Source organism: Procambarus clarkii, chromosome 86 (assembly GCF_040958095.1).
Source record: "Procambarus clarkii isolate CNS0578487 chromosome 86, FALCON_Pclarkii_2.0, whole genome shotgun sequence".
Classification (NCBI taxonomy): domain Eukaryota; kingdom Metazoa; phylum Arthropoda; class Malacostraca; order Decapoda; family Cambaridae; genus Procambarus; species Procambarus clarkii.
This window is the reverse complement of record NC_091235.1, coordinates 14,879,378-14,940,325: the sequence shown is the minus strand read 5'-3', so window position 1 is coordinate 14,940,325 and position 60,948 is coordinate 14,879,378. Positions and strand designations below refer to the sequence as shown.

General features: G+C 40.9%; 2 protein-coding genes across 2 annotated transcripts in view; one reads left to right on the top strand and one right to left on the bottom strand.

The window, feature by feature from the left end:
• Positions 1–2,657: 2,657 nt before the first annotated feature.
• Positions 2,658–39,267, bottom strand: LOC123768426 (major facilitator superfamily domain-containing protein 8). Its single transcript, XM_045758950.2, is given in 8 exon segments — positions 2,658–7,971; positions 7,973–8,490; positions 11,425–11,624; positions 16,090–16,203; positions 19,622–19,749; positions 24,138–24,253; positions 32,721–32,889; positions 38,243–39,267. Coding segments are annotated over 8 exon segments (1,953 nt in total). The 5' UTR covers positions 38,341–39,267; the 3' UTR covers positions 2,658–7,361.
• Positions 39,268–53,799: 14,532 nt separating this feature from the next.
• The window catches only part of LOC123768464 (ubiquitin-associated domain-containing protein 2), a 26,882-nt gene continuing 19,733 nt past the window's right edge, over positions 53,800–60,948 (top strand). The window contains exons 1-3 of the mRNA XM_045759029.2: positions 53,800–54,066; positions 56,069–56,199; positions 59,517–59,599. Coding sequence (XP_045614985.1) covers positions 54,027–54,066; positions 56,069–56,199; positions 59,517–59,599 — 254 coding nt within the window. The 5' untranslated portion in view covers positions 53,800–54,026. The remainder of the gene's footprint in view (positions 54,067–56,068; positions 56,200–59,516; positions 59,600–60,948) is intronic.

Sequence of the window (60,948 nt, the reverse complement as noted above, 5' to 3'; positions counted from 1 at the left end):
AATGTTCTATCCAAATACCTCACCTGGGACTCTGCCACAACCAAAATTCGCTTAGGTACTTCCTTTACTTTCTGAACACCTTGAGTTACCTGCGCTACCTTTGTTGCCTTCCCTTTCGAGCAAACTGCAGGCTTCCCAGAGCACTCGTCCTCCAACACGGCGGATGAGTTTGAAGTCCTTAGAATATCTGTAGGCGGCTTTGTCAAAGTTTTCTTAAGATCCCTGTCCTTTACGACATTCCAGGACGACGACTTTCTATTGCTGCTCTCCTCATTTCCTTCTTTTTGACGGTGTTTTGTCTGTCTTCGCTCCTTCATCTGTCGTAGCTCCTCCCGCAGGGAATCCACCTCTGCCCTCAGAGTTGCACATAGCTTCCTCACTAGCACCAGTTCACTCACTACAGCTTCCATTTTCAGTATCAGGACAATCTGAGCTCCAGCTACACACCATCTCACTGTGACACACCCCATAACCCTAGAGAACCTGATTTCCAAATAGGAAGAACAACCGCCTCAAACCAGTCCACAAAGACTGACGACGACTCCCAGATACGGTTATACAGAGTCAGTAAATACTGAAACGTGCATGGAGGGAAATGACGAAGCATCTCACAACGAATGTCATCTGAGCCCGCTGCCGTAGAACCGCAAAGGGTCTCGGCAGACTAGAGTTCTGAGAGAGAGAAAGGATCATTATAGGGAAGCTGAAGATGTGTGCGAAAATCTAAGGGACAAGACTCAAGATGGGACTTACGAGTAAGGAAAGATGGAGGAAGATGAGAACCGGAGCTAATAGTCGAAAAGTAGGAACCCAGTTCAGTCGCGACTGACACTGGATCCAACACAAGAGAACCACGGATGTGAAGGACTGTCGAGACATCTGGAACAAACTTACCCGCTATCTTACGGATTTTCTTCCAGATCTGGGGCAGAGGAGTGTCAGTCGTAATAGTGGAGACAAGATTTCCAACTCTCACGTTTAGTCGAATGGATGGCCCTACGGGTCACCGCACTCGCCTTCCGAAACAAAAGAAGCTGCCATCTGGCGGCGTCGGTGTTTCTTCCAGGCTGCACGCTTACAGCAGATACAAGATAGCCCAAGCACAGTCTGCATTCTACCAGGGAACGAACTTCCACGTGCCTCGGGACGTAGAGAGAGGAACAGAGCGGAGGGTACCACCTAATATGGTGTCATGAAAAAGGAGGAGGGCTCGAAGGAGAGTCCGGCAGATCGGAGAGGCCGGCAGATTAGAGAGGCCAGCAGATCGGAGAGGCCAGCAGATTAGAGAGGCCAGCAGATCGGAGAGGCCGGCAGATTAGAGAGGCCGGCAGATCGGAGAGGCCGGCAGATTAGAGAGGCCAGCAGATCGGAGAGGCCGGCAGATTAGAGAGGCCGGCAGATCGGAGAGGCCGGCAGATTAGAGAGGCCAGCAGATCGGAGAGGCCGGCAGATTAGAGAGGCCGGCAGATCGGAGAGGCCGGCAGATTAGAGAGGCCAGCAGATCGGAGAGGCTGTCAAAGGTTGCACCTCTCTCAACCAGTTTAAGATGAAAACTACGTACTGCCTAATTAACTCCATGTAACCTACCTTACCCCTAAAATGTCAACCCATGTCTTACTATTTTTAAACAATGCTGTTTGTTGACCAACTTGTATATTGGCTATTTTCTACCATGATCCCCTTTTTACCTTTTACTTTTTTCTTTCAACGCAATTTATACTTTAAGCTCAATTACTAATCAGTTTTAGTCTAAGTGTTTTTTCCCCACCTCACCTTGCCCGAAACGCTATGCATACTAGTGGCTTTAGGTATTGTATGTACTACCTCTATCTATAAATCCAACATTATGTTTGTAACTAATCTTCTATGTATGTACTTTTACCTGAATAAACATTTGATTTAATTTGATTTGATGATTTTGGGGCTTAGCGTCCCCGCGGCCCGGTCCTCGACCAGACCTCCTTTTTTGTTACACACCCTCAGGAAGCAGCCCGTAGCAGCTGTCTTAACTCCCAGGTACGTATTTACTGCTAGGTAACAGAGGTATCAGGGTGAAAGAAACATTTTGCCCATTTGTCTCTACCTCCACCGGGAATCGAACCCGGAACCTCAGGACTACAAATCCGAAGCGCTATCCACTCAGCTGACAGGTAGATTTGATATTGGTCTGTAATTAAGCCAAGTAATGATTAAGTCTGTAATAATCATATCATCAGCCACATTATTGTGACTCATCTGCATCAGAATACTGTACTGAACACAGGAAGAAACAGTCACCTGATGTAGAAGGTGCAGAGGAGTATCTTCTCAAATTAGAAAATATCATGCAGGCTGAGTCTAGTGCATGGATGTCAAGCATTTTATTTCATTGTACCAGAAGTGAGAGATCACTTTAAGAGTCTTTGCTTAATTGCAAGCACCAAAGTGGTCTTGTTTCTTGATAACAGCACATCACATCCACATGACACTGAACAAATCAAAGGCAATATGTTAATGACATACTTGCCCTCAACTTCCTTGATCCAAAACACCAATCTAAGAAATTTTGAAACTCCATTTGTTACAGAAGGGTAACATTGAGGAATTCATAAATATCTTCACATTAGGTCAGTTGTATAGAAGACTGCACATGCATGGAACATGGTCAAACAATCTACTTATGTTAATTTATTTATTTGTATACAAAGTACATTGAGTTGTGAAAGTACATACATTGGTAATTAAGTGGTACATACTTGCAAAGCCATTAACACTCATAGCATTTTGGGCAGGTCCTAACTAATAAATGTAATGATGGGTATACTAACAGAATTTACATTCACATAATAACTACCCCATTAAATATTGATAGAATAAATCATACTGATGAAGTTGCACATCTTTAGTAAGAAAGTGGGTAGTACAGTACAAGATACTGTGAGTGTTAGCAGCACAGGGTGGGCTACCATGAAGTTCAAAATAGGTATCTTTCTTCAACTCTGAAATAAAATATAGGCTGGACAATTTTTTTTTAATTCATCAGGAAGTGAGTTACATATATTGAATTGGGTCATTTTCTTTGCATAGAGCATTTGTGCATATTTATCTTGACTCTGGGAATATCAAGAAGACATTTATTCTTGGTGTGACGCTCATGGGTTCTATTACATATAGAATATTACATATAGGTAGTTTCAAAACCAGATTAGAACTCAAGAATAAGGTTTTGTTAAGTATCAATAGCACAAGAGAATGTGTGGAGTGAGTGTATGAAATTTAAAAGCAAGGCTGAAACAAAATTTGACCAGCAGATAGACTTAATCCTCATGACAACAACCACCGCCTTGCCGACTTTAAAAGGTTTTAGTGCAAAGGAAATTGGAGACACTAATAAGACAAAAACCTCTTGGCTATGCTAAGGGAATAATGTCCTCAGAACTCTGAACAAAAATAATCACAGACTATCTTGAGAAACAGATACATTATACTGATCCTGAGATAATTGATATAACAACATATTGCACAAGTAATTCATAGGACAGAGGAGTCAGTGGAGGAGAATGAGAAGAACCAAATTCAAAGAAAGCATGCAAGAAATGGATGTCAAGGCAATTTTAAAGATCATAGAGAAAAGAACTGACTTCAGTAAGTATTCAGTATTGTAAATTTGAATAACATCTATAAAGATTTCCAAAAATTAAAGGATAAAACTTCAAACAATTAATATTCACAGACATTTGAGACAGTGGCCAAGAAAACTCAAATTAAAGCTTCGTGTTCCTTCTCTGTGTAACCCAGGACCCTCAACTTCCACCACACTTCTCAATGAACACCATCTTACTAACCTCTGTAGCGTTTCAAGATCACATGTTCAGGCACACCACGTTAATGTGTACCACTATACATTACTTTTACAATACATGAAATACAGTATATTATTATTTGTGCTAATGTGGACCTGTATAATGTTTTGAGTCTTTAGTTTATAGTACTGAATTTATTATAACCTATATTGTCATGTATTTTCAGATATAAAATGAATATTTAGTGGGAGTGGGAGGACATGCCTGAAAAAACTTAAATCTACTTTTCAACTGTTCAGTTCCAAGCTGGTCAGAATAAAGGTGACTACATGGTTGGATGTATGTTTATGCTTCTTTTTAACACTACTCTCTCATTTCCAGTACACACATTAAGGGTTTTTCTATTTTACACACACAATTTAAAACAAAATGTGCAAATACAGTACCTGTATGGTACAGTACTGTATATAACAGATAACATGAAAGAACAGGTCTTTGAACAGTATATGAAAGACATAGTATGTGCATCCATTTGGAATTAAAAGGTATCTAGTATTAAGGCACTGGACTATTGAGTACACTTATGCCACTTTGGTCTTCTTCTGCATCTTAGCACTTTGATGTCCCGACCCATCAGCACCTATCTGACTTTAAACCAGTGGTTCTTAACCTATTTTTGAATAACTGACCTCCTTTGAAAATCGGGTGAAAGCTATTGACCCCTCTCCCTAAAAATATGCACATATTCATGTACAGTAACAACTTTACATACAATGAATATTCTTTATTTTATTTAAAATTTATTGCCTCATACAGTTTATGACATGTGCAAAGTATGACTAAAGCAAACATCCATGGATACCTTGGGGGTCCATGGACCCCAGGTTAAGAACTCCCTGCTGTAAATGTTCTGCCCATCTCAAGGTCCCACTCAGTGACGCCGAATATCTTTACTCATTACATTTTCTCGGCTTTTGGGTTACAGTACCTCTATATACTTGGTGTCAAAATGTTCACAGATGAATGTACTTGAGTATAAATGCAAAACAAAATGTGTATCAATATATTTTTTTAATTATCAGGGGAATGCATCAAGCCATTACTTCTTTATAGCACTTGGAAGGGGTCAGAATAAGGATTTAGGATGGGATGGGGGGAAGGAATGGTGCCCAACCACTTGGACGGTCAAGGATTGAACGCCGACCTGCATGAAGCGAGACCGTCACTATCGTCCAGTCCAAGTGATTGGTGCATTGATATAAGATTGCGGGTGACTGTGCTAAATTGTTATAAATGCTTATAAAAATGTCAACATTCCTCAAGTCTTTAATATTCCTTAATTAAAAATAATTGGTAATGAGCACACATTTTTGATCAATATTACTGTAAAGAGAAAAATAATTTTCATCCTTTTCTGGAGGTAATTTGCAAAGCATAGTGAAATTATTCACAAGCAGAGCAATTATTGTATTGAGTGATGTGATAGGTAGTTGGAGATGATCTCTAGATGGTCCCCTGATAGACTATTCCTGCAGTGCTCACAAAATAAAAAGTAAAAAGGTAGCTTAAATTAAGTGACTTTTTGGGGGGGAATTTTGAGATGATGCATTTTACGTTTACTTTCAAAGTTTGAATGACACATTTTAGAGTGGAATGCTAAAGTGTTAAGTACAGGTCAATTTACTCCTTATGTACTTTCACAGGTCAGTTTACTACTTATGTAGTTTTAATCAATGCACCACACTTTTTAAGTTCAAAGCATTTCATATTTTAGAGTGCACTCAATGTTGTTACATAGTGTGTATGTTCAGCCCACTGAGACACTATATTATGCATGGTGTACATGTGAGCATTCTGGCTAGGCTTCATCTATATTTTGTAATTGAAATTTTAAAATATAACAAACACAAAAATTACACTAATAGTATTTAAAAATACAAATCCCAGTACTAACAAACAATTGTTATAATTACTTTGTCTATCCTGCCAAGTACAGTACACAAGTGTAATCTATATTTTTCCTCTTGATCACATACCTACCGACCCTTCAGCAGTATTCCTCCTTCAGTGTATTCCATTAACTTGGAATTTTAAGGGTTTTATTAAAAGAAGATTCATGTTTTGTTTAATTCAATATAAACCTACTGTATTTCTTGTAAAACAAGTTGCCTAACATCACCAGTAACCAGGCTCATGCAGCCAACAAAAATATCATCTAAGAGTGGTACAAAGATCAAAGATTGAATTCATTGTGTATTTCCACGACCAAATGCGAGTAAGATACACTTTTCAGGCACAGGTCCAAATGTCTGCACGGTAAGCATGAATCTTTGGTCATTACTGTTATTATACTTCTCTAAAGCTACACAATCTAAAATAGTAATAGTCTGTTCCTTTCATTATTAACCCTTCAGCTGCTCAAGCGATTTTAGCATGCAACACTCGGGTGCGCATAAAAAAAATTAGTTCTGAAAAAATTATTTGTTCTTCTGACATTGATAATTAGCATCCAGGAAGAAAAAAAAAAAAAAAAAAGTAAAAAAAGTATCTCTTATGGTTTTACCACAGCAGGCCGGAGAAGTTGGGTTTTTTGTTTAAGTAGAAATGAGGTGAGGTGCCACACAGGAATAACTTTGCTGATTTATTTACTTTGTTTCTCACTTTATTTATATAGTTTTTTTGGTTCTAACAAGTTGTACTGATGTGTCAAATATGGGGTTCATTAGGTATAACTTTTAAAATATAGGTATGTACAGATATGTGTATAAATATATGCACACCATGTACTTATTTATAATAATAATAATAATAATAATAATAATAATAATAATAATAATATACAGTATATATATATATAAAGCCTAAATCCTATACAGTATTTGGACATGGCACCCATTTTGCCTGACATATATAATAATCCCTCATATGCTATTGATAAAAGTTGAGTGGCTCCGAGTGTGCCGCCTTGCAAGTTCACACACTCAGTTGATTGACAGTTGAGAGGCGGGACCAAAGAGCCAAAGCTCAACCCCCGCAAGCACAATTAGGCGAGTACACTGGATGATGTTGCCAGATATGGTCCTCATTTTTTTACTAAGGCCCTAGAAGGAAAGTGAGGGACTCAGAATTATTTGATCAAAACAGGGGAGTGTTACTGAAGGCCTATGGTAGCAACTGTAAGCCCCATGTATGTGTAAGACTTCTAAATTTCAGGCAGTTCCCTACTTCTTCATATGATGTGATGCATAGTCTGAGCATATTTTGGTATCCCATCATATGATATGACGTGCAGCCGAAGGGTTAAATAGCACCTTAAAAACTGTACAATATACAATTTTGCAAATTTTTGTTAACTATTCATATATTATCAGCTTCTCTCATATACAGTATTACGGTACCTCAAAATATACAAACACTGTACCTACTAGTGACCATTGTAATCTGATCTTTTGTATATCTTTAAATAAAATATTATTATTAAACAAGATATGTGTATAACGCTTCCACCTATAACTTTAACGAGATAATCACATAAGTATTAAATGTTGTAGTTTTGCAACATTTGAATGGCCTTTGTTGTTATGGTTTTGCACGAACTAATTTCATGGGTATCAGTCTCTGATATAAGCAGCATATTTCAACAATTGTAACGCCCATTAGTAAAACAAGTACACCGAATGTCCATCTGGTGCCCAGTGCTGTATACAAGTACGATACACATATTGGACCAACGACCCGAGACAGGCTGCCCGTACTAGTAAGAATTCCCATCCAAACTCCCTGAGGTTTGGGACCTAAAATTTTAGAAAAAAGTGAACTAGACAATGAAAAGGCTACTGGGTAACCAATTACTGCTATAAAAGCACCTACAGCCAGCTGGGGCATTTCAATAATAGGAGTGTAGTAGCACCACTCCTGCTCTGATGGACACCCCAGATCACTGCATGTTGCCTCTCTAGTTATATACCTTTTTCTTCTTGACAAAAGCTTCATTTCATCCCCTGTAGTGCTCATCGCTGGAGTTGTTACTTCATCACCAATGCTTGTCCTTTCCAGAAATGCTAAGGTTTCTGTTTCATTAGCAGTGCTGATATTTCCTGATATGGATGTTGAAAGGTCCACCTCTTTATAAATATTGATTTTTTCTGATGATGGTGCTGAAGTTGTCAAATCTTTCCTACTTCAATCCTTCTCCAGATAGTCTTAAAGGTTGTTTTTCTGTTGTACTAATGTGTTCTGATAAAGTTGTTAATGATAAAAGATCTGGAACCACAGTTGAAGGGTTATCAAATCCTTCATTAGGCAATGATTCAATTGTACAATTTCTGATTTTAGGATATGTATTTCCCATTGGAAAATGAATTAACATGGCTATCGTCATTGGCACCAAACCTAAAAATATAAAAACCTTACGTTCATCAAATCGTCTCGTCAAAACACTAGTTAGTGCATACATAACTATTGACATTGCTCCTGCTAAACTAAGACCAATTCCTACAATTGTTATAGCTTTTTCATCTGACCAAGCATATAGGTCAATACACATAGGCACAATTATAGTTTCAAGTAGCACATAAATAAAGAGGAAAATGAAAAATGAAAAAAGGACTCCAATCAAACAAACATAATCTGGCTTTGGGAATTTTTTGCTGACATCCCTAGAAAGTCTCTTCTGAAGCATTGCCTCTCTGGCTGCAATTGGGTGTTCCTGTAAATGTATAAAAGTAGTAAATAATTGTTTTAAATTAGTTTGATTGTTTAGTACAGTACTTGAAACTAAAGATTATATATGTGTATATATATAAAAAAGCAAGTACAATGCAAATCCCACTTTAAAGTCAGATATCTCTTTTGAGCCAATGTATCCTCAACCTATTCGTGTTTCAAAACAAACTAAATCCAAACTATTATTTTTCTTTATATAAAAAAAACCCAGCATTGAATGTAATGAAACGCCATTTTCTGGACGAGTCCCGGAGGCTTCCTGGAGCTATCCAGGCTGTATGGATATGTATATCTGTCTGGCATCAGTCAATGCATGGAGTTCTTGCCTACCTGGGGACCACAAGCCAGAACCTGGCCCCCTCTAGAGAGGCACGAGGAACAATGGCCTATAGAGACCCCCCCCCCCCTGTGGTTGGGAGCATTCTATGTCTGCCATCAACCGGGACAGGCACCCAGAAAGGTAGGCGCCCCAAAACAAACCCCTATTCTGGTAAAAGTATTGCAACCGAAAGCCGAACAGGTGGACAGAACTCCCCAAACGAAAATTAGCAAACTAGCATGACGCCATCATGTCGCTGCACAAACCCCCCCACCCCTCTACGGGAGGGGGAAGGGGGAGCCCCAGACCCATCCATCGGCGACCCATCCTTCAGTTCTTAGGCTGGATGTCGAATAGCACGAAAAACACCGCCGACCGGTGTTTTTGGAGGGAGGGATGCCGGGGAGCCTCCGGGACTCATCCAGAAAATGGGTGAGTTACATTCAATGCTGGTTTACTGGGGGGAGCATTGTCTGCTCCCCGGAGCTAACTACCCACAGACGGAAAAAGAGGGACTTACCCGGGAGGCGGTACGTCCTCACAACTCAACATGAAGTCGAGACAGCTGGCTGCATCTGCCGACCCAAGGCAATGCAGGCCCTACCTGGCCCCGGAACATTCACCAGGTAGCGAGCAGCCAGGACCCTGTTTGACCTCCAAAAATCCTGTGCCTGAATATCAACCCAAGACATGTTACTAAAGACGGCAGCCAAAGCAGCAAACTTACGCACGTCGTGGGCACGGGGATAAACCGCAGGCTGGCTAGACTTAATAACCCCGCTGACAACCTGAGAGACCCGAGCCCGGGAAAAGGGAAGAAGGGAAACCGGGTCAACCCAATACGCATCCCCGGCCACCGAAGCCGTGGCGAGCAAATAACGGCGGAGAGCTGCAACCGGACACAACACATGATGCACCCCCGGCCTGACCAACCAAGCATCAACAACCCAAGCCCCCCTCTGAAAAGCAGTCGTTTCATTCTTCGCCAGAAAAGGAGGAGATGGCTGCAACTGAACAAAATGACCACCAGGACCGAAGCAGAAACAGAAAGGAGCAGAAACCCCTGCGCCAGAGGAGAGCATGATGCTCCCCTACCTGACCCCCAGAAGCCAATGCAACAGGAAAAGAGCTTTAGAAAAACAATCCCGAACGGAAGAGGCCACAACAAACTGAGGAGAAGAGAGACACGACAACGCCCGGTCCAAGGACCAGGATGGCTCAGCAGGCGCATGAGCAGGCTGGAGGTGAAACAACGCCCGAGACAGCTTGTGGAACGGGGCAGAAATAACATCAACACCGAAAGCAAGCTGAAGCGGCTCCGCCAGTGCCGCACGATACGAGGCGACAGTATTGGGCATAAGATGACGGTCCTGGAACAACCAAGAGAGAAAGGACAGAACAACCCTATCAGAGACCGAAGAACACCTATGCAGTGATAGGAAGAACCGGAAGGACCGCCGGGAAACTTCATGCTGCCGCGGAGACGAAGCACGCAGGTAGGAGACCAACAACAAAGCCATCTGCGCACCATACAAGTGATGATAAATAAACCCGAGTCAAAAACTCCAGACGCGAAGACTCGAGGAGAAGACCGAACTAGTCTCATAGCGGGCTAAACCGATCCGCTGAAAGAGGTGGAGCAGCGGGAAGACCCTCGGGTTTGGACACCGAGCAAGCAGCGCCTGAAACCAAGGCTGGGTCAGCCACCAAGGAGCCAGAAGGACAACTCGACCCTGGTAAGTCTCTAAACATGCCAGGACCTGGAGCAACAGCGAAACCGGGGGAAAGAGATTCAGGTAACCCCACCTCGCCCAGTCCTGCCTGAAGGCGTCGACCCCGAAGGCCTCGCAGTCGGGGAAGGGCGCCACGTAGACCAGAATACGCCTCGATCATGCTGACGCGAAGAGATCCACATCCGGAGTCCCGAACGTCTGGTACAGCCAACGGAAGGGTTCGGCGTCGACTGTCCATTCCGTGGAAAGGGGAAGGAAACGAGACAGGCCGTTTCTTTTACCAGAATAGGATTTTGTTTTGGGGCGCCTACCTTTCTGGGTGCCTGTCCTGGTCGATGACAGACACAGAATGCTCCCAACCACAGGGGGGATCTCTATAAGCCATTGCTCCTCGTGCCTCTCTAGAGGGAGCCAGGTTCTGGCTGGTGGTCCCCGGTAGGGCAAAAACTCCATGCAATGACTGATTGCCAGACAGATATACATAGCCATACAGCCTGGATAGCTCTGGGGAGCCAGTGGGGTTCCCCCCCAGAAAGTACCCTTAGTTCCAAGAATCAGGCCAATGATTCTGAAAGAACTGTGGTTAAGGAGTAAATATAAATGCTCTATTTACAACCACTGTTCCTCACTCCATGAGAAAGGGAAACTGGATAATCATAATGTGCAGTATAGTACCACTGTATATACAATTAATGTAACCTTAAGTTTTGACTTCCTCATTCAAAAATCAATGCGTACTTAATTTCCTTTATTAAATAACTTTTCAGATATTTTTTTATCTGTGAGGTAAGTGATTTTATAAATTTTCATGTGGTTTCAATACAATATTAATATTATAATAAATGATATTCTAAATTAAACTTACCTGATACACACAAGGGAAGAAAAGAAAGAAGTTTGTAATTCCAAGAAACACCCCAATCCAACCAGTTGCCGAGTACATGTTCAGCTCAATATGTACTCCATCTGTCGCTACTTGCTCAGCTGTACCTTCTCCGGAGAGTGTAGAATTACTGTAGTTGGCAGTGTTGTGGGCAAAGGCTACAGCTAATGCAGTCTGGATTGCTGGAATGAACAAATGCTACAACTACTATCTGAAATGAACAAAGGCCAATCTCATACAGCACTCGGCACCCTTTCTTAAATCTTTGAATATAAATATTAAATATAAAGGGGCTACATATACACAGGTGTAATCTATATTTATATAACTTTGAAGTGCAGTAATAATCCTGACCTCAAATGCTTCATAGAGGTCTGTAACAGAACTCATGGATACCACACAAGAAACAAATATCTATATATTATTCCAAGAGCACTTCTCAACCAAAGCAGAAATGCCGCATAAATAAAGGGTCCTAAATTGTGCAATGTCCCCCCCCCCCCTCCCAATGCAATTAAATGCTTTACTTCTCTCAACCAATTTAAAAGACATTAAGAAATACCCAATTAACATGTAACAAAATTCACTCATATTTCTTCATCAGGATGAGTATGCAATGCACATGAACTAGCACCCACAGGATGAGTATGCAGTGCCCATGAACTAGCACCCACAGGATGAGTATGCGGTGCACATGAACTAGCACCCACAGGATGAGTATGCAATGCACATGAACTAGCACCCACAGGATGAGTATGCAGTGCCCATGAACTAGCACCCACAGGATGAGTATGCGGTGCACATGAACTAGCACCCACAGGATGAGTATGCAGTGCACATGAACTAGCACTAACAGGATAAGTATGCAGTGCACATGAACTAGCACCCACAGGATGAGTTTGCAGTGCCCATGAACTAGCACCCACAGGATGTGTATGCAGTACACATACTTAAGACGTGAGTGTTCTTCACTCTGCTCTCCTCTCATTAAACTACGCACTAATCTATCCCTATCTTACATACGCTATCTGTGCATGGGGTTCAACCACTGCAAATTACCTTAAGCCCATCATCACCCAGTAAAACTATGCTATCAGAACTATAAAAACTCTGTCTTCAGACAACACACAGCCCCTCTGTTTAAATCCCTAAACATACACTCACGCCACACATTCTCATGTGCTATTTACATATACAAAACCTTGTTCTTAAATGCTAATCTTGATCTGAAACTCTTCCTTGATAGATGTAATAGAACACATGAGCACCATACCAGAAATAAACTATCTCTTTGATATCCCCGGAGTCAAACTAAATGCAACAGTCTGAAAAGCTAACCAAACTCTTGGGATAATCAAGCATACTTTTGACTATAAGGAAAAGAAGGAAATGGTTCAAATGTATAAATCCCTGGTGTATAAAATCAAAATTTTACACTTAGATTACTACACCCAAACATGTAGACCTCATTTTCAGAAGGACATATAGCTGCTCTGGACAAGGTGCAACACCGGGCAACAAAGGTCCTTCCAGAGATAAGTCATCTCCCATATCAGGAACGCTTGAAGGACACAGGGCTAACAACACTGCAAACCAGGGATGACAGGGTGGATCTCATTGAAACTTTTAAAATACTGAATGAGTTAGATGATGTTGATCCCGATATTTTCTTCAGGTCAGATGTAACACAAACAAGGAGCAACGGTTTCAAGCTCAACAAGCCACAATGTAGGACTGAGAACAGGAGATGCTTTTCACCTACAGGGTTATTAACCCATGGAACCGCCTACCCACTGAAACCGTAACTGCCAAAACTGTGCTGAATACCTGGAAAAGATTATCAAGGCAATGGGGGACCTTTAACAAGCCGCCGGCTTTCTGTCCTCTTCGAGGCCACTAGGGTTAGTGGCTCTTGAGTAAATCTGTGCAAACACTACATGCAAATAAAAGAACCCAGTCTATGGAACTCACTCTCTAATGAATTAAATAAATTGTCTAACCTATGCCCTGTTCAAAAGTAAAAACCAAAAAGCATGTCATTTCATCCTCATAGTTTCCTACCTTGTGCTTCAAACTCACCGGCCCCTCGTCATTTCGAGGAAATTTAGATTTCCTTGAAATCTATGGAAATTCCATTTATCAATGCAATCGGAAACAATGAAATGGAATCGTAACATATTTAGTATGGCGTGTGTTGCTATTGTGTGCAACAGATGGCGCCGTTTTTCAAAAAAAGCATGTTTTTACCTGTTGCAGGTGTGGCATCTATATAATAGGTGTATAAAAACACCAGTGTCTTCGAATGGAACATTGTGTCAAAATTTCAAAGCAATCGGTGAGGAACTTTAAGAGATTACAGCGTGTGTTGCTCCTATGTCCAACAGATGGCAGTTTAAAAAAAAAAAAAAAATCCTGTCACAGGTGAGGTATGTATATAGTAGGTATATAAAAACACGCGCTTATTCGAATTCAACGCTGTGTTAAAATTTCAAACCAGTCGGTAAAGAGGTTTTGAAGTTTTTCCTCACATGAAAAACACATGAAAAACACAGCTTTTCAAAGAGATCATGTTTTATCACATCACAGACATGACATCTATATAATATGTATACAAAAACCTGCTCGGATGCGAATGGAACGTTGTGTGAAAATTTCAAAGCAATCGGTGAAGTACTTTCAGAGATTAGCGACTGTACAAACGAACATTTACATATATATATGTGTGTGTATATCACAAAAATAAACACGTGATTAAAAATGTGACAGTGTCAGACCATGGAGGAAAATTGAAACAGGAATTTCGTATATTAATCCATCTTCAGAAGGAGTGACTCCTTCTGAAGATCTATTAATATACGAAAGTACTTAAGGAAATTCCTGTTTCAATTTTCCTCCATGGTCTGACACTGTCTCACATATACATACATACATTACATACACATATATATATATATACAGTATATATTTTTTTTTATATGTCGTACCTAGTAGCCAGAACGCATTTCTCGGCCTACTAGGCCCAATTTGCCTAATAGGCCAAGTGATTTTCTTTATTTTCAATAAATTGTTGCCAATTAGTTTATTTGAATTATTATTATTATATTATATTAAGAATATAAATTATTGACTTAGTTGTGTTAGTTTAGGTTAGGTTAGGTAGGGTTGGTTAGGTTCGGTCATATATCTACTTTACTTTTAACTCAATTTTATAAAAATTAACTCATACATAATGAAATGGATAGCTTTATTATTTCATAAGAAAAAAAAATTGAAAAATATATTTCTGGAAAACTTGGCTTATTAGGCAAATCAGTCCTTGCATAGTAGGCCAAGTACTGCATTCTGGCTACTAGGTACATTTTATTTATATATATACACACACACACACACACCTGTATATATAAATATAAAAAATATAAAATATAAAAATAAATATAACAACAAATAAATATACATACATAGCTGAGCATGACAAATATTATAATGTACATGCAAGATACAAAAATGTAGTAATCAGTACTACAAATTATAAGTGCATGGTAGCACTAACACAGCATACCCGAGGCATAAACTGAAACACTTGCGCAGGATCGTGCAAAACAAAAAATAAAAAAAGGGGGGGGGGGCAAAACATGCTACCTGTTTTGCTGTGTATAACAGATGAAGTTTTCTCCAAGATTTCATCATTAAAAGAAGCCTTTGAATACAGAACGGCGAGTCCAAGCTGAAGTGCTGCATGTGTACATAACACAATGGCTAAATTTCAATGCCACAGGGCTCCTTTATAGCATATTGGAAATGAGGTATTAAATGATAAATATATTAGTAAAACAATGGCATACAGAAGGAAGGGCATATTCTTACTGAACAACAAACAACAAATAACAGTTTAAGCCAACAAGTCTTGAACATTATCGAGCAAAATACTGTACATAATATAACTGTGATTAAAGTTGTCAAGACTTGTTGAACTGAATTATGTATCTTCACATAACTGAACCAAGTGATCATTAAATCACTGGTATGGAATACAACTCTCATCAAAGATAACTAAGGAAAATGACACTGATTACTAAATATAAAGTTGAAGGTTGCAAGTGAACACTGTACTGCACTTCCAGAGAGCAAGTAGCTGAGAGGGAGAAACGCTATTACTTCTACTACACCAAGTATCATAAATCTTAAATAATTCTTCCTAATAAAATCATGTTTCTTATTAAATTGTTAGTATTAAATTCTATAAATATACTATTATAACATTTACCACTAAAGCTACAGAATCTAAAATAATGCAATGTATATTCATTACAATTAAATAACTAGAAAACTATACATGCATATCAACCCATAATAAATTTCCAAATTAAAACCTCACCATAATCTTAAATATGCCTGAAATGCTGTTCAAGATTAGTGTTTCATAAAAAAATACAAATAGTTACTGTGAAATCAATGAAATTACGGTCATCTGTTATTTTTAAATATATCATTATTACAGTATTATTATTACACTGCAGAGGGCAAGTAGACAATAGAAACTAAGTTATTAACTTAATAACTTAGTGTTAATAACAGGATAACTAAGTTATCCTGTTATTAACACTAGGTAGCTATTACTATATATTAACTCTACTAGAAATTGCTCACCTGGACCAATGATAAAGCCAAGGCCTTGTGCAGCTGATGTTAATGCAACCGCTGTTGTTCTCTCCATTGTCGTGGTAGAGGATGATATGTAGGACCTCACGATAGCAATGTTAGCTGTGAACAATTTGTAGAATCAGGAACAAATTTTGCATAAACCTTAGACAATGGCTTTTGTTAATTTATGTTTTCCTCTACAGAAATTTATGAAAATTAACGAACCCCTGCCCTGTGCTGTGAGACCGGCAGAAGGATGGACTGGTGAACACTGGTCATAAAGCCCCAGTCGAAAGACAAGGCATCCGTGAACACATCGAGCGAGGGCTCGGGAAGGTGCCAAGGCACTGAACCCCGAAAAACCTGAAGTGGGAGCTGGCTATGCAGCAACCGATGCAAGGCCCCCCAGAGGCTGAATACAGCAATCGCGAGAGAGACGGAAGGGAGGACCCCGAAGGAACCAGAACAGACAAACCTAGCTGGGAGCCCACACCAACCAGCTGTCGAGATGGACCAACACCCGAATACCAAGCAAATGTATACGGTCCACCACGAACCGGGTAAGTCGCAGAAATGCGAGGTACCAAAAGTAGGCCAAAAGAAAGGCAATGAAGATAAGAAGCAAGCTGCCTCATCACAAAAACGAACCAGGCCCTGAACCCCAGAGGAAGCAGGACACGCCAAGACGTGACCCGAAGAGCCAGACACACCATCCAACAACCCGGCCCCAAAAGAAGCCGGAAATGGGACATAGTCATCAAGAAGGAAGCCAGCGGTACAGACAGGACAAAACCAGAATGAACCGAAGACCTGCACAGTATTGGAGCGGGATTGGAACAAGAAGACCCAATAGAGCGAAGAGAAAGAAGCCCACCCTGCCAACAACTGCGAACCCCCCCCCCCCCAGAGGAGGAGCAGCCACCCAACAGCACCACAGGCCAGAGAACACGACCTGAACTGCCCATTAAACGCGGAACCAAGTGTGGGCAAACAGAGCAAGACTCCCTCCCCCTCCAGCACCCCTCTTACAGGCGACCTGCAAAGGGACCAGCACCCCTATGAGAAAAAAGAAAAGAAATGCAAGAAGCCGACATGAGGAAGACAGCACCAGAGGAGGCACCGGCACAAAAGCTGCACCAACGGTTTTGTAAATGTAACTGACACAAGAGAATGTGTAGAGTGAGTTTATGTTTAGCATGTTTAGGGATTTAAAAAGGGGGCTGAGTGTTGTCTGAAAGCACTGAAAGCAGAGTTTGTTATTATTTTGATAGCAGATTTTTGCTGGGTGATGATGAACCTGAGGTGGTTTGCAGTGGTTGAATCCCATGCACAGATACCATAATCGAGATAGGGATAGATTAGTGCATAATATAGTGAGATGAGAGCAGAGTTAGGTACATAATATCTGATTTTGGAGAGTATACCAACTTTTTTAGAAACTTTCTTAGTTATGTGTTGTATGTGGGTGCTGAGGTTGAGTCTCTTGTCTAGGAATAGGCCAAGAAACTTCCCATCATTTTTATTACTGATGTAACATTGTCTATCTGAAGCTGAATTGCATTTGTTGATTTGCTTCCAAATAAGATGTAGTACTGTAGGTCTTTTCTATGTTAAGTGTTAGTTTATTGGTTGACATCCATACGTGGACTTATATTAATCAATTATCCACCACAATGTATCCTCAAAAACCCAATGTACCTTCTTGTATATAAATAAATAAATAAATAAATAAATAAATATTGTAAATAAATAAATAAATAGTCTGCTGACTGTGTGTGGTCACCTGTTATTGTCTGGACTCATCATACCCGCTTAATGGTTTGCTATGGTAAACACATATGTAGATACCTATATATAACATGTGTGTATATAGTGTAATACAGTAACAGTAAAAGGAGTATGTTGGGAGGAGTCCTTTTAGTGAGGGCGGTGGTGTCATATGCTAGCTGCTGTGTCACTTGTCATGCAGTTTTTTGTGGCCACTATGTTGTTTGGACACCACACCAGCTTAGTTGTACAGTTGGTTCACACATTTTATTATATAAATATATCACACTACACACTATCAGGGGGCCTGAGTGGAAGGGAGGCCTGATAGCTGATTAGACAGCACTCTGGACTCATAATCCTAGGGTCCGGGGTTTGATCCCCAGTGATGGCAAAAACAAAATGGGCAGTTTCTTTCACCCCTGATGTCCCTGTTACCTAGCAGTAAATAGGTACCTGGGAGTTAGACAGCTGTTACGAGTTGCTTCCTGGGTGTGTGTTTGTGTGTTGGGGGGGGTAAATAAGTAGTAACAGTTGATCGATTGACAGTCGAGAGACGGACCGAAAGAGCAGAGCTCAACCTGTGCAAGCACACCTAGGTGAATACAATTAAGTGAATACTATTGAATAATATTATTGAAAAAAAAAAAAAAAAATATAAATCAGACACATTGAAATAATTAGGTAATAATATCTTTGTGGCAACTCCCGCCTGTCAGCGCAGGTGGAGCAGACCGCCACAGGACGCTTACTCTGTCAACACCTCAATTTTGCCAGACTTCCCTGCCCTATTGCGGCCAAATTATGTCAGCTACGATTTTTTTATTATTTTTTCCGTTTTTTTTCTTCTGCTTTATTATTTTTATCAGAGAACACAAATGAACACTTTTATAAGACAAAATTATTATTTTTTAATCTATTTATTTATTGTGTCTGAAGGTGTTGAAGGCTATTAAGGCAGCTGCCTCCCAAGGGTTAGGGAAGGTGGCCCTAAACCCATGCAGCCCGGGCTGATGAATTACTCCTGGCCTGTGCATCACACACAGCATAAATCAGCTGAGAGAACATAAATGAGCTGGAGCGGCTGGCGCGCGCGTGGGGGGAAGAGGGGCGGGCGCCTGCATAGACGATTGACACAACGGCGTTAGTGACTTTTGCTTGTTTTAGTTTGGAAGTTCTGCTTCCCTGTTTGGCTTTTAGGTGGCAACTTTTTCTATGTGGGGTTTGTTTTGTTATGACTATCTTTCTGGGTGCCAACCTTGGTCCAATGCTTCCCTAGCCACTCTGAGGGGTTCATGGTCCCCGGTAGGCATAGAACTCCAATCGACTGATGCCATGGTCTAATACAGTACATACATATCAGCCGGGTAAGCTCTGAGATGCAGTAGGTGGTCCCCACAGAAAAGTACAAAAGTTCTGTCAACTAATTTGACATGGAAGCTTTTATTTATTACCATGATAGTTTACCCCTGCAAAATTTAATGTTGAGATGAGAGGGAGAGAGACAGAGGGAACCATGTGGAGGAAATCAACAGATGGCAATGAACAGTTGAAGTCTCACTATGGGAACCCCAGCATAAATGAAAAACCACACAATGACTCAACAACTACCGAACCAGAGTTCTAAAAAGTAAAGGTAAATATTTTTCATAAATTAATGAGTGTTTTTTTCCTCAAAATGCATCAAACAAGCTAATGGATGATCTTAACATGGCCATAATCTAGATTAATATCTAAACATTTAGCTGTTTCAAGTAAAGAAGTAACTTACCAGAGCTGATTCCTACAAGAAAGCGTGACAAGATCATGACAGTCAGTGCTGCAGATCCAAATACACTCAGTATGGCATAAAATCCATTTCCTATGGTAAAGGTAATCAAAGTCAGCAGGAAGGAGCCTCTGAAAATATATATATACATTGTTTTATCTATTTTTACCAAATGCATGATAAAAATGTGTTAGCTTACTTATTAGTTAGTAATAAGTTTACCCCTATTATAACAGTTGGTATACTCTCTAAAATCAGATATTATGTACCTAACTCTGCTCTCCTCTCACTATACTATGTGCTAATCTATTCCTATCTTACATATGGTATCTGTGCATAGGGTTCAACCACAGCAAACTTCCTCAAGTCCATCATCACCCAGCAAAAATCTGAAATTTTTGCAATTATTCTAAGTTTTGGCTGAAATGCTTTGCATATTAGTTGCATAAACAATGCCTGTACCTTCAAATATACTTCTGTATTATGTTCTTATGCATGTATACAAATACAAATATTTATTCAGGTAAAGTGCATACATACAAGGTAAGATACAAAAGTTGATAGATTTATAGATAGAGCTAGTACATACAATGCCTAAAGCCACTATTACGCAAAGCGTTTCGGGCAGGAAAAACACTAGGACTAAAACTTAATACTAAGTGAGATTAAAGTATAAATTGTGTTGAGAAAAAATAAGAAAAAATGGAAAAAAAGAAGGGGGGGGGGGAACATAGCAGAAAAAAAATAAAAAATACAATTTGGTCAACAAACAGCATTGTTTAAAATAATAGACATGGGATGACATTTTGGGGGTGAGGTAGGTTACATTGAGTTAATTAGGTAGTACTTAGTTTTTATCTTAAGCTGGTTGGGAGAGCTACAGTCTTTAACATAATTGGGAAGGTCATTCCACATTCGAGGTCCCTTGATTTGTCGAATATCAATACTCTTGGAATATCAAATAGGTATTTGTTTCTGGTGTGGTGCTCATGGGATCTGTTACAACCTTCTAGGAAGCTTTTAAGGTCAGAATTGACATTACAGTTCAGCATTTTATATATATAAAATACACATGAGAGGATGTGCAGGGACTTAATATCTAACATATTCAGAGATTTGAGTAAGGGTACCGAGTGATGTCTGGGGCCAGAGTTAGAAATTGTCCTAATAGCAGCTTTGTGTTGAGTAATTAGAGAACGTAAATGATTTTGGGTAGTAGAACCCCAAGCACAAATACCATAGTTGAGATAAGGATAGATGAGAGAGTAATAGTGTGTCACCAGGGCAGGGCGAGGTACATAATATCTGATCTCAGAAAGAATGCCAACGGTTTTTGAAACTTTTTTTTATATAAATTTATACTGTGTATACTTTATGAATATAAAATTATTATTTATAAAATAACCTCATGCATATTTTAAACTTCAGCCCTGTTAAATTACAGGGCTTTTAACTATAGGAGTTCCTCAGGGTAACAGTAAAACTACTCCTATTTTTTAAAATGCTACTTTATGGGGTCATATGAAATCAGAGCAAGGCAACTGCATGTTACAATATTGAGGTGTAACAAGCAAAGTAGTTATAATTGAGTAGCTTAGTGTGCACCCAATTGAAATGGGAACATGGGAGTGCTATGTGATCTGTGATGCCCCAATGCAAATTGCCTGCTCAAGGCCAGTACCTTGGGACAAAAGCAAGTGTGCATGTAGAGGAGTGCAGCTTGCTCCACTTAACCCCGTAACTCAGTCACCGTAACAATTACACATCATATATTATTTTATATAATGAGTATAATTCCAGTCACACCTGGAGTGCCTTTCTGAGTAAAACACTGATACACCCAAAATGTCCTACTCTCTTAAGCTGTGCTCTTAACTCTGGTTCTTTACCTCATAGGCCATTCTTATAACAAACTTCTGGTTCTCAATATTCATGAGATTTTATATGAATTCCATGCTGGTTCTGACTTCCATATTTAATATAATTAAGTGTGTTGGGGTCAGGCAGCCAGAGTGTATTCATACACATTAGGCTTATATTGAGGTCCCCCCTCCCCCAGGTCGAATTACTGATCCCACCCAAGATGCAACTACACAAGCTGACTAGCTCCTGGGTACCTGCTTACTGCTAGGTGAACAGATGCATTAGGTGAAAGGAAAGGTGCTCAACCATTTGTCCCACCCAGGACTCGAACCTGGAATTCTCAATTGCGAATCACGAACGAACCCGACTGTACTACTGGGTCCCTAGTATAATATAAGTCTAGTGTAATATATGCCGTCGTCGGGAGACATCTCCCGTCACACAGGGTGCAGTCGCACCTCCACAGGTCTCCAGTATCATCTAATGATACTGGTAATGGCTCAAAAGGCTTTAGCAGTCTCCGTGGTGTAGTGGTAAGACACTCGCCTGGCGTTCCGCGAGCGCTATATCATGGGTTCGTATCCTGACCGGGGAGGATTTACTGGGCGCAATTCCTTAACTGTAGCCTCTGTTTAACGCAACAGTAAAATGTGTACTTGGATGAAAAAACGATTCTTCGCGGCAGGGGATCGTATTCCAGGGACCATAGGATTAAGGACTTGCCCGAAACGCTACGCGTACTAGTGGCTGTACAAGAATGTAACAACTCTTGTATATATATCAAAAAAAAAAAAAAAAAAGGGCCACCCCTTACGGGCTATTCATGCCCGTGCCACCTTTTGGGTGGCTTAATCTTCATCAATCAATCAATATATGCCGTCGTATGCAGATCGGAGTCCAGTGCACACAGCACCGCTCCTGTGCCAAGTAAGTCCACTACGGACTCACTATAGCCAGTACTATTTGTCCCGCTCCTGTGCCAGGTGCTGTGCCCTGGGCACTCCCTGATGCTGTTGTTGTTGTTGTAGGACTAGGGGCAGCCACAGCACAGTGCACGTCGGGAACGTTGACGTCGGGAACGTTCGTTCACACATCTAATTCAGAGACAATTCTATAACAAATGTTCCAGAGATGTGTAAATATTTCATTCAAAATGATCTGCAACCAGAAATGTCCCCAGTTTGCTAACTGTAGGTAGTAACTAGGTGATTGTAACCTATCCACCGCTGCCCACTGGATGGGGGGCGGTGTGCAGGACAGACATATCAATTGTGACACTAGCTCTCCACATATGTCAGTTGCTTAATTTAAAAACTGTACTTGTGGTCGATCTCGAACCCATTGATAATGTGACGACTTGTACTGAATTTTGTAACTAGCTCACCAAGATTGTAACTTGCTTAGCTAAATGAATTGTGGGGTTCAGTCCCTGAGTCCATTATGTGCCTCAGTAACCCTATCCACTACCGACCACAAGATGGGTATGGGGTGCATAATAAATGACCTAAACTAAACCCCGCCGTTCCTGTGAACCGGAGCTCAACAAGTCACAATGTAGGACTCGGAACAGGAGATATGCTTTTTCGCTCACAGGGACATAAACCCACGGAACCGCCTACCCACCGAAGCCGTAAATACCAAAACTGTTAACTTTTAAAGTACAGTTGGAAAGGATCAAGGCAAATTAGGCATTGTATGTACTAGCCCTATCTATAAATCCATCACTCTTTGTAAAATCTCTTGTATGTATGTACTTTACCTAAATAAACATTTGATTTGATTTGATTTGATTTGAATCGAGAATTCCGGGTTCCAATCCTGCCTAGGACAAATGATTGGGCGCGTTTCCTATCATCTACTGCTCCTGTTTACTTAGCAGTAAATAGGTAGCCAGGAGTAAGTCAGCTTGTTGTGGGGTTGCATATTGGGGAGGATCAGTAATTCGACTCTTGGGGGGACCTCAATAAAAGCCTAACATGTACTGTATGTATAAACTGGCTTCCTGTCTCCCGCCACAATGAATTATTAATTTATCTCACCGAAACGTTCAAAATAGTAAACAACTTGGAGGATGTTGTTCAAAAGGTCAGATGTAATACAAACAAGGGGCAACGGTTTCAGGCTCAACAAGCCACTGTGTAAGACTGAAAACAGAAGAAGCTTTTTCACCCACAGAGTTATAAACCCAGTGGGCACACCAGGAGCCCACCAAGACCCACCAACCTCTGATACCTCTCGGTCAAGCAGGCGCCAGACACCAACTTCCCGCCCAAAGAACCAGCCACAAACGGTAACAAAAAAACATCTATCAATTTTCCTGTGATCCCAAGGGATAGGGACATCAGGTGTTAAAAAGAGGGGCCGTTGAAGAGGAATGCCAGATGACTCAAAGGGCAGTGCGTTCCGTTAGCCAGCAGCCTCCAGGTGGATCGTGTGACCACTGGCCATACATCCACTCGTCGACCAGATGCAACCAGAAGAGCTAATGCAACTTGTACAGGCCATCCTGCAATGTTTTTCTCCTTCACTTGCCTTTTCTCTCATACTTCTTCCTTCCTCACCTCATCCCTCTCTCTCCCACTCTTCTCTTCCCCTCTGTTTGTTGCTGTTTTCAACCTTCTATTCATTCTTACCTGTGTGTGTGTCTCGTCCTCACCTGTTGGATTTAGCCTTGTTGCCCCAGAAGCCCAATAAGGGGGAGGCCAGCATCTGTCCCAGAGGGTTGGCAGCAATTACCCATCCCAGGTACTCCTTCGACACACCAGGGTCAAGCTAAATCCCCAGCCAGAAAAAAAAAATAAACTGAGTTGATTGTAATCAAAAGCTAATTTCTGAGTGAGCCGTGGTGGCTTCTTGAAGCTACTATATACTGATATGGTACTAACTACAGTACTAGGTCGCATCGGCTGTAGATCTACATGCAGGCGTACCAGGGACCAGTGCCAGAACCTGGCCCAAAGTGGCGCAGGGAGCGCTGATATTTATTTTCGCCATCTAACCAGGGAAGGCACTCAGAAAGTTAGCGAATCAAAATAAACCACTGCCGGCTCCAAGAAGATACCGAAGCCACAAAACCTACCTAAAGAACTCCTGTCCCCAACAAATAAAGGGCCAAACAATACCTTTATTTGGGAACAAAGTTCCCAAAGGAAGTAAATAGCCTGTCCTCATAGACCAAAGTCTCCACCCGCCAACCCCCCCCCCTCCCTGTTTATGAATGAAAAAGGTTTACACACGACTCACAACTGATAAAGTCTGAACTCTTCCGGAACAAGTGCTTCGCTGACAACTTTTGTTCGAACCACAACGCTGTAAATTCAGCCCGTCCTCCAAACAAAGATCCAAAAGTGATTCCATGCACCCGCCAAACCCCCTGTTTATGAATGAAAAGCGGTTTACACACGACTCACAACTGCTGACATTCGAACATATCCGGAACAAGTGCTTCACTGACGAGTTTTGTTCGAATCACAACGCTATAAATGCTTCACCCACGTACTACAAATACAAATAATCGCCAACAGAACCTAAACACCTAACCTAACCAATGCTTAAATATGTACAGTTTACTAATATATAACAATATTAATTTATATTCGATAAATTTTTATTTTGAATGAACAGAATGTTAAAATTGATGAATGCGTCTTTGGGGTCGACCGCTAGACAGAATGGACTTTGTCTGAGGACGGGTTACCCCACCTCCTGCCAGTCGGCATTGCAGTCCGTAGTTCTAGGGCAGATGTAGGCATCTACCCAATGATCTGGAAGGATCAGAGAGTCACTGGGGCTCACCCAGGAACTGGTATTTCATTATATTTAATGCTAGTTTTCTGGGGGAGTCCCTTAATTGTGGATCCCTGAAGCTAACTACCCACAGAGAAGGAAAACATATGGGAACACACCAGAGAGGAGGGAGCACTGCAGGATACATGACGAAGATGAGACTCTCAGCTGAGACACGATCCATAGCCACAAAAGGGCGCCGAGGCCCAGGAACATTCAGAAAATACATCCCCCCTCCCCTGTTCTGATGAACATCAGAACAGGGGGCCAAGGAAAGAGGAGCAACATATAAGACATCCACTGAAGGAGAACCAGTGGCACAAAGGTAGCAGCGGAGAGCCGGCACTAGACACGTGCACATGATGCACCCCAGGCCAAACCATCCAAGCATCAATGGCCAAAGACCTTCCGGACGCCAACTGACTTGTTCTTCACCAGAAAAGGAAGAGCTGGCTGAAAACTGACAAAACGCCCACTAGGGCCAAAAGAACAAAAACCCCACCTCCATAAGAGAGCATCGAGCTCTCCAACCTGACAACCAGATGCAAACGAAACCAAAAATAAGGACCTAAAGAACTGCAGAGAAAAAACAAGAATATCGTTCGGAGACTCCAGTGGTGCATAAGCAGCCGGAGGTGAAGCAATACACGAGACAGTGGGCGAAATGTCAATCCAGACCTTAAACGCTTCCTAGAAGGTTGCAGAACCCATGGGTACCAACCAGAAACAAATACCCATTTGATATTCCAAGAGTGCGTCTTAACCAAACTAGAAATGCTCTACAAATCAAGGGAGCCAGAATGTGGAATGACCTCCCCAATCATGTTAAAGGCTGGAAGGTGGCGCCCACAGTGGTAGGAGCAGATAGGTTCTTTCCCTTCTGGGAGGGTCTGTTCTCGAGGCCGTTTGAACCTGACAACCGGCCCTTTACCCCGGCACCTTTAGTGAGTGACCTCGGGAAGCCTATAACATCACAGGAAATTTTTCAGGCCAAGAAGAATTGCAGTGCTTCTGCTCCTGGTCCCGCCGGCTATAGTGATTCTCTACCAGTTTAAGAGAAAAACTAAGTACTACGTAATGAACTCCATGTAACCTACCTTACCCCCAAATTGTCAACCCATGTCTTGCTATTTTCAAACAATACTGTTTGTATCTCTTGCAAATTGTCTATACAGTATACCTAGGTCATAAAAGTATTTGTGTGTACGTCTGATACCATACTACTTGTGTAAAGGAGGAAATGTATATGTTTATCTCTCAGAATGTTCAGTAATATGTTTATTGTTTGTGATGTGTGTCTATGTATGTATTAACACGATGTACTGAACGGGGTGAGAATAGCTTGACCTACCTCATCCCTTTGTGTGTATTTTACCTCAATAAAATTATTTCAATTTCAATTCAATACTGTTTGTTGACTAGGTTGTATAATTGCTGATTTCTGCCTGTTTCCCCCCCCCCTTTTCTCCTTTTTCTGCACAATTTATACTTTAATCTCAATTAATATTAAGCTTTAGTCTAAGTGTTTTTCCCCCCTCACCTTGCCTGAAACGCCGTGCACATTAGTGGCTTTAGGTATTGTATGTACTGGCTCTATCTATAAATTCAACATTATGTTTGTTACTCATCTTCTATGTATGTACTTTAACCTGAATAAATATTTTAATTTTGATTTCTTGAAATTGAGGAGAGATAGTATCAACCCCAAACTCAAGCCGCAGATGCTCCACCAGAATCACACAACAGGAGTTGACAGTATTCAGCAAGAGATGTCAATCAAGAAAAAAACAAGAAAGAGGGAGAGCATCATACACTCAGAAACTGAAGAACGACAACGAAGGGAAAGGTAATGGCAAAAGGAGCGCCACGAACTCCTACTGTCACCGAGAAGAGGAACAGAAATGCAGGTGGGACACCAGCAAAGAAGCCACTTGCTCCCCATAAAGATGGTGATAAATATACAGAAATAATATTCCCCATGAGTTACATGGGGGAAAGTCACCCCACAGGACTCAGGGTCGAAGGTGTCACTGATTCAGTAGGCAGCATGACAGGCAGAGGGATGAACGGCGCTACATGACACGGATGACAAGCAATCCTCAACCTCGTACAATGCAAGAGCAGGGTTGGGGAAGTAAATATGCATAGGACCACTGAACCCACAAGGGATTTCCAGGGCTTGAAGGGTAAACCCAATCAGGACACCCAGCCAGTGGGATCGCTATGCCGGACCTAAAAGGAAGACGACACAGCCTATAGGTCACGCAGCCGTGAAGGTCGTCCTCGGTCGGTGAGTGAAGCATACAACCCGCCAATGCGCCCAGCCAGCCAAAGTCGCTCCTGGTTCAAAGTTGATTCAAGACAGGAACATTCTAAGACACCCAACTCACCATGGGCGAAGGCTACCACAAGTTAGGAAGACCTCTAAGGGAGTGACTCCCGAACACTCCAGGGAAATATAACCCTGACAATGCAAGGGCAGCACTAGGGATCACACAGGGAAGGTAACCCTGCACATATGCATCTCCAAGATCATTCAAAACTGGGCTCAAGATACACCGCAGTGTAGAGGAAATACCACCAAAGACAAACGTCACCACTTAGCTGGAGAAAGCAGTGACGAGAGGTATCCTGGTACAGTGCATCTGCACCAGAACAAAGGACTGGCGGTCAGCTACCTCCTCACTCCCTCCATATGAGTGGGCGAGGCGGGGCGAAGAAACACACTAGTTCAGGGAGAATTCCATTGTTTACATCAACCCATTCTCAGACCAAGTCCATTCCATTCAGCGGTCGACCCCAAAGACGCATTCATCAATTTTAACATGCTGTTCATCCAAAATAGAAAGTTTTTAAAATATAAATTAATATTGTTAAATATTAGCATACTGTGCATATTTAGGCACTGGTTAGGTTAGGTGTTTTGGTTCTGTTGGCGATTATTTGTATTTGTAGTACGTGGGTAAAGCATTTACAGCGTTGTGGTTCGAACAGAAGTCAGCGAAGCACATGTTCCGGAAATGTTCGAACGTCATCAGTTGTGTAACCCGTCCTCAGACAAAGTCCATTACATCCAGCGGTCGACCCCACAGACGCATTCATAAACTTTTACATGTTGTTCAATCAAAACAGGAATTTTCTTAAATACAACTACGGGCTCACCATAGCCCGTACTGCTTGGGACTTTTTGTTCCAGGTAGCGAATCTTTAACAACAACAATTCTCAAATATAAATTAATATTATAATATATTAGCATATTTGTGCAAATATAGGCATAGGTTAGGTTACGGGTTTAAGTTCTGTTGGCGATTATTTGTATTTGTAGTATGTGGGTGAAGCATTTACAGCGTTGTGGTTCGAACTAAATTTGTCAGTGAAGCTCTTGTTCCGGAAGTGTTCGAACGAAATCAGTTGTAAGTCGTGTGTAAACCATTTTTCATTCATAAACAGGGGGTTTGGCGGGTGCATGGAATCACTTTTGGGTCTTTGTTTATGAGGACGGGCAGGTTTACATAGCTGTAGGAGTTTTTTGGCGAGTTTCGCGGCTTCAATTTCTTTTTTAAGCCAGCTGTGGTTTGTTTTGTCTTGCTTTCTGGATACCTTCCTTCCCCGGTGAGGTGACGAAAATAAATGTCACCACTCCCTGGGCCTCTCTGAGTGAGCCAGGTTCTGGTGCTGGTCCCCAGCACGCCTACGGAACTCCACGGCCGATGCGACAAAGTCCCATATCAGTAGTTGGTCCCATATCAGTATACAGTAGCTTCAGGAAGACAGAAGGGGCTCCTCTAGAAGAGATATTTCTCTAACACCATCACTAATAATTTAAATATTCTAGCATTTATCTTGTTCAATAGTAAAATAAAACAATATTAAAATAATTTGAAAGTCATAATAATTATACATTGAAGATGAGGAGTCACAATAACGTGGCTGAAATATGTTGACCAAACCTCACACTAGAAAGTGAAGGGACGACGACGACGTTTCAGTCCGTCCTGGATCATTCTCAAGTCGATTGTGAATGGTCCAGGACGGACCGAAACGTCGTCGTCCTTTCACTTTCCAGTGTGGTCTGGTCAACAATTATACACTGAACATTAAGTGTTCTCTATTTTTATTGCATCTTTATCTATTTTCATAGTAACCACTTACGAACCCTTGCTAATAAAAGCCTCGTTTCTTCACAAATAATATTGATCTTGGGTAGAGCAGAGCAGCTGTTGTGTGCGTCAGAGGGCTAATGTGTAAAAACAAATAGTCCAGGTATGTCTGCAGCTGTAGTTAGTGGTCAATATTTACAAAGTTCAACACGGGTGGTAAGCCAAGCAGTCACTAGGAAGCTTTTGCAATTGCTCTATGCAATAGACGGCATGAAAGTTAGCTACATACACACAGAGAAGCTGTGAATAGACTTATCATCAACTGGATCATGTTTTTTATATATATATATATATATATATATATATATATATATATATATATATATATATATATATATATATATATATATATATAATATATATAATATATATAATATATATATATATAAATATATATATATATATATATATATATATATATATATATATATATATATATATATATATGTCGTACCTAGTAGCCAGAACGCACTTCTCTGCCTACTATGCAAGGCCCGATTTGCCTAATAAGCCTAGTTTTCATGAATTAATTGTTTTTCGACTACTTAACCTACCTAACCTAACCTAACATAACCTCTTCGGCCACCTAACCTAACCTAACCTATTAAGATAGGTTAGGTTAGGTTATTTAGGGTTGGTTAGGTTCGGTCATATATCTACGTTAATTTTAACTCCAATAAAAAAAAAATTATCTCATACATAATGAAATGCGTAGCTTTATCATTTCATAAGAACAAAATTTGAGAAATTATATTAATTCATGAAAACTTGGCTTATTAGGCAAATCGGGCCTTGCATTGAAGGCTGAGAAGTGCGTTCTGGCTACTAGGTACGACACATATATATATATATATATATATATATATATATATATATGTCGTACCTAATAGCCAGAACGCACTTCTCAGCCTACTATTCAAGGCCCGATTTGCCTAATAAGCCAAGTTTTCATGAATTAATGTTTTTTCGTCTACCTAACCTACCTAACCTAACCTAACCTAGCTTTTTTTGGCTACCTAACCTAACCTTACATATAAATATAGGTTAAGTTAGGTTAGGTAGGGTTGGTTAGGTTCGGTCATATATCTACGTTAATTTTAACTCCAATAAAAAAAAATTGACCTCATACATAGAGAAAAGGGTTGCTTTATCATTTCATAAGAAAAAAATTATAGTAAATATATTAATTCAGGAAAACTTGGCTTATTAGGCAAATCGTGCCTTGAATAGTAGGCTGAGAAGTGAGTTCTGGCTACTAGGTACGACATATATATATATATATATATATATATATATATATATATATATATATATATGTCGTACCTAGTAGCCAGAACGCACTTCTCAGCCAACTATGCAAGGCCCGATTTGCCTAATAAGCCAAGTTTTCATGAATTAATTGTTTTTCGACTACCTAACCTACCTAACCTAACCTAACCTAACTTTTTCGGCTACCTAACCAAACCTAACCTATAAAGATAGGTTAGGTTAGGTTAGGTAGGGTTGGTTAGGTTCGGTCATATATCTACGTTAATTTTAACTCCAATAAAAAAAAATTGACCTCATACATAATGAAATGGGTAGCTTTATCATTTCATAAGAAAAAAATTAGAAAAAATATATTAATTCAGGAAAACTTGGCTTATTAGGCAAATCGGGCCTTGAATAGTAGGCCAAAAAGTGAGTTCTGGCTACTAGGTACGACATATATATATATATATATAACCGACATGCCTTGGAGGGGGAGGGGGAGGGGGAGGGGGAGGGGGGGGGGGGGGGTTTGGTAGTACAGTTGGGTTCGTTCTCAAGTCACAATCATGAATCCCTCGTTCATATCTTCGGCGGTATAAAAATGGTAATAGGCACGTTTCCTATCACCTAATGCCTCTGTTCACTTAGCAGTAAAATAAATATCCGGGAGTTTTTGAATTTGAAATCAGTTTATTGAGCTATAACTACACACAAAGGGATGTTAGTGGGCGCGTTGTGGAGGGTTGCCTCCTGGCGAGGCTCAGCTGTTCCATCTTATTTTACATATTTTTACATATACGTATTTTACATAAACATATTTACTGAGAACAGGAGATACTGTTTCACCCACAGGGTTATAAACCCATGGAACCGCGCATTCGCTGAAACCGTATATGCTATAAATTCAGCTAAGGTAAAACATACAGCCTATACCTGTCCCCACAAGATGACTACTAAACTATTATACTACCTCACTGATGTCGAAGCTCCCTGTACTTCAGGAATTCCTTTTTAAGATTATGAATAGCTTAACATCGAAATTCTCAAAGAAAGGTGTTGCCTACCACATATGCACTCCACACATGCACTCCACACATGCACTCCACACATGCACTCCACACATGCACTCCACACATGCACGCCACACATGCACGCCACACATGCACGCCACACATGCACATGGTGCACGCTTCTCTCCAAGCATTGCTACTGTTGCACAGTACTCACCTAGTTGAGCTTGCGGGAGCTCTTTGGTCCCGCCTCTCAACTGTCAATCAACTGATTTTTTTTCGCACACACACACCCAGGAAGCAGCCCGTAGCTGCTGTCTAACTCCCAGGTACTTATTTACTGCTAGGTGAACAGGGCCATCAAGTTCATCTTTGATATGTTGAGATGATTTCGGGGCTTAGCGTCCCCGCGGCCCGGTCCTCGACCAGGCCTCTATTTTTTTACACATCCCCAGGAAGCAGCCCGTAGCAGCTGTCTAACTCCCGGGTACCTATTTACTGCTTGATGAACAGGGGCATCAGGGTGAAAGAAACTCTGTCCATTTGTTTCCGCCGCCGCCGGGGATAGAACCCGGACCCTTAGGACTACGAATCCTGAGCGCTGTCCACTCAGCCGACAGGCCCCCATAGTCGAACAAGGGGACACTGGTGGAAACTAAGTACCCAAATGAGCCACAGGGACGTTAGAAAGAACTTTTTCAGTGTCAGAGTAGTTAACAAATGGAATGCATTAGGCAGTGATGTGGTGGAGGCTGACTCCATACTCAGTTTCAAATGTAGATATGATAGAGCCCAGTAGGCTCAGCTGTGAATAGTATAGAATACTGGAATAGGTGGGGTCCCTCGATTGTTTCAAGCGTGGGTTGGACATGTATATGAGTGGGATTGGGCGGTTATAAACAGGAGCTGCCTCGTATGGGCCAATAGGCCTTCGATCTGCAGTTACCTTTGTTCTTATGTTCTTAAGAATAGTAGAATAGTGTTATGGAGACGTTGGCAAGTACGCGAGCCATCACGGGGGAGTGACCTACCTGCTGCAGATAAGGCCACACGCCAGTCAACACTATAGAAAAGCCAATGGACATGACAAAAGTAGTGACGTAGACGACATAGTGGGAGCGTCGCCGGGCCCGCCTCTCCCACGGGGTCTCCAGCACTGGTCGGGGCTCCTCCTCCAGCATGGGCGCCGCCGCTCCATCCCTGCAGGGAGAGTGTAGAGTAACTAGTCATGGGAGTACCACTCGGCTCCGTTCACACTTCAATATAGACCATAATGTCTATGGCATCATATATGAATAATGAGGTTTATCGGTGCTTCTAGCGTTGTGGATGACAGTGATGCAGAGTTCCAGCATTATGTCAATTGATTATATCAATGTTAGGACACCCCCACCCACCCAAGTACAGCTCATTTATATATAACATTTAATATAACACCGTGCCATGTAATCTACACATCTTCCCCATACACACACCTCAAGAATCGGTGCTGGGAACCCCCCATACTATTTCTCTTTAATGACAAATGTACAGGAGTTGAGTAAATTGAATTGAAATTGAAATTGAAATAAGTTTATTGAAGTAAAATACACACAAAGGGATGAGGTAGCTCAAGCTATTCTCACCCCGTTCAGTACATCGTGTTAATACATACATAGACACACATCACAAACAATAAACATATTACCAAACATTCTGAGAGATAAACATCTACATTTCCTTTGAGTAAATTGTTTATGTTCGCAAACAATGCAAAAATAATGAGAAGAGTGTAGACAGATGAGGATTGCAGGATTATCCAAACTGACTTAAATAAGTTGCAGAATTGGATAGAGAAATAGCTGCTGGATTTTAACAGCAGCAAGTGCACTGTGAAGGAAAATCGGAACAGGTAGCAGGAGAGCAAAAGGACAGTACACAATGAAGGGAAACTAACCCCCGTCCCAACTATCCCCCAGCAATAACTAGAGAAAAGACCCAGGAGTGGACGTAACTCGAGAGCCTCATTAAATAAGGATTATTTATTATTTATAAGGATGCAAATTACCTCAAGCCCATCATCACCCAGCAAACATTTGCTACCAGAACAATAACAAACTATCTTCAGACAACACACAGCCCCTCTGTTTAAGTCCCTTAACATGCTAAACATACACTCACCCCACACATTCTCTTGTGCTATTTACATGTACAAAACCTTGTTCCTAAATGCTAATCTTGATTTGAAACTTTTCCATGGTAGCTGTAAGAGAACCCGTGAGCACCACACCAGAAATCAATATCTCTGGTATCCTCAGAGTCAGACTAAATCTGTGCAAACACTTCTTACGAATAAAAGGACCCAGTCCATGGAACTAGCTCCCTATTGAATTAAAAAATTGTCCAATCTATGCCTTATTCAAACGTAAAACCAAAAAGTACCTAATTTCATCCTCATAGTGTCCTACCTTGTGCTCCAAACTCACACTATCTTGTACTACCAACTTCCACAATATTAATACTTTCGACAATTTTAGTACATACAACTAAATGTACATACGTTTGTTGTAGTACAATGTTTAGTACATACTGATTATACTGGTGCAACTTCAACAGTATAACGAATGCTACCATTGCGTATTGTAGTCATGTTGAACTCAAATTCTGCCACAATGTATCTATTGTCACTTTTACTTTTAACAGTTAGCTTAAGAACCTGTCCGAAACGCTGTGCCAGTTTCTGCGCAAGAATGTAACACACTCAAACACTAATATTATGAGCCCTCACAATCCAGTGTACCTTCTTGTATATTTATTTGTTTATGTTTATATCTACAAGAGTTTTTTATTTATATATTTAAGAGTTGTTGTAAAGCCACGATCAAGCTTAGCGTCTCGGGCAGAAACTAGCAGCATACGGCTATGAATTCAGGAGTTAACATCCTATAATTGAACATTGTTTCAAATGCCATCTTCATGATAGTATAAAGATTGCAACCTGGAGTTCTACTGAACACACAAAGATTTCCTGAGGCTTCTACAGGAGGGTAGAAATAGCCTAAGCTACTACAGGAGGGTAGAAATAGCCTAAGCTACTTTTTTTTTTTTTTTTTTTTTTTTTTTTTTTTTGAGATATATACAAGAGTTGTTACATTCTTGTACAGCCACTAGTACGCGTAGCGTTTCGGGCAAGTCCTTAATCCTATGGTCCCTGGAATACGATCCCCTGCCGCGAAGAATCGTTTTTTCATCCAAGTACACATTTTACTGTTGCGTTAAACAGAGGCTACAGTTAAGGAATTGCGCCCAGTAAATCCTCCCCGGCCAGGATACGAACCCATGACATAGCGCTCGCGGAACGCCAGGCGAGTGTCTTACCACTACACCACGGAGACTGCCTACTCTATCCCTTTGAGATGTATTTCTTTCTTGTCTCAATAAACATACTTGAACTTGAACTTGAGGCTTCTACTTAAGCCGGAACAGTAGAGGATGAACTACTGAAGAGTTCAGAACTCCAGGTTGCAATCCTTAAACCATGTCTTGGTCTAGTTGACCAGGGCGTGTGTGTGGGAACACCCACCGCATAGATTCGAACCCACATCACGGCTCCTACGGAGTTTCTCAATGATTTCATTGATATATATCACGTTAATGTGATTTGTGTGTTTGTGAAGTTGGAGTGTAAGGTGTGGGATCACTCTACCCTTCCACCCGAGTGCTTGTGGCTCATACTTTGAATTTTGAATTTTTGAATACGTAAAAAACATGAACTGGCTTCAGTAATTTCACTAGACTTCCTGTGATTTCATTAGAAATCCGGCTGTATGACTTTAGCAAGTCTGGGGTGGTCTAGTGGTAGAGAAAGGAACTTATAATGTTGACCAGACCACACACTAGAAAGTGAAGGGACGGCGACGTTTCGGTCCGTCCTGGACCATTTCTCAAGTCGATTGTGTGTCAAGTCGATTCAGACTCCTCGCCTGAACTTATAATGCCGGACTTGTAGCTTCGCCCCCACCCATAATCCTAGTAAATGTTCTCATTATTATTATTATTATTGGAAAAAACAGTAGGCGCCACGAGCAGGATTCGAACCTATGCGCTGCTCACTCCCATGCAACACTTTGTACCACTACACTATACTGACTGATTTCCTCATTGATACATCTCTGTTAATGTGACTTCTTTCTGCATTATTATTATGATGATGATATTGCTGCCCACTGAATGGTGTGTCCAGGGTGCATGATAAGCTTAGGTACCGAAACTTGTAATTCATTAGTTTACTGTATTATTGTGGTCCAGTTCTTGAACCCATCATACTTCTCGTGTCGGTAATTCAAACACGCCATGGCGATAAAGTTTATTAATAAATTTATTACTAATAAATATAAAATTATTAATAAATTTAATTATTAAAAAATTAATTATCAAATTTCATTATTAATAAAGTATAAATTATATCAATTTGAGAGTATAATAAGGGTAATTACATTAGTGAATGTTTTATCCTGGGTAAAATTTGGCTAGTGAGGCTAATAGAGCAGCCTAGCATTTCATGTTCTCCCAGATTCCATGTATGACTAACCATTCTGTGAGATGGGAATATTAGATGAACTTATAGCAAGTTTTTGATCTACACTGTGTAATCTTTCATATAGAATAAGGTAGCAGCACATTGCTGTGTATACCTAAGCTTGTTAATAATAAAACCTTGTGAGATGGGGATAATTTTTTCTCTTTATTAAATAATAAACAGTGTAAAAGTCATATATGTATCAATTTACAAGGGAAATACTATATTATATATAGTTGATATAATTCTCAATAAACCAATGTTTCATAACATCAGAGAGCACGAGCCTTCAACTCCAAATGTTATACTTGATCCTGCCTCTCAAGAACTTCAATATTGTGGATACTGAGTACCTTGCTGTGCATACCTAAACTTGTTAATAAACAAAAAATAACTTGTAATAACATTAACGTTGTAAGGTAACAATGTACTGTAACTCATTGAATTAAAATGACTTGAAGTTTAACATTGTGAGATTAATCTCATTGAATCCTTCCAAGACGACGTTCCTCTACCATAAGTGAAGGACGAATTTGTATTTATTATTGCATAATGCTTAAGTGTGTTACTGTTCTAAACCCGTTGAGATGTAAGTCTCGTCGTAACCACACACTCAGACCTTGATAAAGCACTCTGGAGAATGTGAGACGGTGTAAATCTTTACATAAATTTCCCAAATACATAAGTGTGGGGTTTTTATCCTATATTATTATTATTGTTATTATCATTATAAAAAAGGCATTCAAACCCTCTAGTGATGAGTAAAGGTGCCATATGCACAATCTGATAGCACTGCTTGAACATCAGGGGTCCACGGGTGATCAATACCTTCTCAGCAAGCATTAGAAATATTGCCGGAACGAAGGCAGACTTCTTCAAGAAATAATTAAATAAGGTCTTGCAAGCAGTGACTGACCAACCGGGTTGTAGTGGGCACTACTACCAGCTGCAAGCAACAGCCTGTTGGACCAAGTTATCACCAGTGGGCCGGGCTCGGGGTACAGTACTACTCCAGAGACCCTCTCTAGGTTAGAACCTTTGACAGAGGAAAAGAAGGTAGTTATTCAACTGTACAAACATGGCGACCACATCTTCAGAAGGACATGTCTGCTTCGGGGAAAGTTTAACACCAGGGACTAAATCAACTGTCATACCAGGAACGGTTCAAGACCACAGTACTAAATACTGCAAGCCAGACATGACGGCTTTCCTAAAGGAAACCTAAATTACTGAAGAGTTTGGAGGACTGTAATCCACACTATTTCTTTAAAAGATCAAATGTAATACAAACAGGGAGCAATGGTTTCAAGCTCAACAAGCCACAGTGTAGGACAGAAAACAGGAGATGCTTTTTCACCACAGATATATAAGCCTGTGGAACCGCCCACCCGCCGAAGCCGTAAATGCAAAACATTGTTGTAGTCGAAAACTTAGCATGATAAAATCAAGAATAATGTGGGGGGGGGGGGGCTATGAAAAGCCGTTGGCTTTCTGTCATCGTCGAGGCCACTAGAGAGATTGGCCCCCTCGGGTAAATTCAGGTAAATGAGTTGACCAGACCACACACTAGAAGGCGAAGGGACGACAACGTTTCGGTCCATCCTGGACCATTCTCAAGTCGATTGTGCAAGATCATTCTCAAGACTCACACAATCGACTTAAGAATGGTCCAGGACGGACCGAAACGTCGTCGTCCCTTCACCTTCTAGTGTGTAGTCTGGTCAACATACTTCAGCCACGTTATTGTGACTCCTCGCCCTCAGGTAAATGAGCATGCACTACCTACAGTAAGCAAACTTGCGATACAGTAAGATTTGTGATACAAATAAGTTGTAATTAAATATTTAGAGAGTAATATAGAGGCGCGACATACCTTTCATGATCACGGTGAGGTTCCGGCATTACAACACCTGTGGGATGGCCAAGGTCAGGCAGGGGAGAGAGTGAGAGAGAGAAAAAAAAAACCTTGTGGCTGCCACCATTACACACACTCACCCGTTACTGGTTGTAGAAGCCACGGCGGTGTGAGAGTTGTGGTTGTAGAGCACCTGGTCAGGGGCTTCCATCCCCGCGTCTGCCACTTGTGCCGGCATGATATATATATATACAGTCTACCTGCAGGCGGCCATGAACACCACTACCAACAACGCCCTCACCTTCAGTTTTCTCTCCACATACACACAAGATTTAAAGGTTTTCTTGTATATGTCCCTTCATTAGTTTCTTTTTATATTATACTAAGTGATATTTTCGTATGTTCTGTTTTGTATTAATTTATTAGTAAGAAAATATATTTTTTCCCAGAGAAATTACTGGGAACAGTATATTCATTCTTTTCTAAGAATCAAGGAATTATGCCGGTGTGTGTGTGCACTGTAATATCATGGTGTGGTCTGCTCTATCATGGTGTAGTCTGCTCTATCTTGGTGTAGTCTGCTCTATCTTGGTGTAATCTGCTCTATCTTGGTGTAATCTGCTCTATCTTGGTGTAATTTGCTCTATCTTGGTGTAATTTGCTCTATCTTGGTGTAGTCTGCTTTTCTGCTGTGAGTGACCAAGCTCCCCGTGGCGTCACCCATTGCACAAAGTGTCATGCCAGCATGATATAGTACCCAGTCACTGTGCATGGTGCAACCAAAGCTGCATTGTTGCACAAATTTTTCCTTTTGTTCTATTCATTTTACAGATGGCCCTGAGAAAAGACAAAAGCTAAACCTGATTTTTCCAAGGCCTACCATAGTACACATAGGTACTAACGTAGGCCTAGGTCTGCTTATTTAGGCCAAGGGCAGGTTAGGTTTTTGGTTTCACTTTCTGTTCTATCCTTCAGTATTTCAGTGCAAATCGGGAACTTTTCTTGCAACACAAGAGTCTATATTCTGTTCATTGCACCCATAGTATAGTTAATGGTTCTGTTGTTTTGGGAGGATTGCTTATAGACACGTACCCCCACATACGCACCAGAGGAACACCAACCGTACACCTCCCTCCACAGAGTCTCGAGACACACTGACCACGTCCGTCGAGCTCCTCCAACACAAGGTAGAGAAGCTTAATCCCCCGTGTTCTGATTTGTCACTCACTTTCGCTGTATTATCCTCGTATTATCCTAGGTACAACGTTCTATACCGGGACAAAATATAGATCGCGATATAAATGTTATAAATGTTTTTTTTTTTTGCAATATTTAATTTATCTCATTGCGGGACGTATGTGTGTTTGTTTTATTAAATAATTTTGCAAAGTGGGTGACGGTGTGCGGAACTATGATTGATATATACACGGCTTGTATGCAAAGACCTATTAGCAACTTTGAAGTCATATGTTTAAAACTAAAAAAAAAAGAGTTTACAAACAATGGACCACAAATGATCAACATCTGTAACATCAACATTTCCTCCCTGAGCAATATTGTGTTGCACTTAAGCCAGTGCTCAACACGAGTGTTCGGACGTGTTCTTCCGCTCCTGGTGCTGGTTCTATGCTATTTTTGTCGTTACAAAAAGATCTTTTTTGACATTAAAGCTTTTGGACACAACAGGAAATACTACGTTATTGCAGAGATTCTCTGAAAAGACCCAGAGCGGAGAAGATAGAAGCAATATGTAGGGTTAAATAAAGACTATATAATATGCCAGAAGAGCCAGTTATCACGTCATGACATAGCTATTTATACAATGATCCAACGATGTTTTGCTGAGTAATTAGTTGATCATTGACCCCACACGGTAGTAGACACCTACAGGGTCATAATACTGTCACTATGGCGGTGTGTCCACTCACAGGATGAGTGGCGCTGCCCAATACTGTCAATATGGCGGTGTGTTCAATCACAGGATGAGTGGCCCTGCCCAATACTGTCAATATGGCGGTGTGTCCACTCACAGGATGAGTGGCGCTGCCCAATACTGTCAATATGGCGGTGTGTTCACTCACAGGATGAGTGGCGCTGCCCAATACTGTCAATATGGCAGTGTGTCCACTCACAGGATGAGTGGCGCTGCCCAATACTGTCAATATGGCGGTGTGTCCACTCACAGGATGAGTGGCGCTGCCCAATACTGTCAATATGGCGGTGTGTTCACTCACAGGATGAGTGGCCCTGCCCAATTCTGTCAATATGGCGGTGTGTCCACTCACAGGATGAGTGGCGCTGCCCAATACTGTCAATATGGCGGTGTGTTCACTCACAGGATGAGTGGCCCTGCCCAATACTGTCAATATGGCGGTGTGTCCACTCACAGGATGAGTGGCGCTGCCCAATACTGTCAATATGGCGGTGTGTTCACTCACAGGATGAGTGGCGCTGCCTATATAACCCTATGGAAGACAAAACATATTGTCTTTCCTCTAGTGTGGCTTGTTGAGCCACAAGTGGTGTTCCTCGTCTGTGAGCTGGAAGGTGGTGTTCCTCGTCTGTGAGCTGGAAGGTGGTGTTCCTCGTCTGTGAGCTGGAAGGTGGTGTTCCTCGTCTGTGAGCTGGAAGGTGGTGTTCCTCGTCTGTGAGCTGGAAGGTGGTGTTCCTCGTCTGTGAGCTGGAAGGTGGTGTTCCTCGTCTGTGAGCTGGAAGGTGGTGTTCCTCGTCTGTGAGCTGGAAGGTTGTGCCTCTCGTCTGTCACTGTCTGTGTTGTAGTGTCGCTTTGATTCGTACTTCTCCATAGCAGCGATGTCCTTTGACCGGAATTTACCCGAGAGCCACTAATTCTAGTGGCCTCGACGAGGATAGCAAGCCGGCGGCTTGTCAAAGGTCCCCCCAATATTGTAGAGTTAAGGGGGATCTCTTCGTAAGGCCTCAATATCTTTTTCCCTTCTTACTTTATCATAGATCTTAGTGTCATCTGCAAATTTGATGATGTGGTTTGTCATATTTTACTGATGCCATTGAAATATATAACAAAAAGGTTGTCCCCAATATCGAGCCTTGCCTATATAGGAATTGGAAGGGGTCAGGATAAGGATTTGGGATGGGACGGGGGGAAAGGAATGGTGCCCAACCACTTGGACGGTTGGGGATTGAACGCCGAGCTGTATAAAGCGAGACCGTCGCTCTACCGTCCAGCCCAAGTGGTTGGACTAGGTTTTACCCAGGAGATGGTGGCTGAGGCAGTAGGTGAGGTGTGAGCTTTGGTCTGTAGGATGGTAGGATGTGTGTAGGTACTCACCTATTTGTGCTTGCGGGGGTTAAGCTTTGGCTCTTTGGTCCCGCCTCGCTGGCTGTTAACAGTAGAGTGAGAGTGATGTGTAGCAGCACCTCCACTATGTCTTCTCTATTGTCGGTCAGGATATTACTGTTAATGGTATCCTTGCGTGTAAAAACAATTTTTATTGTGCCTTGTTATTTGTACATTGTCAGGCGCCTTCAGAGACTTCTTGTCTAGAATATATATTACACCATTGGGACTATAATAGTTTTCGTGTTGGCACACAGAGGCCTACGGGGGAGACATCTCCCGTCCCGTAGGGTGCAGTCGCACCTCCACAGATCTCCAGTATCAACTCTTGATACTGGTAATGGCTCAAAAGGGCCACCACTTACGGGCTATTCATGCCCGTGCCACCTTTTGAGTGGCTTAATCTTCATCAATCAATCAATCACACAGAGGCACAGACGACATCTCTCTCTCTTACAAGGCGACCTGCATGAAGCGAGACCGTCGCTCTACCGTCCAAGTGCTGACCGATTTTGTAGTGCTGACCGTTTCTTAAAGCGACCGGCGATTCATCCTGCTGGTAATGAGGTCTTCCATCAATTAAACTAATTAGAGTAGCCATTATTAGCAAGGATCACCCTGCCTAATTCAGCAGAGAGCCTCGTCAACCAGCTCCCAACAAGACAAGTATGCGAGGGCGCGGTCTACACATTTGACTTGTATTAATGTAATGAGACCGTGATGTGGCAAGGTCCTCATGCTGCATGAGGAATGGGGCAACATTCTAGTCGTGGGGGAGAGGGAGAAGGGGAGGATGGGGCAAGCTTCAGGTGGTGAGGGGGGGGGGGGTGTCACAAGGTGCTGGTGAAAAGGGGGGGGGGAGAAGGAAGTATAATACACCAGATCATTAAGGCACTACGGGCTCACCATAGCCCGTGCTACTTGGAACTGTTTGTTCCAGGTAGCGAATCTTTAACAACAACAACAACAACAACAACCAGATCAACGGCGTATCTGTTCAGTAATTTCATATGAGTAACGTGAATTAACATGAATTGAATTCATGGTATTATTGTTGAGTAAGTGTTCGCTGTGGCATTGGTGAGTCAGACGAGGGGTGAGGCAGTGAAGGTCGCTTACGGCACTGACTACCATTAACTACCATTAACTACCAGTCTCCTTGTTGGCTTCATTTATTATCTACCATATACCCATCTTGTGAGTGGTGGTGGAGCCCATACCCATCTTGTGAGTGGTGGTGGAGCCCATACCCATCTTGTGAGTGGTGGTGGAGCCCATACCCATCTTGTGAGTGGTGGTGGAGCCCATACCCATCTTGTGAGTGGTGGTGGACCCCATACCCATCTTGTGAGTGGAGGTGGACCCCATACCCATCTTGTGAGTGGTGGTGGAGCCCATACCCATCTTGTGAGTGGTGGTGGAGCCCATACCCATCTTGTGAGTGGTGGTGGAGCCCATACCCATCTTGTGAGTGGTGGTGGACCCCATACCCATCTTGTGAGTGGAGGTGGACCCCATACCCATCTTGTGAGTGGTGGTGGACCCCATACCCATCTTGTGAGTGATGGTGGACCCCATACCCATTTTGTGAGTGGTGGTGGAGCCCATACCCATCTTGTGAGTGGAGGTGGACCCCATACCCATCTTGTGAGTGGTGGTGGAGCCCATACCCATCTTGTGAGTGGTAGTGGACCCCATACCCATCTTGTGAGTGGTCATGACCATGACAAGTATAAATTAGGGATCATCTCTAAAGAAGTTTCAAGGAGATACTCATCAATGCTGTCTAAAATAACTAGGAGAACCAAAATACAATACTATGAAAATAAATTTTACCAAATTAAGGGCACCATAAAGAAAACATGGAACAGTATTTCTCTTAATGGAGAAACATGGAGCACTATTTCTATAATTTCTTCGACCCTACACATGAACATTGGTGTTCCTCAGGGCAGCATACTTGGCCCTCTCCTCTTTCTCATCTACAGTAATGACCTTCCAAATGCCTCTTAACACCTCAACCCAGTTTTATTTGCTAACGACACAACCTTCATTTCTCCAGTCCTGACCCTCTTGCTCTAAATGTTACAGTGAACACTGAACTAAATAAAGTCCATCTTTGGCTAACTGCCAACAAACTCACACTTAACATTGACAAAACCTTCTATATTTTGTTTGGTAATAAATCCTCAGATCAAATTAATCTAAGAACAAACAATATCCAAATTAGTAACAAAGTAGATGGTAAATTCATTGGTGTCCTCATCGATAACAAGCTGAATTTCCAGGACCACATTCAATATATAGCAAAAAGTTTCTAAAACTGTTGACATTCTTTCTAAGATCAGATATTATGTTTCTCGCCCTGCCCTGGTGACGCTCTATTACTCTCTAATCTGTCCTTATCTCAATTATGGTATTTGTGTTTGGGGTTCTACTACCCAAAATCATCTACGCCCTCTAATTACTCAACACAAATCTGCTATTAGAATGATGACCAAACCACACACTAGAAAGTGAAGGGACGACGACGTTTCGGTTCGTCCTGGACTATTCTTTGGCTCAACCATTCTTTCGGTCCGACCTGGAACACAATCGACTTGATAATGGTCCAGGACGGACCGAAACGTCGTCGTCCCTTCACTTTCTAGTGTGTGGTTTGGTCAACATATTTCAGCCACGATATTGTGACGCCTCGTCTGCAAATTAGAATAATATCAAATGGGCCCCCAGACAGCACTCGGTACCCTTACTTAAATCTTTGAATATGTTAGATATTAAGTCACTGCACATCCTCTCATGTGTACTCTATATATTTAAAACACTGAACTGTAATGCCAATCCTGACCTTAAACGCTTCCTAGAAGGTTGTAACAGAACCCATGGGCACCACACCAGAAACAAATACCTATTTGATATTCCAAGAGTGAGCCTTAACCAAACTAGAAATGCTCTACAAATCAAGGGAGCCAGAGTGTGGAATGACCTTCCCAATCATGTCAAAGGCTGTACCTCTCTCAATCAGTTTAAGAGAAAAACTAAGTACTACCTAATTGACTCCATATAACCTATCTTACCCCTTAAATGTCTACCCACGTCTTGCTATTTTCAGACAAAACTGTCGACCAACTTGTCTAATTGCTGATTTTTGCCATGTTTTTTTCCCCCTTTCTCCCTTTTTCACTCTCAATTTATGCTTTGATCTCAGTATTAAATTTTCGTCCAAGTGTTTTTTCACCCACCTTGCCCGAAACTCTGTGCGTATTAGTGGCTTTAAGCATTGCATGTACTAGCTCTATCGAGAAGTCAAACATTATCTTTGTAACTCATCTGGTATGTATGTACTTATACCTGAATAAACATTTGATTTGAACATTGATTTTATTTGAATTTTGGTTATAATGCAATTTTGGCACATAATGGGCCCAGGGACTGAACCCCACAATTCATTTAGCTAAGCAAGTTACAAAATTCAATACACAACGTCACATCAACAATGGGTTCGAGATCGACCACAAGTACAGTTTCTAAGTTAAGCAACTGACATGTGGAGAGCTAGTGTCACAATTGATGTTAAGTAACCAGCTGGCAGTTATTTCAGTTAAGGCGAATGTCGGGTGCATGTTGTTGCCAGATGGCTTCACATTTCATGGCAGTGTTGTCACAAACCAAATTTATATTAATTTTATGTCATTTGTGCAACTCGCTCCCGCACAAGACAGTACATATATGACTTATTGCTTATAGTCAATATTTTGCTTATAAATTAGTAAATTTGTGATATTCCAAGTCATGTTTTTTTTCCCCAAGGTACTGAATCTTCTTCTCAGTTTATTAAACAATAGAAATTTTATATAAAAATTGACAATATCCTAAGTTATTTTAAAATTTATTTAAATATTTTAGTTTTGTTTTATATTTTTTATAAAACTGTATTATCAATATGGGTATAGGTTAAGTACTAATTGTAATATCTTAACATAATAAGCAGGTTAGGTTAGATCGGTGTTTTCTATTCAGCTTTTCAAGGTAAACTCAAATATTCACAATAAATTAGTATGTCACATATGCACTTATTCATAAGCCAAATATTGACTATAAGCAAGTGCGAGAACGGGTTGCAACTCATTTTTGTGTTGTTATTAAATGTTTATATATATTTTATTCTGGTGTTTCCTGTCGCCCATTCTTCACGTGCCATGGGTGGTGAGATGAATATACACATTTCAAATTCAAATTCAGGTAAAATTACATACATAGAAGATGAGTTACAAACATAATGTTAGATATATAGATAGAGCTAGTACATACAATACCTAAAGCCATTAATACGCACGGCGTTTCAGGCACGGTGTGGGAAAAAGACCAGTTAGACTAAAACTTAATACTAATTGAGATTAAAGTATAAATTGTGTTGAAAAGGGGGGAGGGGAACATGGCAGAAATCAGCAATTAAACAAGTTGGTCAACAAACAGTATTGTTTGAAAATAGCAAGACATGGGTTGACATTTAGGGGTAAGGTAGGTTACATGGAGTTTGTTCAGAAATACTTAGTTTTTCTCTTAAACTGGTTGAGAGAGGTACAGCTTTTGACATGACTGGGAAGGTCATTCCACATTCTGGGTCCCTTGATTTATAGAGCATTTCTAGTTTGGTTAAGTCGCACTCTTGGAATATCAAATAGCTATTTGTTTCTGGTGTGGTGCTCATGGGCTCTGTTACAACCTTCTAGGAAGCGTTGAAGGTCAGGAATGACATTATAGTTCAGAGTTTTTAATATATAGAGTACACTTGAGAGAATGTGCAGTGACGTAATATCTAACACAATCAAAGATTTAAGTAATGGTACCGAGTGCTGTCTGGGGCCAGTTTGATATTGTTCTAATAGCAGCTTTGTGTTGAGTAATTAGAGGACGTAGATGATTTTGGGTAGTAGAACCCCAAGCACAAATGCTGTACCATAATTGAGATAAGGATAGATGAGAGAGTAATAGAGCGTCACCAGGGCAGAGCGAGGTACATAATATCTGATCTTAGAAAGAATGTCAACAGTTTTAGAAACTTTTTTTGCTATATTTAGAATGTGTCCCTGGAAATTGAGCTTGTTATCAATGAGGACACCAAAGAATTTACCATCTACTTCGTTACTAATTTGGATATTGTTTATTCTTAGATTTATTTGATCTGAGGGTTTATAACCAATCAAAATATAGAAGGTTTTGTCAATGTTAAGGGCGAGTTTGTTGGCAGTTAGCCAAAAATGGACTTTATTTAGTTCAGTGTTCATTGTGACATTCAGAGCAAGAGGGGTCAAGACTTGAGAAAATGAAGGTTGTGTCGTCAGCAAATAAGATTGGTTTGAGGTGTTAAGAGGCATTTAGAAGGTCATTAATGTAGATGAGAAAGAGGAGAGGGCCAAGTATGCTGCCCTGGGGAACACCAATGTTGATGGGTAGGGTGGGAGAAATGGAATTATTCACAGAAACATACTGGAGCCTGTCAGTAAGGTAAGACTGAAGGTATTGTAGGGAGTGTCCTCTGAATCCATAATGATGTAATTTAAGAAGAAGGTTTTGGTGGTTGACAGTGTCAAAAGCCTTACGTAGGTCAACAAATAACCCAACAGGGAACTCATTTTTATCAAGAGCTGCATGTGTCAAGTTAATATTAGCCCATGGTTAGTGTTTTTTTGGGGGGGGGTCTGAAGCCATGTTGACAAGAGCTAAGTATATTGTGTTTGGCTAGATAAGAGTAAAGCTGCTTGTAGATTATCTTTTCAACTATTGTTGACAAGGTTGGCAGGATTGATATAGATCTGAAATTGTTGACATTAGTGAGATCACCACATTGATGAACTGGGGTTACTCTCGCTTTTTTTAGAGTATCCGGAAAGGATGCTAGAACTCTGGAGGCTTTTTGTGTAAATTAGAGTTGGTATCTCAGCAAGGGCACTAGACTTTGTTGTAAGAGAAGGATTATCTCATTAACATCAGTGGAATTAGCTTGAGCTAGGTACTGAGACTCTGGATAGTTACCTGTAAGGTAGTCCTGAACATTAGTTAGTGAGGATGGAATATCATTGGAATTTACACTGTGCTGAGACATAATCACTGTAGGAGGGAAGTTATTCATTTTACAGTATGGGGAGAGGCGCACAACAACAATATAGGGTACTTAGCCTAGCCCCCTCCCCCCAAATATCTGAACACTAAAGCAGAGCCTATCATTTTGGCGACTAATTGTTTGTGGAGTACCTTTGTGACAGCTTGGCACGGGAGTTCATGTGCCCCGAAAGCAGCGACTGCAGGTGATCAGGCCATTTCGAGGGCAGCTGAGGGTAAGTGAGTTTCGCAACCTGTGGTACGAAGAGGCTCCGGCCTTATCCCACTCCTCAGAGTAGTGGGGAGGGAGGGACTTGGTGAGTGACTCCTCTCTCCTTGTGACTGGGGTGCCAATGAACGACAGTGGCACTTTGAAGGGGGAAAGCGCATCACATTCTGTATCTCATACCTATCCTGTGATTGGTAGCGGACCCCATACCTATCCTGTGATTGCTAATGGACCTCATACCTATCCTGTGATTGGTAGCGGGCTCCATACTTATCATGTGAATGGTAATTCACACCATTACCTATCCTGTGTGCTGTGGCGGCTGTTACAGAGGCATATGTTGGGCTCGGGAACTGAACCACAACATTCGTTTAGCTAAGAAAGCGACGACAACAATGATTAACTAGTTACAACGAGTGCTAACATAAACATTAATATTCTGCTGACAGTATTGAAGGAGGTGAAGAGAATAAATTAAGGGATATACCCATAACAAGCAACATAATCGGGGAGAACATTGGCAAACTAAAAGACTCAAAACCTCCAGATGTTGATAGAATTCAATTCAAAGTCATAAAGGAACTAGCAGAGGAACTATATGCCTACCACTGAAACTCCTTTTCAGAAGATCTCTGAACCAAGGGATAGCTCCACTTCGATTGGAAATATGCAACTGTTACTCCTGTTTTAAAAAAGTCAGAAAGAGCTCAACAGAGAACTACCGTTCAATCAGCTTGACATCATACACATATGCAATCTCATGGAGGGAATAATTCACCATCTTTTAGCGAACAATCTTGTAAAATTGACACAACATGGGTTTGTTTAAAATAAATCCTGCCTTACAAACCTGCTCACATTTTTGGAAACGGTAACCAGCTACTCAAACAAAGGACTTCGGTGGATGGAGTATACATGAATTTTGCTAAAGTCTTTGTCAAGGTACCACAGGAAAGACTGGCGAGGAAATTACAGGCACATGGAATAAATGGAAGAATATTAGAATGTATAAAGCAATGGCTAAAACAAAGAAAACAAAGGGTCGTGCTAAATGGGAATGAATCTTATTAGAGCAATGTGTCAAGTGGCCCCAAAATGGACCCAAAATGGACCACAGGGGTCCATTTTGGGGCCAACCCTTTTTGTCATATACATCAATGACATAGATGAGAATATTACAAACCATATCATCAAACTTGTAGATGACACAAAGATTTATGGTAAAGTAGGAAATGATAATGATATTGAAGCCTTACAAAGAGATTTACAGGAACTCTACAAATGGTCAGATGACTGGCCAATGCTTTTTAATATTGACAAATGCAAGACCTTGCATATGGGACATAACAACCCGCCCCACAACTACCAAATTAATAACATTACATTACAGCAGAAGAGAATGACCTTGGAATCAAAATCCACCACTCACTGAAAGTTACACAACAGGTGGGAGCAGCAGTCAAAAAAGTTAACCAAACACTTGGAATAATCAAGTGTACCTTTGACTTTAAGGAAAAGAAGGCAGTGATTCAACTGTATGAATCTCTGGTGCGCCCCCCCCCCCCGTTTGGATTACTGTATACCAAACATGGAGACCCCTCTTCAAGAGGATATAGCTGCTCTGGAGAAGGTGCAACACCGGGTAACAAAAATTATTCCAGAGCTAAGTTAACTCAGGTATCAGGAACGATTGAGGGCCACAGGGCTAACAACAAGGCATGACAGGGCGGTCGATCTCATTGAAACTTTTAAAATACTGAACAATTTGGAAGATGTTGATCCAGATAATTTCTTCAAACGATCAGTTGTAACACAAACAATAAACAAGACAAACAGATGTAACACAAACAAGCTCAACAAGCCACAAAGTAGGACCGAGAAAAGGAGATGTTTTTTACCCACAGGGATATAAACCCATGGAACTGCCTACCCGCCCAAGCCGTAAATGCCAAAACTCTGTTAACTTTTAAAGTACAGCTGGAAAAGAGCATCAAGGCAAATGGGAGGACTTTCAACAAGCCGCCGACTTCCTGTCCTCGTCGAGGCCACTAGTGTCAGTGGCTCTCATATAAACTCAGTTCGTGAGCCCATCATGTACCTCTTTAACTGCCACCACCACGCGCACAAGATGGGTATTAGTGTGTATAATTAATTAGATATTTACAAACAAACGATAGGCCTTGTGGAGGATTATGACAAGGAATGTATCTCGGTGTTCCATAATATTTCCATATTTTTCCTCAAATTACGCTAGTTATTCAGTGAAGAATTCCAGTAGGGTGACTCTCGGAGCACCACACAAGTATAATATCGTGTAGAGCAACACTGTGAATCAACGTTTGTTAGGTATAAAGTACGAGGGAGCGGCGCCCTACCCTGACACAGGGAGAGAGTATACTGGTTCCTCCCACACGTCAAGCCAATGTCTGCTGCTGCTGCTGCTGCCCCTGTCTGCTCCCCGCCACCCTCTATATGCTGCCTCCACGCGTGTAGGCTGCCTCGCCTTCCACACTCACGCTTCCTCGTGTAAACTGAATGCAAATGAACGTCATGTTTTATATTTATATATATTTTTAAACTAATATCTAATATGTTCCGGAAGAGCAGAAACCAGGTTGAGCGGTATCTATGGGGAGCACGACGAACACTGTCAAGAACCGTATTGATTTTTGGCATGGCGAACACTCTATCTTGCAACACATATTACAGGTGTGTCTACCATGCAACACACATTACAGGTGTGTCTACCATGCAACACACATTACAGGTGTGTCTACCATGCAACACACATTACAGGTGTGTCTACCATGCAACACACATTACAGGTGTGTCTACCATGCAACACACATTACAGGTGTGTCTACCATGCAACACACATTACAGGTGTGTCTACCATGCAACACACATTACAGATGTGTTTACCATGCAACACACACATTACAGATGTGTCTACCATGCAACACACATTACAGATGTGTCTACCATGCAACACACACATTACAGGTGTGTCTACCATGCAACACAAATTACAGGTGTGTCTACCATGCAACACACATTACAGATGTGTCTACCATGTAACTAAAAAAATAAAATAATTATCTATCCCTCTATCCTTCCATCCACCAACTTAAAAATTGTCCTACTCATCTTTCTATTTATTCATTTATTTATCCGACTGTCCATCCATCTATCCATCCATTTGCTCATCTGTCTATTGCAACCCGTTCTCGCACTTTCTTATAGTCAATATTGACTTATTAAATACGTGCATATGTGACATACTAATTTATTGTGAATATTTTAGTTTACCTTGAAAAGCTTCATAGAAAACACCGACCTTACCTAACCTTCTTAGTATGTTAAGATAAGCATTTTATTGCTTCGTAATTACAATTATTATTTAACCTATTATAGGTATAGGTTAAGTAATAATTGTAATTACAGATGAGTAAATTATGCCCGAAACGCTTTGCGTAATAGTGGCTTTAGGCATTGTATGTACTAGCTCTACCTATAAGTCAACCAATCCTTGTAAAAATTTATTGTATGTATGTACCTTACCTAAATAAAATTGTATTGTATTGTATTGTATAAATGGATGGATAGATGGATGGACAGTCGGATAGATAAATGAATATAAATCTGAATGAATAAATGAATGATAAATGAATATAAATCTGAATGAATAAATGAATGATAAATGAATATAAATCTTGTTTATCTGTATCTTTTGCTACCCAGTCTCCTAATCTTTATGTACCCAATCTGAACATCTTTACCATTGTGATCATTGCTGTCTTATATGTGCTGTCAATCTGCTGTATGGTGTCTATTAACTTTGTTTAAATTACTAATCAAGCTGTCAATGTAATCAATCAGAGCTTTAATATAACAATATGCTTTAATATACCTACTTATCTCTCTCATCTCATTTTTCTCTTGTAATGTATCTTTATCATTTATCAATTCTGATTGAAATTACCTACTTATAATTATCTGCTAGATTAAGGACCTGCCCGAAACGCTGTGCGTACTAGTGGCTTTACAAGAATGTAAATACTGTACTATCCAATGTATTCTCACAAACCCAATGTACCTTCTTGTATATATATATAAATAAATAATAAATAAATAAATAAATAAATAAATAGAAAGATGAGTAGGACAATTTTTAAGTTGGTGGATGGAAGGATAGAGGGATAGATAATTATTTTATTTTTTATTTTATTTATACATATACAAGAGTGAGAAAATCCGAAGGAGCCGTAATGAGGGTTCGAACCTATGTGGAGGGTGTTCCCACGCACACATGCTAGCGATTGGACCACGACATGGTATAAGGATTGCAACCTAGAGTTCTACTGAACACACAAGGATATCCTGAAGCTTCTACTGAAGCCGAACCAGAGTTTCACACAATCCTTCCCCCTCCCATGCACTCTGGCTCTGTCCTCCAGGACTCGTTCTACCTCTGACGCTCCTCTACCTCGGTGGAAACACCCACCGCATGGGTTCGAATCCTCATCACGGCTCCTACGGATCTTATTATTGATGTAGTCACGTTAGCCTTCACGTCACGTCACGTCACCTTTCCATTAAAACTAAGTCTAGTGCTCTAGAGGAGATACCAACTTTAATTTACAAAAAAAGCCTCCAGATCTTTAGCTCCTGCTATTGCACTGCTCTTCAACAAGTCACTTGAACTCCAAACCTTTCCAGATATTCTAAAAAATGCGAGAGTAACCCCTATCCACAAATGTGGTGATCTCACTGATGTTAACAACTACAGACCTATATCAATCCTGCCAAACTTGTCAAAAATATTTAACAAACTAATCTACAAGCAGCTTTACTCTTATCTAGCCAAACACAATATACTTAGCTCTTGTCAATATGGCTTCAGACCCCCCAAAAAAGTACTAACGATGCACTTATTAGTATGATTAACTTGATACATTCAGCTCTTGATAAAAATGAGTTCCCTGTTGGGATATTTGTGGACCTACGTAAGGCTTTTGACACTGTCAACCACCGAAAACCTTCTACTTAAATTACATCATTATGGAGTCAGAGGACACTCCCTACAATACCCCAAGTCTTACCTTACTGACAGGCTCCAGTATGTTTCTGTGAATAATTCCATTTCTCCGACCCTACCCATCAACATTGGTGTTCCCCAGGGCAGCATACTTGGACCTCTCCTCTTTCTCGTCTACATTAATGACCTTCCAAATTTATTTGTTTATTTATTTAATCCATGAATGTTTGTATCACACGTTGTATGTATGAATTTTACCTGAATAAACATTTGAATTTGAATATTTGAATTTAGTGTGATTACTCTCTGTGTGCTGCAACCCAGTCCTCCGAATTGAAAGTACGTTTTAATACTAAGCATGAAAAGTACATTTCTTGACTGTCATACATAGTACATAATTGCACTTATGGGGCTGTTACATTTACCTCACCATTTATTTCTCCTCTTTTCTATTATGATACTCAGAATTTTTGGATGAAATTTTAAAGTTTAATTTGCTATACACAAGTTTTAAATATCAGGAATTTCTTTTTCAATTTTTTAAAGTTAGTTTAGTTCATTTATTATGCACCCCATACCCATCTTGTAGGCGGTAGTAGAAAGGTGAGGAGTGAGGGAGGGTGAGGTAGGCCAGGTGAGGAGTGAGGGAGGGTGAGGTGGCCAGGTGAGGCGTGAGGGAGGGTGAGGTGGCCAGAGGTGAGGGGAGGGTGAGGTGGCCAGGTGAGGAGTGAGTGAGGGTGAGGTGGCCAAGTGAGGAGTGAGGGAGGGTGAGGTGGCCAGGTGAGGAGTGAGCTGGAGGGTGAGGTGGCCAGGTGAGGAGTGAGAGAGGGTGAGGTGGCCAAGTGAGGAGTGAGGGAGGGTGAGGTGGCCAGGTGAGGAGTGAGGTGGCCAGGTATAAGTGTTGTGTAGGGTGCGCTTGGCGACCGTCTGTGGCAGTCTAATAGTCACGCCATCCCTCGCCCTTACCTGTTACCTCACCTCTACCTCACTTCCCCCTCACCTCTACCTTCCCTCACCCTTGCCAACGGCTACAACAAACAAATCTCATTATTCCTCCTCATAAATGAACTCAATTGAGCGCATGAGTTTGTAATGCGATCCAAGTTAGGTTGATGAGTTGGTGTTGGGTTGAGTGGCGTGACTATTGTCAGTGTTGTTGTGAGTGAGTGAGTGAGGAGCCTTCAGCCTCTCTCATTAACACGCTCCTCATTAACGCCACACACCTTCCTCACCCTTGGGATGGCCACCATCCTCTCACAGTATAGTACAACCGGGTTCTGTAAGTTGCTTGTGGTTGGTGGATAACTGGTGGTGTGTGTGTGAGTGGTGAGGTGTCGGGGCCACAGCTACCTCATGACTGCCTCTAGACTACCTCTAGACTACCTCTAGACTGCCTCATAACTACCTCTTGACTACCTCTAGACTGCCTCATGACTACCTCTTGACTGCCTCTAGAGTACCTCTTGAGTACCTTTAGACTACCTCTTAGACTACCTCTAGACTGCCTGATGACTCCTACCTCTAGACTGCCTCATGACTACCTCTAGAGTACCTCTTGACCACCTCTAGACTACCTCATGACTGCCTCTTGACTACCTCATTACCACCTTTAGACTATATCTTATTTAGGGCTACAAACTTTAGACTACAGCCGAGTAGACAGCGCTTCGGATTCGTAGTCCTGAGGTTCCGGGTTCGATCCCCGGTGGAGGTGGAGACAAATGGGCAGAGTTTCTTTCATCCTGATGCTCCTGTTTATCTAGCAGTAAATAGGTATCTGGGAGTTAGACAGCTGCTACGGACTGCTTTTTTGGGGGGGTGTAGCAGAAAGTAGGCCTGGTCAAGGACCGGGCCGCGAGGACGCTAAGCCCCGAAATCATCTCGAGATAACCGAGATAACGGCAAGTGCATGTATCGCCTGGGGTCGAGGGGAAATTTCGTTTCCCAGAACCAAATTTAACATGGGGTGCCGTTCCATTCATGAGGGGATACATTTTCCAGACCTCCATAAATAATCATGCTGTACAAAACCCATTTTTTTATATAAAAAATTGCAGGTTATTTAATGTTAATAATGGTGTTTCGGTGCTGGTTTACAATAGTCGTAATTATTGGAAGTAGTAGTCTGATTGGTAGCCCTAGAAGTGAAGAAGTCTGATTGGTAGCCCTAGAAGTGAAGAAGTCTGATTGGTAGCCTTAGAAGTGAAGAAGTCTGATTGGTAGCCTTAGAAGTGAAGAAGTCTGATTGGTAGCCTTAGAAGTGAAGAAGTCTGATTGGTAGCCTTATGTTTACTGGATAACCCATGACTGGGTACAAGTGAATCGCTCGTATTTGAACATTCTTGAAATATTTTGGAAATCATTTTTTTTTTTTTGTTTTCTCCTAGATGACCAACTGACTAATAGAATTTCCATGTTGATTCTGGTCAATAGTCCACAGTATTTAGTAATCTTTCCATATAACAAATCAACAAATATTGCTTGTTATTATCCTCATTTTATATGGGTAGCAAGTTTGGTGTTTGATTAACACCAAACTTGCCCTATATACATTGGTGTCCCTCCTTCCTCAAAGCGCTTGATCGTCTCAAGGCATCATTTATCGGGAAATGGATGAGCCTTTTTTCTTGGCACTGATGCATCCTCCTTTTTCATCAGCCATTATTAAGTATATTTCCCCTTCATAAACAGCTGTAATAGTCCACAACAAAGTACCTTGGGTCAATACTGGGCATAAAGTACAGTGGCACCTCGATTAACGAGCGGCTCTATCTACGAGCATTTTGAGTAACGAGTAAGCCACTCGCAGAACAAGCAATTGTTTGTGAAAGTAGCACTGGCCATATTTTGATGGACATTGAAGCTGGTTCACAGATCTAATCATTAAAACAGGGACTTGGTTGTCTGTTTGTAGTATTGGATGCCAGTAAGTTGGGAATCCCCTATATCCTTAAAATATAAGTGAGAAAGGTACAAGGGATAATAACAAGACAGCAAGTAATGAAACTATTAATGACTGATGTCAGACAAGCTGACATCAGTCAAAAGTCAAGATTGTTGACATGGAGAGCTGGTAGCTTCCGTGGTACTGCCACTTAATGGCTGTCGGCTGTAACTAGGGAAGGTATGACCTAATTACTGGGGGTGCAGTTAGCAACAGGGAGCCACCATTTGGCCCTTCAAGAAAGTGTAGAACACATCTATTGCATCACTGTTTATACTGTATTGTCCTACTTCAGTTTAATTGTGGTGTTATATTTATAATTGTTATTTTGTTTCAGACAATGCACCTGTAAGCAAAGGCTTGATGGGATGTATGTTTCTAACTTGTACTGCTCTGAACGTCCCACTATTGGCGCACCTCAGGAAATATCTCATATGCAAGCTTCCAGATGTCTTTTTAAAAGGGGAGGTGAGTAGGTAGGTTTTATGTATTAAATCTTTAATCTGTGAGAGAGAGATACTGTACTGTACTATATTGTATTCCAGAAAAACCTCGTGCAGACCTCCAAAATTTTGTTTCGTTTACTTCTGTCATGTGGAGTGCATGGTAAGGTCCAGGCTGCATTCATCTTACAAACTGTGCTGGAAGGCTACAGAAGGCTCTACTCCCTTAATGAAGGACCAAAACATCACCTGGTTTGGACCAAGGACTTATTTTTAATAATTAAAAAAGACTTGGGAGTGATCCTGGAATACCTCCAAGCAAACCACATAAAGTACATGGATGGAAAATGCTTATAAAATTGCTCATGACATACTGGGAGACCAAAATAAAATGTATTGTATGTCAATTGTTTTGTATGAATGCCTCAAAAAACCAATTGACAAATAAAAAAAAGCTCAATGGCTCTCATACTTAAAAAATAAGAAGTATGACGAAAGGTTGGAGGTACTAAATGCACCAAAACTGGTAGACAAGAATTACTTAATTGCTAGTATTAAATTGTGAGTACTGTACTAAATTGTGAGGGCTTGTTGAAATAGATGAGGAATTTTTTTTTAAATCCTCCATATGTCCTCTCTTGACATATGTACAAAAGTTATGGAAGCAATTGTAACAAAACACTTATGGAAATTATCTAATACAAACAATCATGATAGACATAGAATAGAGTAATTGAAATGGTAGTATGTGGCAGCACCGTTGAAAGTTTCAAGAAATGTATATGACAAAAACTAGAGAAAATCTGATAACATGAGTGTAGCTTTCATCCTATAACTGCACTCGAGTAATTATTTATTACTCTATCTTGTTCATATCGTGAGATGTACTGGTCTGGTTATTCCTTTCTTGATAGGTTTCGGTCACAACACAGACGATTTTACATACGTTTATCATGAAGTTCATATAAGATTCATGAATTCATAATTTGATTATTTTACCCTGAACACATGTGCCTCACATTCCAATGCAATATTTACTTACTGTATATTTATCCGTTTGCTGTAGCCCCCTCTGGCTGTGGTCGGTGTTGGAGGATATCATGTAAGCCAGTCAATATTTTCTTGTGTTCAATCTCACATCTGTTATTTCACATATACAAATATTAGGTTATAATAATTAAAAATATGTTCTGGAGGCTGCAACACCTGGTTTCCTTTAGGTTTGTTACACAATGCTATAAATAAATTTTTCTTTTTGTACTTTTAAAATAAATTTATAATATTCCTAGTACAAAATCATATGACAGTTTATACAGCTTTCTAAAACTATAATTAAATGTATATGCACTAATTAAATTGTTACTCTTGTACATCAGCCAATTATTGGTTTGTTTCCAGGAAGATTTCATAAGTGTTTCGGTATCTTTTCGTGTGAATAGATAATAAGAGTACAGTATTTGGTCTACTAGTATGACACGGTTGATACTTGTCAATTCTAAAGTGGTATGGACTCCGTTGTAATTGGATTTAGATAAAAAAACTAAGATTTTCATAGAACTGTGTGTATTGGGAGATAATGTGGTAGGCAATGAGGATAATTATCTTGATTGTTCTTCAGTAAGTACTTAAATGTTGTGCTTTTGTGTCTCCTTAGTAAGTTTGGTACAGTGAAGAAAATTTTGTAAACTATTTTCTTCAGCTTAACCCCTGCACTGCACCAGCAGACATATTAAGGGGTGTGGTGGTGCGCCAGCCGACATGTGATGATGTTAGTACAATGGCCCCCTGTGTTTCCGGATTTAATTTGTTCCAAGAGACAGTTCGTACACCGAAAATAACAAAAATGAAACAAATTTTCCCATAAAAAATAATGTAAATTGAATTAGTCCATTACAAACATAAAAAAAAATTAACATAAAAATACATTTTATACAAAATACTACTCATAGATACCGATAAAGGATAAAGCTACCTTTATTGAGGACTCTTGTTGGCATATTGAAGATAGTGAGAAGGAGGGGAAGAGGAGGAGAGGTGTTAGTGTTTGGAAGAGGAGTCCCCTTCCGTTACAACATCAGGCAGTGATGACATTTCTGGGGTACTCTCTCTTGTACATTATGCAGGCATTCCACAAGGACCTGGTTGTGGCTCATTACTTGCTTGTCTTACTAAGAATCTGTCTAAAGACACTTGTGTTTCTCTATGTTTTAACACTTGTCTGTAGTGAGACATCACATTCATTCACTATGGATGATGTCTTGTTTTTTCTCTCATCCTCACAACTATTTTCTTAGGTTGAACTTTACCACTGACTTTCTTACGACCCATGATGTGATATATAATAAGCTGAACCCTCGCTCGATGTGTTCATGGATGCATTGTCTCGAGGCTGGAGCTTTGTGACCAGTGCTCAACAGGCCAGCCACAGACGGTGGGATCCGTCCTTCTGTCAGGTTCCCAGCACGGTGCGGGAGTTTGCGGCGGTCTGGCTTTCACTTTGGATGGTTCGGGTTGTTCGGGATGTGACTGTTTGGCTCCATTTGGACTGTTTCCCGGTGGTTCATTGTCTGAACCGCTGAGGTTCTCTTTGGTCCTTGCCTCTTTGGGGCTGGTCGATTCGATTGGCTCATCTGCTGGCTTCTCGGGGTTTGGCTCTCCGTGCAGTTCATATCCGGGGAGTGTCCAATGTCCCAGCCGACGGCCTGGGTGGACGTCTCATTTGCCCTGTTCTGTAAGCTTTCTCGTGCTTTGTTTCACCTCCGGCCAGCTCATGCGCCACCTGAGCCATCCTGGTCCTTGGACAGGGTGCTCTCCTATCTTTCCTCTCCACGGTTTGTGGTGGCCCCTTCAGTTCAGGACTGTTTTTCCAAGGTTCTGTTTTTGTAGGCATTGGCCTCTGAGGGTCGGGTCGTGGAGCTTCATGCTCTTCTCCGGCGTAGGGTTTCTGCTCTTTCGGTCCTGGTGGTAAGTTTGTTCGTTTGCAGCTGTCTCCTTTTTTTCTGGCGAAGAACAAAACAGCTGCTTTCTGGAGGAGTCCTTGGGTCATTGATGCTTGATTGGTCAGGCCGAGGGTGCATCATGCGTTGTCTGGTTGTGGCCACTACAGCAATACTTCAAGAGGTAGAGACTTTTTACTTGGATTTTCGTGCTTCCTGGGTGCCAATTAACAATCTCAAAAGAAAAAATACTGTTTTATAACAATTTATTTTTGATACACCACAGGAATGCTAATTTAAAAGGTGCGCATTGCAAGGGTTAATACTGAAGATACTTTTAAGTTTGAAATAATGTAGCTTAAGTTCCATTAATCTTATGATTTTTAGTTTTTGTTTTCTTTTACAGATATGGCGAATAGCATCTGCAAAAATATCTTTTGTTGATACAAAGGATCTTGTGTGTGGCTCGTTATTAATTTATTATTTCAGGTAAGAAATCACATGAAGTATTTTTTAATATTCCTTTATTTTGTTTAACTGCAAGGAATGGTTAAATTGGAGCCTTAGTCTTGAACCAACTTTAGGGAGTGCTTATACAGTTGTGTGAACTGTACATCCATTTTTTAAGCGTGCAGAAGCATTTTAATTTGCAAATTGTCTTTCTTATATGGAATTATGAATTAGATAAAGTGGCAAGAATGCAAAATAATGGTCTGATTATGAGTTGTATTAGAGGCAAGGAAGAGATTTAAATCAAGTAGTGAGAGAAATGACAATATGGCTGCATACATCATGAGTCATATCCTATATGATTCACCTAGGACTCATAGTGAGAGCTACGGTCATGGTCTCCTGTTATTTTGTATAATTGTCAAATAACACCTTGAAACTACTGATGGTTTGGCATCCACCACCTCCTCTCTTAAATTGTTTTAATTGTCTACAACTCTGTTCATAAGAGAGAACTTTCATATATTTTTTAGGCATATTTTTACCTTTGTTTGAATCAGTGGCATCAAAGCATCATAAGACAAAGATTATTACTTGTGTAAAGGAGGAAATGTATATGTTTATCTCTCAGAATGTTCAGTAATACGTTTATTGCTTGTGATGTGTGTCTATGTATGTATTAACACAATGTACTGAATGGGGTGAGAATAGCTTGAGCTACCTCATCCCTTTGTGTGTATTTTACCTCAATAAACTTATTTCAATTTCAATTTCAAGATTATAAGAAAGGCAGGACATCATGAGTATAGCTCTCCTCATGTAACTTGGATACTCTTGGATAACTACATTATTTTCACACCAACATATTTTAAACTGTATACATCATGATCTGCTCAGGCATTGTCCAGCATGGTCACATCTGTCAAAGGCTTCAGCGAAATCTGTGTAAATTACATCAGCATTTTGTTTGTCTTCCATGGCATCTAATTCCATGTCATAGTGGTCCAGCAACTGTGACAGGCAAGAGCGCCCTGTTATGAAACCATGTTGTCCGGGGGTTATGGAGATGCTGTGATTCCATTTATTTTGTGATCTTACTTCTTAGCACTCTCTCAAAGATTTTTACGATGTGTGATAATTCATCATTATTGGTGAAAATGAGGTCCAGCGTGTTCTCCTTCCTAGTTGGTTCTACTATTTGCTGGTTTAAAGCAAACCTGTCTCACATCCGTAGCAGGTCATTTGCATGTGCCTGTTCATTTAGGCTACTTCCAGGTATTTTTTCTGATATTACTATATTGGCCAGGTGCTTCCATTTCAGGTGCCGTAGGTTGAAGTCCCCAAGTAGGATGATGTTCGGGGCTGGATTTGTGAGGTTTTCCAAGCAG